Below are 72,089 nucleotides of genomic sequence, written 5' to 3'. Positions count from 1 at the left end.
TGCGTGGACTTTGCTCACATATCCGCCGTTCGCCCGTACACTCCAGCCGTATGCAGACCTATCAGCGTTCTTTGAACCTTCCCCAGCATCGCCTAATCATAGACGTTGCAACAAGGTGGAACTCAACACTGCACATGCTTCAGAGACTGTGTGAACAGAGGCGGGCTGTTATGTTTTTGTGGGAGGATACACATACACGGGCAGGCAGTAGGATGGCAGACATGGAGTTGTCAGGTGTGCAGTGGTCGAAGATTCAAGACATGTGTCAAGTCCTTCAGTGTTTTGAGGAATGCACACGGCTGGTTAGTGCAGACAACGCCATAATAAGCATGAGCATCCCCCTAATGCGTCTGCTGATGCAAAGTTTGACGCACATAAAGGAACAGGCGTCTGCAGCTGAGGAAGAGGAAAGCCTTGATGACAGTCAGCCATTGTCTGGCCAGGGCAGTGTACAGGACGAGGTAGCGGGCGAAGAGGAGGAGGAGGACGAGGAGGATGATGGGGATGATTATATTTTTAATGAGGAAGCTTTTCCGGGGCCACTGGAAATTGGTGGCGCGGCAAGGCCGGGTTCTGGTTTTTTGAGGGACACAAGTGACGTGGATTGGCCTGAAACTGCCCCTCAACCAAGCACAACCGCAGATTTGAGAACTGGAACTTTGGCCCACATGGCGGATTATGCCTTACGTATCCTCAAAAGGGACACACGCATAACTAAAATGATGAATGATGACGATTACTGGTTGGCCTGCCTCCTTGATCCTCGCTATAAAGGCAAATTGCAAAATATAATGCCACATGAGAACTTGGAACTAATATTAGCAACCAAACAATCAACTCTTGTTGACCGTTTGCTTCTGGCATTCCCTGCACACAGCGCCCGTGATCGTTCTCACACGAGCTGCAGGGGCCAGCAGACCAGAGGAGTTAGAGGGGCAGAAATCAGAAGTGGCGTTGGCCAGAGGGGTTTTCTGACCAGGTTGTGGAGTGATTTTGCTATGACCGCAGACAGGACAGGTACTGCAGCATCAATTCAAAGTGACAGGAGACAACATTTGTCCAGTATGGTTACAAACTATTTTTCATCCCTTATCGATGTTCTCCCTCAACCGTCATTCCCATTTGATTACTGGGCATCAAAATTAGACACCTGGCCAGAATTGGCAGAATATGCATTGCAGGAGCTTGCTTGCCCGGCAGCTAGTGTCCTATCAGAAAGAGTATTCAGTGCTGCAGGTTCAATACTAACAGAAAAAAGGACTCGTCTGGCTACCCAAAATGTAGATGATCTAACCTTCATTAAAATGAACCACAACTGGATTTCGAAATCTTTTGCCCCACCTTGCCCGGCTGACACCTAGCTTTCCTATGAAAAGGTCTTGCCTGTGGAATATTCTGAATGCCTTTTCCAATCTCGTAATTTTCAGCACCTGATTGTCCAGCATAAGACATGTTTACACCTCACTAAATGGCCAAACTCCCCACACGGGGCCGTGGTATCGATACTTGGCGACAGCACCCGTGAGAGTGCAGTTTGTCTGAAGAGGTGGGTGAGCCCGCTTTTGGCCGACGGCACTGCCACTGGGCCCCTCCTAGTACAATAAAGTGTCTCTGGCGGTGGTGGTGCGCACCCAACGTCAGACACACCGTTGTAATATGAGGGGCCCTGGGCCTGTACCGCCGGCCACAAGACAGTTTCCCCCCACCCCAGCTCAAACAGTGCTCTACCACTTGCAAAATTATCTCACAGCTCCACCAATGTTTAGTCTATGCGCTGACATCCTTCAATGCCTGCCACTGACAATACCATTGTATTGACATTTTTGTTATGTTAGGCCTTCGATGCCTGTCTGTGGTCACTCCTTCCACTAGGCCTCCACTGACCACACCACTGCTGCCCGTGTACCCCTGGAACCAATTTAAAATTGCCTACAGCCATGTGTTATTATTTTAGGCCTTCGATGCCTGTCTGTGGTCACTCCTTCCACTAGGCCTCCACTGACCACACCACTGCTGCCAGTGTACCCCTGGAACCAATTTAAAATTGCCTACAGCCAGCCCAATTTTTTTATTTTAGGCCTTCGATGCCTGTCTGCGGTCCATTCTTTCAACTACTACTACACTGACCAGGTCACTGCTGCCCGTGTACCCCTGGAACCAATTTAAAATTGCCTACAGCCATGTGTTATTATTTTAGGCCTTCGATGCCTGTCTGCGGTCACTCCTTCCACTAGGCCTCCACTGACCACACCACTGCTGTCCGTGTACCCCTGGAACCAATTTAAAATTGCCTACAGCCATGTTTTATTATTTTAGGCCTTCGATGCCTGTCTGCGGTCCATTCTTTCAACTACTACTACACTGACCAGGGCACTGCTGCCCGTGTACCCCTGGAACCAATTTAAAATTGCCTACAGCCATGTGTTATTATTTTAGGCCTTCGATGCCTGTCTGCGGTCACTCCTTCCACTAGGCCTCCACTGACCACACCACTGCTGCCCGTGTACCCCTGGAACCAATTTAAAATTGCCTACAGCCATGTGTTATTATTTTAGGCCTTCGATGCCTGTCTGCGGTCACTCCTTCCACTAGGCCTCCACTGACCACACCACTGCTGCCCGTGTACCCCTGGAACCAATTTAAAATTGCCTACAGCCATGTGTTATTATTTTAGGCCTTCGATGCCTGTCTGCGGTCACTCCTTCCACTAGGCCTCCACTGACCACACCACTGCTGCCCGTGTACCCCTGGAACCAATTTAAAATTGCCTACAGCCATGTGTTATTATTTTAGGCCTTCGATGCCTGTCTGCGGTCACTCCTTCCACTAGGCCTCCACTGACCACACCACTGCTGTCCGTGTACCCCTGGAACCAATTTAAAATTGCCTACAGCCATGTGTTATTATTTTAGGCCTTCGATGCCTGTCTGCGGTCACTCCTTCCACTAGGCCTCCACTGACCACACCACTGCTGCCCGTGTACCCCTGGAACCAATTTAAAATTGCCTACAGCCATGTGTTATTATTTTAGGCCTTCGATGCCTGTCTGCGGTCACTCCTTCCACTAGGCCTCCACTGACCACACCACTGCTGCCCGTGTACCCCTGGAACCAATTTAAAATTGCCTACAGCCATGTGTTATTATTTTAGGCCTTCGATGCCTGTCTGCGGTCACTCCTTCCACTAGGCCTCCACTGACCACACCACTGCTGCCCGTGTACCCCTGGAACCAATTTAAAATTGCCTACAGCCAGCCCAATTTTTTTATTTTAGGCCTTCGATGCCTGTCTGCGGTCCATTCTTTCAACTACTACTACACTGACCAGGGCACTGCTGCCCGTGTACCCCTGGAACCAACATCAGAAAATATAAAAATAAGTATTTTGCTTACAAAAAAGAAAATACTGGAGAGATATCAAATGCAGACATTTTAACATTAAAAACAAACACACAACTAAAATCTGGTACAGTACTAAAAATGGCCACCAGCTACAATTACTTTCTCCTGCAAGTAGTTAACTGAAAGGTTTTTTAAATTGAAAACACAGATATGGCATCCACCGAGTGTTGTCCTGTCGCGTCTTCTTTATATTATTGCCGAGAAGATGCAAAACAATGAAAATAATAAAATCATTAATTACCAAAATAATAGAGAAAGTCAACACCACATTGCAAATAAACATTCATTCCAAATAAAGAAGCAGGGCGCGTCCGAGGGTGAGTATATACCTAATAAGAATATAATCACCCTCGGACGCGCAATGCTTATTTCCAACAGCCTTCCTTCCTAAGAATCAGCCCTTCCGTGGTGTAGAGAGACGTTGTGTTACACTCCAAGGTGTTCCCCAGGTTGCCTTTCCTGAGCTTCGATCTTCCGGCTCTCGTTTAGTAGTTGTTGGAAACTACGCTGCATTAGGCCTTCAAATTGGGTATGGGGTGTAGAGAGATGGTGTGTTCCACTCCAAGGTGTTCCCCAGGTTGCCTTTCCTGAGCTTCGATCTTCCGGCTCTCGTTTAGTACTTCTTGGAAACTACACTGCATTAGGCCTTCAAATTGGGTATGGGGTGTAGAGAGAGGGTGTGTTACACTCCAAGGTGTTCCCCAGGTTGCCTTTCCTGAGCTTCGATCTTCATGCTCTCGTTTAGTAGTTGTCGGAAACTACGCTGCATTAGGCCTACAAATTGGGTATGGGGTGTAGAGAGAGGGTTTGTTACACTCCAAGGTGTTCCCCAGGTTGCCTTTCCTGAGCTTCGATCTTCCGGCTCTCGTTTAGTAGTTGTTGGAAACTACGCTGCATTAGGCCTTCAAATTGGGTATGGGGTGTAGCGAGAGGGTGTTTTACACTCCAAGGTGTTCCCCAGGTTGCCTTTCCTGAGCTTCGATCTTCCGGCTCTCGTTTAGTAGTTCTTGGAAACTACACTGCATTAGGCCTTCAAATTGGGTATGGGGTGTAGAGAGAGGGTGTGTTACACTCCAAGGTGTTCCCCAGGTTGCCTTTCCTGAGCTTCGATCTTCCGGCTCTCGTTTAGTAGTTCTTGGAAACTACACTGCATTAGGCCTACAAATTGGGTATGGGGTGGAGAGAGATGGTGTGTTACACTCCAAGGTGTTCCCCAGGTTTCCTTGCCATTGCTTCGGTCTTCCGACTCTCGTTTAGTAGTTGTAGAAAAGTACACTGCATTAGGCCTACAAAATGGGTATGGGGTGGAGAGAGATGGTGTGTTACACTCCAAGGTGTTCCCCAGGTTGCCTTTCCTGAGCTTCTATCTTCAGGCTCTCATTAAATTGTGGTTAAATGGAACAACTGCATTTGGCGTACTAGTTGGTTTGGGGCCTACTATCGGTGTCTGCCACTCCTTGCTGTTCTCCTGGTTTCCTGTCCTGAAATTCCATTTTCAGGCTCTCGTTAAGTAGTTGTTAATGTTAGACTGCATTTGGCCTACTAGTTGGGTTGGGGCCTACTATCGGTGTCTGCCACTCCTTGCTGTTCTCCTCCACTGAACAAAGCTGTGCCGCCTGTTTACTACGGTTGCCAATTTTGAACTGCATTTCGACTACTTACTGATTTGGCCCTACTCTCTGTGTCAGCCTCTCATTCCAGTTGTCCTCCACTGCAATGCCCCCTGGTTATTCCTGTGTTACCAATTTTGAACTGCATTTAGCCCACTTTATTCTTTGGGCCTATATCTGTGTTTCCACTTCATCGTGCCCATTGCCCAGCCAGTGATAGATGAGTCTGCTGGTACATTGACCCATAACGCAACATTCCCCGTGCATGCTACACAACAACATTGTGACCCTGCTGAAAGTCAGGTTGCTCTTCCCGCATACCATACCACCTTACACGGGGACAAAGAGGAAGGTGCAGATGAAAGTGCAGGTTCCTTCATCAGGTGGGGGGAGGAATACTAGTTGGCGACGTCACTGGCACAGGGCCTCTCATAGTACGCAAAAGTGTTGCTGCCGGTGGGAGGCGCCCCCGCCGTGCAAACACACCGCTGTACTTTGAGGGGCCCTGTGCCAGTGCCAATGCCAACAAGTGGGCCCCCCCTGCTTGCTCAGGATCACAGCACTTGCAAAGTTGAAATACTTACCTCTCCCTGCTCCACTGCCGTGACGTGGTCCAGATTTCCTGGGCCCACTAATTACTTGAACCAGCCCTACCCCACACAACTTTAGCCAAATGACCCCCAATTTCAAATGCCTTCCAATTATTATAAGGTAAATTACACTTGACAAGCTTCATTAAGAAGAATGGATGGTTTTGACATTAAAATGGGCACTCTAGGTGTTTTCCTGACCCCCACTCACTGCCGACTATGCTGCCCCATTGACTTGCATTGGGTTTCGTGTTTCGGTCGATCCCGACTTTACGTCATAATCGGCTGATTTCACTCGACCCGACTTTTGAGATAGTCGGGTTTCACGAAACCCGGCTCGACTCTAAAAAGGTCAAGGTCGCTCAACTCTAGTCCAGAGTATCCAAGATTATATTGTCCAGACTCCGGCTCTAGAGCCTAGAATTCCTACTCCTGATTTGTTTTTTGGGGACAGATCCAAGTTTTTGAACTTAAAAAATAGCTGCAAATTGTTTTTTGCTTTGAAACCCCGTTCTTCTGGTGATTCCATTCAGCAAGTAAAAATCATCATATCCTTACTGCGTGGTGATCCTCAAGACTGGGCTTTTGCTCTTGAAACAGGGGATCCGGCATTGTTGAGTGTGGATGCATTTTTTCAAGCGCTCGGATTGTTGTATGACGAACCTAACTCAGTAGGGCATGCTGAGAAAACACTGTTGGCCCTATGTCAGGGTCAAGAAGCGGCAGAGTTATACTGATAGAAATTTAGAAAATGGTCTGTGCTCACTAAGTGGAATGAAGAGGCTCTGGCTGCTATTTTCAGAAAAGGTCTTTCTGAAACCCTTAAAGATGTTATGGTGGGCTTTCCTACGCCTACTGGTTTGAGCGAATCTATGTCTCTAGCCATACAGATTGATCGGCGCTTGCGTGAGCGCAAGGTGATGCACCATATGGCAGTGTCCTCTGAGCAAAGTCCTGACTCTATGCAATGTGATAAGATTTTGACTAGAGCAGAAAGACAGAAATTCAGACGTCAGAATGGCCTGTGTTTTTACTGTGGTGATTCTGCTCATGCTATTTCTGATTGCCCTAAGCGTACTAGGAGGGTTCCTGGGTCTGTTACCATTAGTACTGTAAGCCTAAATTTCTCTTGTCTGTTACCCTGATTTGCTCATTGTCGTCCTTTTCTGTTATGGCATTTGTGGATTCTGGCGCTGCCCTGAACTTAATGGACTTAGAATTTGCCAAGCGCTGTGGTTTTTCCTTGGAGCCTTTGCAGAGTCCTATTCCCTTAAGGGGGATTGATGCTACGCCATTGGCCAAGAATAAACCTCAGTATTGGACTCAGTTAACCATGTACATGGCTCCAGCACATCAGGAAAATATTCGCTTTTTGGTGTTGCATAATTTGCATGATGTTGTTGTGCTGGGTTTTCCATGGTTACAGGTACATAACCCAGTGCTGGATTGGAGATCTATGTCTGTAACTGGTTGGGGTTGTCAGGGGATACATAGTGATATTCCTTTGATGTCCATTTCCTCGTCCCCTTCTTCTGAAGTTCCTGAGGTTTTGTCGGATTTCCAGGATGTATTTGATGAGCCCAAGTCCAGTTCCCTGCCTCCTCATAGGGACTGCGATTGTGCCATTAATTTGATTCCTGGCTGTAAGTTCCCTAAGGGCCGACTTTTCAATCTGTCTGTGCCAGAGCATGCCGCTATGCGGAGTTATGTAAAGGAGTCCTTGGAGAAGGGGCATATTCGCCCGTCTTCGTCACCGTTGGGAGCGGGATTTTTTTTTGTTGCCAAGAAGGATGGCTCTTTGAGACCCTGTATAGATTATCGCCTTCTCAATAAGATCACTGTCAAATTCCAGTACCCTTTACCTTTACTTTCTGATTTGTTTGCTTGGATTAAGGGTGCCAGTTGGTTTACTAAAATCGACCTTCGAGGGGCGTATAATCTCGTGCGTATTAAACAAGGTGATGAATGGAAAACAGCATTTAATACACCCGAAGGCCATTTTGAATATCTTGTGATGCCATTTGGGCTCTCTAATGCACCATCGGTATTTCAGTCCTTTATGCATGATATCTTCCGGAATTATCTGGATAAATTCATGATTGTGTATTTGGATGATATTTTGGTTTTCTCCGATGATTGGGAGTCTCATGTAAAGCAGGTTAGGATGGTATTTCAGGTCCTTCGTGCTAATGCGTTGTTTGTGAAGGGGTCTAAGTGCCTCTTTGGAGTTCAGAAGATTTCTTTTTTGGGTTTCATTTTTTTCCCCTCAGCTATTGAAATGGACCCTGTTAAAGTCCAGGCCATTCATGATTGGACTCAACCTACATCTGTAAAGAGCCTTCAGAAATTTTTGGGCTTTGCCAATTTTTATCGCCGCTTTATTGCTAATTTTTCTAGTGTGGTGAAGCCTCTGACCGATATGACGAGGAAGGGCGCTGATGTGGTGAATTGGTCCTCTGCGACTGTTGAGGCCTTTCAGGAGCTTAAACGTCGTTTTACTTCTGCCCCTGTGTTGCGTCAGCCAGATGTTTCTCTCCCTTTTCAGGTTGAGGTTGATGCTTCTGAGATTGGGGCAGGGGCCGTTTTGTCTCAGAGAAATTCTGATGGCTCTTTGATGAAACCGTGTGCTTTCTTCTCCAGAAAGTTTTCGCCTGCTGAGCATAATTATGATGTCGGCAATCGGGAGTTGTTGGCTATGAAGTGGGCATTTGAGGAGTGGCGACATTGGCTTGAGGGAGCCAAGCATCGCGTGGTTGTCTTGACTGATCACAAGAATCTGATTTACCTCGAGTCTGCTAAGCGGTTGAATCCTAGACAGGCTCGGTGGTCTCTGTTTTTCTCACGTTTTGATTTTGTGGTCTCGTATATTCCGGGTTCTAAGAATGTGAAGGCTGATACCCTTTCTAGGAGTTTTTTGCCTGATTCTCCGGGAGTTCTTGAGCCGCCTGGGATCCTCAAGGAGGGGGTGATTCTTTCTGCCATCTCCCCTGATTTGCGGCGGGTACTTCAGGAGTTTCAGGCTGATAAACCTGACCGCTGTCCTGTGGAGAAATTGTTTGTTCCTGATAGATGGACTAGTAGGGTAATTTCTGAGGTTCATTGTTCGGTGTTGGCTGGTCACCCTGGGATTTTTGGTACCAGAGATTTGGTGGCTAGGTCCTTTTGGTGGCCTTCCTTGTCGCGGGATGTGCGTTCGTTTGTGCAGTCCTGTGGGACCTGTGCTCCGGCTAAGCCTTGCTGTTCCCGTGCCAGCGGGTTGCTTTTGCCTTTGCCTATTCCTGAGAGGCCCTGGACGCATATTTCAATGGATTTTATTTCTGATCTTCCTGTCTCTCAGAAGATGTCTGTCATCTGGGTGGTTTGTGACCGGTTTTCTAAGATGGTCCATTTGGTGCCGTTGCCTAAGTTGCCTTCCTCCTCTGATTTGGTTCCATTATTTTTTCAGCATGTGGTTCGTTTGCATGGTATTCCGGAGAATATTGTGTCTGACAGAGGTTCCCAGTTCGTTTCTAGGTTTTGGCGGTCCTTTTGTGCAAGAATGGGCATTGATTTGTCTTTTTCTTCAGCATTCCATCCTCAGACAAATGGCCAAACGGAGTGAACCAATCAGACCTTGGAAACCTATTTGAGATGCTTCGTGTCTGCTGATCAGGATGATTGGGTGACCTTTTTGCCGTTGGCTGAGTTTGCCCTTAATAATCGGGCTAGTTCTGCTACCTTGGTTTCGCCTTTCTTTTGTAACTTTGGTTTTCATCCTCGTTTTTCTTCAGGGCAGCTTGAGCCTTCTGACTGTCCTGGTGTGGATTCAGTGGTGGACAGGTTGCAGCAAATTTGGACTCATGTGGTGGACAATTTGACGTTGTCTCAGGAAAAGGCTCAACGTTTTGCTAACCGTCGTCGGTGTGTTGGTCCCCGGCTTCGTGTTGGTGATTTGGTCTGGTTGGCTTCTCGTCATGTTCCTATGAAGGTTTCTTCCCCTAAGTTCAAGCCTCGCTTTATTGGGCCCTATAAGATTTCTGAAATTATCAATCCAGTGTCTTTTCATTTGGCCCTTCCTGCTTCCTTTTCCATTCATAATGTGTTCCATAGATCCTTGTTGCGGAGATATGTGGTACCTATGGTTCCCTCCGTTGATCCTCCTGCTCCGGTGTTGGTTGAGGGGGAATTGGAATATGTGATGGAGAAGATTTTGGATTCTCGTTTTTCGAGGCGGAAGCTTCAGTATCTGGTCAAGTGGAAGGGTTATGGCCAGGAGGATAATTCTTGGGTTGTTGCCTCCGATGTTCATGCTGCCAATTTGGTTCGTACTTTCCATTTGGCTCATCCTGATCGGCCTGGGAGCTCTGGTGAGGGTTTGGTGACCCCTCCTCAAGGAGGGGGTACTGTTGTGAATTCCATTCTGGAGCTCCCTCCTGTGGTTGCTAATGGTATTTTTGTGAGTTCTGCCCTTGGGCACCCTCTGGTGGTTTCGAGTGGAACTGCTGCTCCTTTAGGTAGCTGTAGCAGCTGCCTTCACTAATCGCCTTGCCTGGGTTTGTTATTTAAACCTGCTCTGGGCTTTAGTCCATGCCTGCTGTCAATGTTCTTGGTTGGATTTGGTTCTTTCCTTGGAATTCTCATATGGCCAGTCCTTGTCTGCAAAAGATAAGTTTTTGCTAGTTTTTGTTTGTCCATTTGTTTGGACTCTATTGCTTTGCAAGTATGTCTCTATTTGTCCAGCTTGTCACTATGTGTTATTCAGGCTAGCTGGAAGCTCTGGGAAAGCAGATTTGCTCCTCCACACCGTGAGTCAGTGTGGAGTTCATTTTTGTAAACTCTGCGTGGATTTTGTAGTTTTTATACTGACCGCACAGTATCCTTTTCTCTCTGTCTATCTAGTTTAGTATTGGCCTCCTTTGCTGAATTCTGATTTCATTTCTTTGTACGTCATTTCCCTCTCCATTCACAGTCAATATTTGTGGGGGGCTATCTTTCCTTTTGGGGGTTTTCTCTGAGGCAAGATAGCTTTCTATTTTGTTCTTTAGGGGTAGTTATTTCTTAGGCTGTGAAGAGGTGTCTAGGGAGAGTCAGGAACATCCCACGGCTATTTCTAGTGTTGTTGTTAGGATTAGGGACTGCGGTCAGTAGAGATACCACCTTCTCAGAGCTCGCTCCATGTTGCGTTTTAGCCACCAGGTCATATCAGTGTGGCCTCTTAACCACCAGGTCACAACATTAATCCTTGACGCTGATCTCTCCTTCAAACCACATATCCAAGCCCTTTCCACTTCCTGCCGACTTCAACTCAAAAATATTTCACGAATCCGTTCATTCCTCAACCAAGAATCTGCAAAAACCCTAGTCCATGCCCTCATCATCTCTCGCCTTGACTACTGCAACCTCTGTTGTGAATTCTGTGGCAGAGCTCCCTCCTGTGGTCACAAGTGGTACTTCGGCTGATTCTTACTGTGAGTTTCCGTTGGTGGAGGAAAGTGGTACTGCGGCTTCTGAGTTTCCTTCCTCAGGTGATGTGGTGAAGTCGTTAGGTGCTGCTCTATTTAGGATGTATTTGATGAGCCCAAGTCCGATACCCTACCTCCGCATAGGGATTGTGATTGTGCTATCGATTTGATTCCTGGTAGTAAATTCCCAAAAGGTCGACTGTTTAATTTATCTGTGCCTGAGCACGCCGCTATGCGGAGTTATGTGAAGGAGTCCTTGGAGAAGGGGCATATTCGCCCGTCATCGTCGCCATTAGGAGCAGGGTTCTTTTTTGTAGCCAAGAAGGATGGTTCACTGAGACTTTGTATAGATTACCGCCTTCTAAATAAGATCACGGTTAAATTTCAGTACCCCTTGCCGTTGTTATCTGATTTGTTTGCTCGGATTAAGGGGGCTAGTTGGTTCACCAAGATAGATCTTCGTGGTGCGTATAATCTTGTGCGTATTAAGCGAGGCGATGAATGGAAAACTGCATTTAATACGCCCGAGGGCCATTTTGAGTATCTAGTAATGCCATTCGGACTTGCCAATGCTCCATCAGTGTTTCAGTCCTTTATGCATGACATCTTCCGAGAGTACCTGGATAAATTCCTGATTGTGTACTTGGATGACATTTTGATCTTTTCGGATGATTGGGAGTCTCATGTGAAGCAGGTCAGAACGGTGTTCCAGGTCCTGCGTGCTAATTCTTTGTTTGTGAAGGGATCAAAGTGTCTCTTTGGTGTTCAGAAGGTTTCATTTTTGGGGTTCATCTTTTCCCCTTCTACTATCGAGATGGACCCTGTTAAGGTCCAAGCCATCCATGATTGGACTCAGCCGACATCTCTGAAAAGTCTGCAAAAGTTTCTGGGCTTTGCTAATTTTTATCGTCGCTTCATCTGCAATTTTTCTAGTATTGCTAAACCATTGACCGATTTAACCACGAAGGGTGCTGATGTGGTCAATTGGTCTTCTGCTGCTGTGGAAGCTTTTCAAGAGTTGAAGCGTCGTTTTTCTTCTGCCCCTGTGTTGTGTCAACCAGATGTTTCCCTTCCGTTCCAGGTCGAGGTTGATGCTTCTGAGATTGGAGCACGGGCTGTTTTGTCGCAGAGAAGTTCTGATTGCTCGGTGATGAAACCATGCGCCTTCTTTTCCAGGAAGTTTTCGCCTGCTGAGCGAAATTATGATGTGGGTAATCGAGAGTTGCTGGCCATGAAGTGGGCATTCGAGGAGTGGCGTCATTGGCTTGAAGGAGCTAAGCATCGTGTGGTGGTCTTGACTGATAATAAGAACTTGACTTATCTCGAGTCTGCCAAGCGGTTGAATCCTAGACAGGCTCGTTGGTCGCTGTTTTTTGCCCATTTTGACTTTGTGATTTCGTACCTTCCGGGCTCTAAAAATGTGAAGGCGGATGCTCTGTATAGGAGTTTTGTGCCCGACTCTCCGGGTTTATCTGAGCCGGCGGGTATCCTCAAAGAGGGAGTAATTGTGTCTGCCATCTCCCCTGATTTGCGGCGGGTGCTGCAAAAATTTCAGGCTAATAAACCTGATCGTTGCCCAGTGGAGAAACTGTTTGTCCCTGATAGGTGGACGAATAAAGTTATCTCTGAGGTTCATTGTTCGGTGTTGGCTGGTCATCCTGGAATCTTTGGTACCAGAGAGTTAGTGGCTAGATCCTTTTGGTGGCCATCTCTGTCGCGGGATGTGCGTACTTTTGTGCAGTCCTGTGGGATTTGTGCTCGGGCTAAGCCCTGCTGTTCTCGTGCCAGTGGGTTGCTTTTGCCCTTGCCGCTCCCGAAGAGGCCTTGGACACATATCTCTATGGATTTTATTTCAGATCTTCCTGTCTCTCAAAAGATGTCAGTCATTTGGGTGGTCTGTGATCGCTTCTCTAAGATGGTCCATTTGGTACCCTTGTCTAAATTACCTTTTTCCTCTGATTTGGTGCCATTGTTCTTCCAGCATGTGGTTCGTTTACATGGCATTCCAGAGAATATCGTTTCTGACAGAGGTTCCCAGTTTGTTTCGAGGTTTTGGCGAGCCTTTTGTGCTAGGATGGGCATTGACTTGTCTTTTTCCTCGGCTTTCCATCCTCAGACTAATGGCCAGACGGAACGAACCAATCAGACCTTGGAAACATATCTGAGATGCTTTGTTTCTGCTGATCAGGATGACTGGGTGTCCTTTTTGCCTTTGGCTGAGTTCGCCCTTAATAATCGGGCCAGCTCGGCTACCTTGGTTTCTCCGTTTTTCTGCAACTCTGGGTTCCATCCTCGTTTCTCTTCAGGGCAGGTTGAGTCTTCGGACTGTCCTGGTGTGGATACTGTGGTGGACAGGTTGCAGCAGATTTGGACTCATGTAGTGGACAATTTGACCTTGTCCCAGGAGAAGGCTCAACGTTTCGCTAATCGCAGACGCTGTGTGGGTCCCCCACTTCGTGTTGGGGATTTTGTTTGGTTATCTTCTCGTCATATTCCTATGAAGGTTTCCTCTCCTAAGTTTAAACCTCGTTTCATTGGTCCGTATAGGATTTCTGAGGTTCTTAATCCTGTGTCTTTTCGTCTGACCCTTCCAGATTCTTTTTCCATACATAACGTATTCCATAGGTCATTGTTGCGGAGATACGTGGCACCTATGGTTCCATCTGTTGATCCTCCTGCCCCGGTTTTGGTGGAGGGGGAGTTGGAGTATATTGTGGAGAAGATTTTGGATTCTCGTGTTTCAAGACGGAAACTCCTGTATCTGGTTAAGTGGAAGGGTTATGCTCAGGAAGATAATTCCTGGGTCTTTGCCTCTGATGTCCATGCTCCCGATCTTGTTCGTGCCTTTCATATGGCTCATCCTGGTCGTCCTGGGGGCTCTGGTGAGGGTTCGGTGACCCCTCCTCAAGGGGGGGTACTGTTGTGAATTCTGTGGCAGAGCTCCCTCCTGTGGTCACAAGTGGTACTTCGGCTGATTCTTTCTGTGGGCTTCCGTTGGTGGAGGAAAGTGGTACTGCGGCTTCTGAGTTTCCTTCCTCAGGTGATGTGAAGTCGTTAGGTGCTGCTCTATTTAACTCCACCTAGTGCTTTGATCCTGGCCTCCAGTCAATGTTCTAGTATTGGACCTGTTTCCTCCTGGATCGTTCCTGTGGCCTGCTGCTCTGCATAGCTAAGTTCCGCTTTTGCTTTTTGTTTGCTGTTTTTTTCTGTCCAGCTTGCTTATTTGTTTTCTCGTGCTTGCTGGAAGCTCTGGGATGCAGAGGGTATACTTCCGTGCCGTTAGTTCGGTACGGATGGTCTTTTTGCCCCCTTTGCGTGGTTGTTTGTAGGGTTTTGTGTTGACCGCAAAGTTACCTTTCCTATCCTCGCTCTGTTCAGAAAGTCGGGCCTCACTTTGCTAAATCTATTTCATCTCTACGTTTGTCTTTTCATCTCAACTCACAGTCATTATATGTGGGGGCTGCCTTTTCCTTTGGGGTATTTCTCTGAGGCAAGGTAGGCTTATTTTCTATCTTCAGGCTAGCTAGTTTCTCAGGCTGTGCCGAGTTGCATAGGGAGCGTTAGGCGCAATCCACGGCTGCCTCTAGTGTGGTTGGAGAGGATTAGGGATTGCGGTCAGCAGAGTTTCCATGTCTCAGAGCTCGTTCTATGTTTTTGGGTTATTGTCAGGTCACTGTATGTGCTCTGACTCCTATGTCCATTGTGGTACTGAATTACCAGATCATGACAAACCTCCTGCTCTGTGGCCTCCCCTCTAACACTCTCGCACCCCTCCAATCTATTCTAAACGCTGCTGCCCGACTAATCCACCTGTCCCCCCGCTATTCCCCGGCCTCTTTCCTCTGTCAATCCCTTCACTGGCTCCCCATTGCCCAGAGACTCCACTACAAAACCCTAACTATGACGTACAAAGCCATCCACAACTTGTCTCCTCCATACATCTGTGACCTCATCGCCCTCATCTCTTACCTACACGCAACCTCCGATCCTCACAAGATCTCCTACTCTACTCCCCTCTTATCTCCTCTTCCCACAATCGCATACAAGATTTCTCTCGCGTATCACGCCTACTCTGGAACCCTCTACCACAACACATCAGACTCTCGCCTACCATCGAAACCTTCAAAAAGAACCTGAAGACCCACCTCTTCCGACAAGCCTACAACCTGCAGTAACCACCGACCGACCAAACCGCTGCATGACCAGCTCTATCCTCGCCTACTGTATCCTCACCCATCCCTTGTAGATTGGGAGCCTTCGTGGGCAGGGTCCTCACTCCTCCTGTACCAGTTATGACTTGTATTGTTTAAGATTATTGTACTTGTTTTTATTATGTATACCCCTCCTCACATGTAAAGCGCCATGGAATAAATGGTGCTATAACAATAATAATAATAATAATAATTAAAAATACTGACTTACATACTAGTAGCCGATGAAGAGAACCAGAAGATCCAACATAAAATAAATTTTGAGTTGTAATATTAAAATGTTATATAAGGAAAACTATATAAAAAAAAGCAGAGTGCCCAGGAAGGGGAAGTGTGTACCATCAATACAGTATGGGAGATGGAAGTATAAATGTGCTCTTGTGAATACCTATAAAGAGTCTGTAGATTCCAATGACACAAATAGGATGCTTGCTTATGAATACATTGCAGTTAAGCAGGGAAGTCTCAAGAAATCAGCCAAGATATCAGGAATTGTATTGTAGACTTGCACAAGTCTGGCTCATCCTTGGGTACGATTTCAAGATACATGAAGATACCTTGTTCATTTGTACAAACAATTACACACAAGTACAAACAAGATGAGAATTTCCAGCCATCATACCGCTCTGGAAGGAGTGGGGTTCTGTGTCCCAGAGCTGAATGTGCTTTGGTCCGACAACCCAAGGACAAAAGCAAAAGACATTGTGAAGATGATGGCGGAAGCTGGTAAGATTGTGTCAACGTCCACAGTGAAACGAATACTGTATCAACATGGGCTGAATTCCCTGACTACGCTACCTGCTGGTGCTGCCCCTAGTGGTTGCAATATCCCTATACAATCTCAGGTTAGTCCATAACAATATCCAATGTTAAGCCGCAGATTAGTTTCTGTAGTATGCAGCATCCACGGGCAACTTCAAGCTTCTGGGCTCCAATGCAACTCTGTATAATGGCATCTATGGTGCCATCTATAATACTTATCTTATGTACCAGTGGAGCCTATGGACCCCTCAGCAATAGGGCCCAGGTGTGACTGTTACTTCTGAAGCCCTTATAGTAACTCCCCTGTTAGTATGACCTGATGCAATAAGCCATATTTAATTTACGTAAGAAACTAATAACTCTCTATAATCCAGTAATGACCTTCTGTTTAACCCAGAAATGATTATGCTTTTATCTAAAGCCCTGAGACCCCTTATTATTGTAAGGTGAGTAACAAATGTCAATTTAATATTATAATGTATGTAGACCAATTTCATTGTGCAGTTCCTGGCATCCCAGAAATTGATTTGTTCCATGAAAAGCTCAGAGAGAAGGATTTTAGAAATCTATCTTCATGTTACACTTACATAATGCTTATGCAATGGCTTTATTAATAGCACTGAATTAGGATGCTGAGGACTCTTAGCAAACATGTCAGCAAATGAGAAAATAGAGTTATTTTACTTCAAGCTGTGTGCCGACATTATATTATAAATCCAGCTGTATACTGGCAATAATTCCGTTGTCATTTGATTACTTTGCATTTTATTTTTGAGAGAAACTAACCGGAAGTAGCATTGTCAAAGTACATGCAAAATCTTACATACTGTAGTTTGCACATAAATTCCCCAGTCCATTAAATGTGCCTCCTCAGCACTACAGTTCAGTTTGATTCATAGTTTGTGCATTGCACAGCATAATGCTCATCATTGTTATTTTGATACACATCAGGATATAAATACTGGCGTTTTGTAAATGCAGCCAACCAATGAGGTATTATTACATGACACAAGCAAAGATTTGTATTTTATTCCAAAACAAATAAATGATATTTTAAAGTGGTCCTAAAACTTTTTTTTCTGGAAGACACAAAGCTGTTTAGTTATTAAATAACACAACTCTGTGCTCTGCAATATAAACCTGTTTGTTGGCAGCAATGTAAATAATGGTCTTTTTTCACGACTTTTGGATAAGTGATTGACTGTGAATCCACCTTAACTACAAACTACAAAAACTACAGTAAATGTAGACAATTGAATAAATGCACCAAAACTTCATTTTGGCTCTCAAAATGGTTGTTTTTTATTTGTTTGCCATGCTTTGTTTTTTTGTATTTTTAATATAAGATGACTAAAGTAACTACGAGAAGGAGTCAGATGAAATCCTATGTTCTAGAACACTGTGTCTAAAATATAGCACCTGGCCAGACAGCAATAACGGTATTACCATTATGGCAAAGTACAATAAGGTAAAAATCAGAAAAAAGTTCAGTAGAAGAGATTTATTTGTACTGTGAACAATATCAAAAGTCAACATAAAATAACTGACAACAAAGATGGCGTTTCAGAAAAGTTCCTAATACTGTAAAACTAAAACTGATTTTTTAAGGCCCCATACATCTAAAAATAAAGTCAAGTTCATGCACTAATTTCAGTATTACTAAACACTAGACATGATCAAATCTTTTGAAATTCAAATTTCCCAGGGTAAGCAAAGTTTTTATTAAAAAATTAAATGTGTAGGAAATTGATTTGCCTTGAAATGCAGTACTGCAAAGCCTCCAATTGCCTTGCAAAGACATGTGTAATACTGGTTACTTAAGACTGTATCCAACCTCTCTCAAGCTCTTTAGCATAAACATATACTTAATAATGTCAGTGTAACCTCATAATAAAAATGGATGGTAGCTCGGTATTATCCACCAACCCATTTATTAACACAGTGCACTGACAGACTTCTAATGTTTTCTAAAATTATATGGTGGCCCAAAAATTATCCCTCTTAATCAATTGTCATCAGGGCCGTATTTAGAGTTTATGCTGCCTTAGGCACTTTTAGTGCTGTCTCCCCCTTTGGTGAGTATGACACTATCGGCAGTGACTTTGGCAAGAATTGCTGATGTGAAAGTAGCCTTTTGAAGCAGATCGGGCAGTTTTTCTGCATCTGCCGCTTAACGGATCACTTAAGGTACCGTCACACTAGACGATATCGCTAGCGATCCGTGACGTTGCAGCGTCCTGGCTAGCGATATCGTCCAGTGTGACAGGCAGCAGCGATCAGGATCCTGCTGTGCTGTCGCTGGTCGGGGAAGAAAGTCCAGAACTTTATTTCGTCCCTGGACTCCCCGCAGACATCGCTGAATCGGTGTGTGTGACACCGATTCAGCGATGTCTTCGCTGGTAACCAGGGTAAACATCGGGTAACTAAGCGCAGGGCTGCGCTTAGTAACCCGATGTTTACCCTGGTTACCATCGTTAAAGTAAAAAAAACAAACGCTACATACTTACCTACCGCTGTCTGTCCTCGGCGCTGTGCTTCTCTGGTCTGGCTGTGAGCACAGCGGCCCTGCGCTTAGTTACCCGATGTTTACCCTGGTTACCGGCATCGTTGGTCGCTGGAGAGCGGTCTGTGTGACAGCTCTCCAGCGACCAAACAGCGACGCTGCAGCGATCCGGATCGTTGTCGGTATCGCTGCAGCGTCGCTTAGTGTGACGGTACCTTTACAGCAACACTGCGTTTGGCCTCATTCATTCCCTATGGGATTTGCGGCACTTGCTGTGATCTGGCAAATGCGGTACCATACCTCCCAACTTTTGAAGAAGGGAAAGAGGCATAAAGTTTGGGGCACGCGTAGTGCACCGCTGCAAATTTTAGGCCACGCCTCTGACCACACCCATTTCACAACTAGTCACACTCATATCCACATCCCAACCACACCCATTTAGCACTGCTGATCACACTGTTTCCTAAACAATAATTATAAACAAATAAAAATATGGCCACACAGTGCTCCATACTGTATATGTCACAAGGGTTTTTGGGTAGACTAAAGCTGATTACCCGGGCTCCTGCGATATCCCTCAGACTAGGGAAAACCCTGTCTGTCCCTCTCCCAGAATTTACACTGATGGTGTGCTTGTCTGGGCTGCCAGGCCTGACCCTGACTCCTGTTTCAGCCCTATGCTGAAACCTCCACCCGCCACCCAGTGATAAGACCACACACCAACCTACACAGAAAGTACAGACAGGGAAAACTAAAAATGCACCACGCCGCAGACACACAGGAAAACACTATAATGTGCACAGGGCAAAAATAAACACAAATATAGGAAGGAGAAATATGACAAAGGATAATACACCACCAGATACGATACTTCAACTCCTAGACCACCACTCCAGACCGAGATTACCAGGCACAAGACACAAGCTATAATCGGCGACGCCCAAAGTCCAGAATGACTATTTAAAGGCCACAGGCGTGACCCAGCCTCCAACCAGATTACCAGCCAGATTAACCCTGGATAACCTGGATAAAATCTAGCCGGCGCCACTGAGCGTATAGTGGACAAATGTGGAATTACCGCTGTCTGTCGGACGCCCTAGTGTGAATAACGTCCGACATGACAGTATAATGGCCACACATGATGCTCAATACTGTATAAAGACCACACATGATGCAACATACTGTATAATTGCCACACATGATGCTCCATACTATATAATGGCCACACAGTGCTCCATACTATATAATGGCCACACAGTGCTCCATACTGTATAATGGCCAGTGCCACACATGATGCTCCATAGTGTATAATGGCCACACATGATGCTCAATACTGTATAATGGCCACACATGATGCTCCATACTGTATAATGGACACACAGTGCTCCATACTGTATAATGGCCACACATGATGCTCCATACTGTATAACGGCCACATATGATGCTCAATGCATACTGTATAATGGCCCACCCCCCTTCCATCCTGTATGCATGGCTCATCTCTCCCCTGTATGCATGGCTTGTTGGCTCTCTGCTCCCATCTTGCATGGCTCATCTCCCCCTTGCCTGTATGCATGGCTCATCTCCCCCTCCCATTCTATATGCATGGCTCATCTCCCCCTCCTCCCTGTATGCATGGCTCATCGGCTCCCACTCCCATCATGCATGGCTCATGTCTCCTCCCTCCCTGTATGCATGGCTCATCTCCCCCCTCCCATCCTGTATGCATGGCTCATCTCCCCCTCCTCCCTGTATGCATGGCTCATCTCCCCCCTCCTGTATGCATGGGTGGCTCATCTCCCCCTCCCTGTATGCATGAGTGGCTCAGTCATCTCCCCCCACCTGTATGCATGGCTCATCTCCCCCTCCCTGTATGCATGGGTGGCTCTGGCTCATCTCTCCCCGTATGCATGGCTCATCAGCTCCCATCTTTATGGGCTCATCTCTCCCCCTGGCCCCCTCCATGCATGGCTCATCTGCTCCCCGCCACTCCCATCTTGCAGGGCTCATCTCTCCCCCTGGCCCCCTCCATGCATGACTCATCTGCTCCCAGCTGCTCCCATCTTGCAGGGCTCATCTCTCCCCCTGGCCCCCTCCATGCATGGCTCATCTGCTCATCTGCTCCTCGCCGTTCCCTTCTTGCAGGGCTCATCTCTCCCCCCTGGCCCCCTCCATGCATGGCTCATCTGCTCCCCGCCGCTTTCATCTTGCAGGGCTCATCTCTCCCCCCTGGCCCCCTCCATGCATGGCTCATCTGCTCCAAGCCACTCCCATCTTGCAGGGCTCATCTCTCCCCCTGGCCCCCTCCATGCATGACTCATCTGCTCCCCGCTGCTCCAATCTTGCAGGGCTCATCTCTCCCCCTGGCCCCCTCCATGCATGGCTCATCGGCTCCCCGCCGCTCCCATCTTGCAGGGCTCATGTCTCCCCCCTCCCTGTATGCATGGCTCATCTCCCCCCCCCCCATCCTGTATGCATGGCTCATCTCCCCCCTCCTCCCTGTATGCATAGCTCATCTCCCCCTCCTCCCTGTATGCATTGCATGGCTCATCTCCCCATCCTTCCTGTATGCATGGCTCATCGGCTCCCCGCTCCCATCATGCATGGCTCATCTCTCCTGATTCCCCCCTCCTGTATGCATGGCTCATCTCCCCCCTCCTGTATGCATGGGTGGCTCAGTCATCTCCCCCCACCTGTATGCATGGCTCATCTCCCCCTCCCTGTATGCATGGGTGGCTCTGGCTCATCTCCCCCCGTATGCATGGCTCATCAGCTCGCATCTTTATGGGCTCATCTCTCCCCCTGGCCCCCTCCATGCATGGCTCATCGGCTCCCCGCCGCTCCCATCTTGCAGGGCTCATCTCTCCCCCCTGGCCCCCTCCATGCATGGCTCATCTGCTCCCCGCCACTCCCATCTTGCAGGGCTCATCTCTCCCCCTGGCCCCCTCCATGCATGACTCATCTGCTCCCAGCTGCTCCCATCTTGCAGGGCTCATCTCTCCCCCTGGCCCCCTCCATGCATTGCTCATCTGCTCCTCGCCGCTTCCTTCTTCCAGGGCTCATCTCTCCCCCTGGCCCCCTCCATGCATGGCTCATCTGCTCCCCGCCGCTCTCATCTTGCAGGGCTCATCTCTCCCTCCTGGCCCCCTCCATGCATAGCTCATCTGCTCCCCGCCACTCCCATCTTGCAGAGCTCATCTCTCCCCCTGGCCCCCTCCATGCATGACTCATCTGCTCCCCGCTGCTCCCATCTTGCAGGGCTCATCTCTCCCCCTGGCCCCCTCCATGCATGGCTCATCGGCTCCCCGCCGCTCCCATCTTGCAGGGCTCATCTCTCCCCCCTGGCCCCCTCCATACATGGCTCATCGGCTCTCCGCCACTCCCATCTTGCAGGGCTCATCTCTCCCCCTGGCCCCTCCATGCATGACTCATCTGCTCCCAGCTGCTCCCATCTTGCAGGGCTCATCTCTCCCCCTGGCCCCCTCCATGCATGGCTCATCTGCTCCTCGCCGCTCCCTTCTTGCAGGGCTCATCTCTCCCCGCTGGCCCCCTCCATGCATGGCTCATCTGCTCCCCGCCGCTCTCATCTTGCAGGGCTCATCTCTCCCCCCTGGCCCCCTCCATGCATGGTTCATCTGCTCCCCGCCACTCCCATCTTGCAGGGCTCATCTCTCCCCCTGGCCCCCTCCATGAATGACTCATCTGCTCCCCGCTGCTCCCATCTTGCAGGGCTCATCTCTCCCCCTGGCCCCCTCCATGCATGGCTCATCTGCTCCCCGCCGCTCCCATCTTGCAGGGCTCATCTCCCCCCCCTGGCCCCCTCCATGCATGGCTCATCTGCTCCCGGCCGCTCCCATCTTGCAGGGCTTATCTCTCCCCCCTGGCCCCCTCCATGCATGGCTCATTGGCTCCCCGCCGCTCCCATCTTGCATGGCTCGGCTCCCCGTCCTCCTTCATCCTCTCCCCATCCTCCCTGGCTGTCATACAGTCGTGCTCACCTTTTCCACACCGCCCGCACAGAACGGAATCCTCCACCTCTGTCCCGGCGGCCGGCGCAGCACCTTCTGCCTGCATGAGCAGTCACGTGGTACCGCTCATTAAGGTCATGAATATGCGTCCATATTCATCACCTTAATGAGTGGTACCACTAGGGTTGAGCGACTTTTCTTTTTATAGGATCGGGTCGGGTTTCACGAAACCCGACTTTTTCAAAAGTTGGGTCGAGTGAAATCGGCCGATCCTATAGAAAAGTCGGGGTCGGGGTCGGCCGAAACACGAAACCCAATGCAGTGCATTGGGTTTCTAATGGTTCCCAGGGTCTGAAGGAGAGGAAACTCTCCTTCATGCCCTGGGATCCATATTTAAGTGTAAAATGAAGAATCAAAATAAAAAATATTGATATACTTACCCTCGGACGCGCCCTCGTTCTCACCGGCAGCCTTCCTTCCTAAAAATGAGCGCCTGAAGGACCTTCGATGATGTCGCGGCTTGTGATTGGTCGCGTGAGCGGTCACATGGGCATCACGCGACCAATCACAAGCCGCGACGTCATCTAAGGTCCTTCAGGCGCTGATTCTTAGGAAAGAAGGCTGCGGGTTAGAACCAGGGCGCGTCCAAGGGTGAGTATATACCTATTAGGAATATACTCACCCTCAGACGCGCCCTCGGACGCTTCCTTCCTAAGAATTTGCGCCCATGTGACCGCTCACGCGACCAATCACAAGCCGCGACGTCATCGAAGGCCCTTCAGGCGCTCATTCTTAGGAAGGAAGGCTGCCGGTTAGTACAAGGGCGCGTCCGAGGGTGAGTGTATCAATATTTTTTTATTTTTATTCTTTATTTTACACTTAAATATGAATTCCGATACCGATTCCCGATATCTTAAACATATCGGAACTCGGTATCGGAATTCCGATTCCAGATCAGAAGATCGCCGACCTCATGGCCGACCCCACACAGGGGTCGGGTCGGGTTTCATGAAACCCGACTTTGCCAAAAGTCGGCGACTTCTGAATCTGGCCGACCCGTTTCGCTCAACCCTAGGTACCACGTGACCGCTCACAAAGCACTAGCTGCCGTCGCGGAGACCAGACCAGGCATCGTTGGAGTAGGTGAGTATGACTCATACAGTATGAATCATACTGTATGATGTCTTCAGAGAGGCGGGGGGGCAGGGTTTAAGGTGACCCCGGCCCATACTTTATAAAAAAAAAAACCTTGCTCAGGTGCAAGTGCCTAGTGGCAAATACGGCCCTGCTTGTGATCAAGCTGACCATTCTGTGCAGAACAATGATCCAACCTGAGTATCTCTGCCAGAAGTAACCTTATCCTGCTCTGGCTGAGACCAGTGATGTGCCATATATTTTATAATTAACTGACCAGAACATGCAAACAGAAAACAAGTGTGAATAACTGCTTATTAAGAGTAGCAATTGCGATATATAACCTATAAATAAAGTTGACCTGTAGCGCTACAGCATGTAAATATTAAATATATGAAATTTGAATTGCATTACTGCTCTAGAAAATTAGAAAAATGGTGAATACTTAGCGCATAAATTGGCCAATTCAAGTGTACCTGGCAGCCATGATAAGGTGATTCTCCTTGCTGGAAACTTGCCTGTGTGAATCCCCTCTTGAGCTAAAGCCTACATTTATATGGGAAGATAGGATTCTGCTGTTATTAAAAACGCCTGAGGATGAGGGGTGGAGTGCTCAGGATTTGGATGTTTCGCCCCCAGCAGTTCACACCTGGGTACATTTCACCCCCACACATTTCGCTCCCAGCTGTTCGCCCCCAGCAGTTCGCCCCTGGGTACATTTCAACCCTGAACATTTTGTCCCTAGCATTTGGCCCCATAATGTTTCGCCCCCGCACATTTTGCACCCAGCAGTTCGCCCTTGGGTACATTTTGGCCCCGCACATTTCGTCCCCAGCATTTGGCCCCCAGGATGTTTCGCAACCGGCAGTTCACCCCAAGCAGTTCACCCCTGATGTTTGTACATTTCGCCCCAGAACATTTCATCCCCAGCATTTGGCCCCCAGGATGTTTCGCCCCCGCACATTTCACGCCCGCACATTTAGCCCCCAGCAGTTCGCCCCCAGCAGTTCGCCCACTTCGCCCCCGACCGAACACTCAGGATATTTCGCCTCCACACATTTCACACCCGCACATTTTGCCCTCAGCAGTTCGCTCCCAGCAGTTAGCCCACTTCGCCCCTGGCAGTTTGCCCCCGGATGTTTTGCCCCCGGCAGTTCACCCCCAGCAGTTTGCCACCGGATGTTTGTACCCTTGCGGTTCATGAATTCCCGTCCATCATCAATGTTTCACCCCCAGCAGTTTGCCCCCAGCAGTTCGCCCCCAGATGTTTTGCCCCCGAATGTTTCTCCTACAGCATTTTGTCCCTGGATGGGTCACCATCTGATGTTTTGCACCTAACATTTTGACCCCAGATGTTTCACCCTCAACTTTTGGGGTCAACATGCAGGGAACAAAACATCTAGGCTGAACATACCTGGGGGTAAAATGTACAGGACACCAATTGCTGGGGATTCCTGTGGCTGCCTTTTCAGCAGCTCACCCAGTGTCTCTTCTGGATGGCCTTAAAGAGTATTATCAACCTAGAACAAAAAAAACCTGACATACTTACCTGTCGCAGCTGCACTTGGGTCACGGAGTGCAGTCTAGAGGTTCCCCGTGATGTCTTCTCCTGCTTCTGGCTGTCTTTTCATCTTGCCTGGATCACTGATCCATGAAGCATGATGAATGCAAATCTCCAGGTCGCTCACTGACATGACGTCACTCCTGCCCCATTCATCAGTCAATCCTGGGGGCAGGATGCCACTCCAGTCACCAAGACACTGCTGCACATGTGCAGTGCCACGATGAGATGAGATGAGGCAGAAGAAGAGGAAGCTGGGAAGAAGGAGAGGACTTGTGGTGGCCTCCGGATCCAGCATGGCGATCACCAGCCCACACAGCCAGGAGAAGATCAGGCAAAGATGAGCAGAAGACCTCTAGGTAAGTACCAGGAGGGGAAGATCAGCAGCATGCTTACCACAACATGATTGTTGAAAGCATGCTGCCTTATTTTGCTGTTTGACACGAGAATACCCCTTTAATGCAGGCTATGTAAGGAAGCAGGGGGATTGTTTCCTGACTACAGGGTTAATCCCACCAACCATCTCTGCAGAACTGAGATATTGGCTTTGCTGAAATAAAGTGGTGGTTAACCAGCTTCTACAGAACCTCTTTGTCAGGTCTTCAGAAGGGGGGTTTTGGGATCAGCCCTCACGGAACACTCTGCCAGTATACCAAAGAATGGAGCAGCAGATAAAAGTGGCATTCTCACTTCAGGATCCCTTTTTCTATTGATGCCCATTCCTCAGATTAGGCCAAGAATAGGATCCAGTTGTATTCTGCATTGAACCAGCTGTTTATCAGCAACTTTCAGCACCAACGACAATGACCCGTGACTGGAAGCTGCAGCCATAGCTCTCCATGATATATACAGGGCATGCACTGCTCTGTGCAGAGAAATGCATGTTTTGGACGGGACTTGGTTGTGTGCATCCGGTCTTTCAGTAACAAATGGGCCTTTGGTGACAAACAACCATTAAATTGGTGTGGCCCTTGGTGAATATGAGTTTGACACTCCTGATCTAAGACAAGTGACCATCATTTTACTGTCATGTACTAATGGTGTTACACTTAATGTTTTCTTTTTGTCATCCATTACATATCATACTGTATCTAGTTATGAGCAAACCCAATCTGGAAAGTTCAGGGTTCGCATCGAACATTGCCTCCTCGGGTTCAACCACACCAATCCCAAACAGGCAATGTTCGGAGTTTGCTCATCAGAAAATAAAAATCACTTCTCTCCCCTTTGCTGAGGTCCCGACCTGTGTGGAGAGTCTTCTTGACCAAGGGAAATCCTAGCTAGGAATCCTGAAAGGGATTCCCTCGGGTACGATGACATATTCGCACAATGTGGAAGTGCATGGAAGAGGACTGAAGGAGACCCTCCGCGTCTGCCGGTACCTCAGCAAAGGTGTAAGTAGCAATATATATATAATTTCTTTTTACTATGTGGTCAGTGATGAGGATGTGGTGGACAGATCCTCCACTCCTCTGAGTATCCATACCCATTGAGTTCAATGGAGGTGACAGTTTGGGGGTGATGAGCCCGAACCCGGATTTTCTTGTGTGTTTGGGATGGAACTGCCCGAACTGAACTTTGGCAGGTTCACTTCTCACTAATCATATTTTGGGTCTAAGATGTATAAATGTGATCAAGTTACAGGTTTTTTTTTTAATTCCAAAACTGAGTTTTCTAGATAAGTAACTTTACAAACAGACAGAAAAATATTAACAATTGGTCAAACCAACCAACATTGAAGAACAATATACCGTATATACTCGAGTATAAGCCGACCCGAGTATAAGCCAACCCCCCTAATTTTGCCACAAAAAACTGGGAAAACTTATTGACTCGAGTATAAGCCTAGGGTGGAAAATGCAGCAGCTACCGGTGAATTTCAGAAATAAAAATAGATGCTCCATACTGTTCATTATGGCCCCATAGCTGTGCCATATAGTGCTCTGCACCGTTCATTATTTCCCCATAGATGTACCATATAGTGCTCTGCACCGTTCATTATTGCCCCATAGCTGTGCCATATAGTGCTCTGCACCGTTCATTATTGCCCCATAGCTGTGCCATATAGTGCTCTGCGCCGTTCATTATTGCCCCATAGCTGCCATAGTGCTCTGCACCGTTCATTATTGCCCCATAGCTGTGCCATATAGTGCTCTGCGCCATTCATCATTGTCCCATAGCTGTGCCATATAGTGCTCTACGCCGTTCATTGTTGCCCTATAGCTGTGCCATATAGTGCTCTGCGCCGTTCATTATTGCCCCATAGCTGTGCCATATAGTGCTCTGCGCCATTCATTGATGCCCCATAGCTGTGCCATATAGTGCTCTGCGCCCTTCATTATTGCCCCATAGCTGTGCCATATAGTGCTCTGCACCGTTCATTATTGCCCCATAAACCGCCAACAAACACCAATACCACATGTTGGGGAGGGTGATAGTTATATTGTATCTACTAATTAATTAATCATACCACCACCCCATGTGGAGACCTTATACCAAGGACACATCCATATACATAGAACCTGATTCCCATAGGGAAAAATGATGTACTCGTCCATAAAATTACCATAAATCTTTATTTAATACATTAAAATACAAAACAAGAGACATAAACCAGGTGCGTGTCAGTTGACAATAAGAAAACAATAATAAACACCAAAGGCCCCACCCCCACCGGTACCCCACCATAAAGGCGCTAAACTATTGCACCATTTACCAAAGTAATATTGAAATAAACAATGTTCCTATATTTATTATGTATCACAACTATGGTCCGCTGCACACAATCCCTCTAGCAGAACCCGTATAGATTACTCATATAACTCCTAGTACCGGCCTAAAGTATATATGTCTATACCGGCGCAAAGCACACGGTCATGCTGGAATCCCCGGAGAGAATCTCCCATAAGAGAATAGGGTCCGGTACCAAACATAAAGGATACCAACCTAACGGGTCACTCAACCGGGAAAAATATATCTACTACTTACATAGTTGTAAGGTGCACAGCAGGTGGGGAACCAGGGGGGGTGAGTGCCCGCCCCAACGTGCGTTTCGGTTCCGTCCTTCGTCAGGGGGCGTTATTGCCCCATAGCTGTGCCATATAGTGCTCTGCGCCGTTCATTATTGCCCCATAGCTGTGCCATATAGTGCTCTGCGCCGTTCATTATTGCCCCACAGCTGCCATAGTGCTCTGCACCGTTCATTATTGCCCCATAGCTGTGCCATATAGTGCTCTGCGCCGTTCATCATTGTCCCATAGCTGTGCCATATAGTGCTCTACGCCGTTCATTGTTGCCCCATAGATGTGCCATATAGTGCTCTGCACCGTTCATTATTGCCCCATAGCTGTGCCATATAGTGCTCTGCGCCACTCATTATTGCCCTATAGATGTGCCATATAGTGCTCTGCGCCATTCATTATTGCCCCATAGCTGTGCCACATAGTGCTCTGCACCGTTCATTGTTGCCCCATAGCTGTGCCATATAGTGCTCTGCGCCGTTCATTATTGCCCCATAGCTGTGCCATATAGTGCTCTGCGCCGTTCATTATTGCCCCATAGCTGTGCCATATAGTGCTCTGCACCATTCATTATTGCCCCATAGCTGCCATATAGTGCTCTGCGCCATTCATTATTGCCCCATAGCTGCCATATAGTACTCTGCGCCGATCATTATTGCCCCATAGCTGTGCCATATAGTGCTCTGCGCCGTTCATTATTGTCCCATAGCTGCCATATAGTGCTCTGCGCCGTTCATTATTGCCCCATAGCTGTGCCACATAGTGCTCTGCACCGTTCATTGTTGCCCCATAGCTGCCATATTGCTCTGCACCGTTCATTATTGCCCCATAGCTGTGCCATATAGTGCTCTGCGCCGTTCATTATTGTCCCATAGCTGCCATATAGTGCTCTGCGCCGTTCATTATTGCCCCATAGCTGTGCCACATAGTGCTCTGCACCGTTCATTGTTGCCCCATAGCTGTGCCATATAGTGCTCTGCGCCGTTCATTATTGCCCCATAGCTGTGCCATATAGTGCTCTGCGCCGTTCATTGTTGCCCCATAGCTGTGCCATATAGTGCTCTGCGCCGTTCATTATTGCCCCATAGCTGTGCCATATAGTGCTCTGCACCATTCATTATTGCCCCATAGCTGCCATATAGTGCTCTACGCCGTTCATTATTGCCCCATAGCTGCCATATAGTACTCTGCGCCGTTCATTATTGCCCCATAGCTGTGCCATATAGTGCTCTGCGCCGTTCATTGTTGCCCCATAGCTGTGCCATATAGTGCCCTGCGCCGTTCATTATTGCCCCATAGCTGTGCCATATAGTGCTCTGCGGCACTCATTATTGCCCCATAGATGTGCCATATAGTGCTCTGCGCCGTTCATTATTGCCCCATAGCTGTGCCATATAGTGCTCTGCGCCACTCATTATTGCCCTATAGATGTGCCATATAGTGCTCTGCGCCATTCATTATTGCCCCATAGCTGTGCCACATAGTGCTCTGCACCGTTCATTGTTGCCCCATAGCTGTGCCATATAGTGCTCTGCGCCGTTCATTATTGCCCCATAGCTGTGCCATATAGTGCTCTGCGCCACTCATTATTGCCCTATAGATGTGCCATATAGTGCTCTGCGCCATTCATTATTGCCCCATAGCTGTGCCACATAGTGCTCTGCACCGTTCATTGTTGCCCCATAGCTGTGCCATATAGTGCTCTGCGCCGTTCATTATTGCCCCATAGCTGTGCCATATAGTGCTCTGCGCCGTTCATTATTGCCCCATAGCTGTGCCATATAGTGCTCTGCACCATTCATTATTGCCCCATAGCTGCCATATAGTGCTCTGCGCCATTCATTATTGCCCCATAGCTGCCATATAGTACTCTGCGCCGATCATTATTGCCCCATAGCTGTGCCATATAGTGCTCTGCGCCGTTCATTATTGTCCCATAGCTGCCATATAGTGCTCTGCGCCGTTCATTATTGCCCCATAGCTGTGCCACATAGTGCTCTGCACCGTTCATTGTTGCCCCATAGCTGCCATATTGCTCTGCACCGTTCATTATTGCCCCATAGCTGTGCCATATAGTGCTCTGCGCCGTTCATTATTGTCCCATAGCTGCCATATAGTGCTCTGCGCCGTTCATTATTGCCCCATAGCTGTGCCACATAGTGCTCTGCACCGTTCATTGTTGCCCCATAGCTGTGCCATATAGTGCTCTGCGCCGTTCATTATTGCCCCATAGCTGTGCCATATAGTGCTCTGCGCCGTTCATTGTTGCCCCATAGCTGTGCCATATAGTGCTCTGCGCCGTTCATTATTGCCCCATAGCTGTGCCATATAGTGCTCTGCACCATTCATTATTGCCCCATAGCTGCCATATAGTGCTCTACGCCGTTCATTATTGCCCCATAGCTGCCATATAGTACTCTGCGCCGTTCATTATTGCCCCATAGCTGTGCCATATAGTGCTCTGCGCCGTTCATTGTTGCCCCATAGCTGTGCCATATAGTGCCCTGCGCCGTTCATTATTGCCCCATAGCTGTGCCATATAGTGCTCTGCGGCACTCATTATTGCCCCATAGATGTGCCATATAGTGCTCTGCGCCGTTCATTATTGCCCCATAGCTGTGCCATACAGTGCTCTGCACCGTTCATTGTTGCCCCATAGCTGTGCCATATAGTGCTCTGCGCCGTTCATTATTGCCCCATAGCTGTGCCATATAGTGCTCTGCGCCGTTCATTGATGCCCCATAGCTGTGCCATATAGTGCTCTGCGCCCTTCATTATTGCCCCATAGCTGTGCCATATAGTGCTCTGCACCATTCATTATTGCCCCATAGATGTCCCATATAGTGCTCTGCGCCGTTCATTATTGCCCTATAGCTGCCATTTAGTACTCTGCGCCGTTCATTATTGCCCCATAGCTGTGCCATATAGTGCTCTGCGCCGTTCATTATTGCCCCATAGCTGCCATAGTGCTCTGCACCGTTCATTATTGCCCCATAGCTGTGCCATATAGTGCTCTGCGCCGTTCATCATTGTCCCATAGCTGTGCCATATAGTGCTCTACGCCGTTCATTGTTGCCCCATAGATGTGCCATATAGTGCTCTGCACCGTTCATTATTGCCCCATAGCTGTGCCATATAGTGCTCTGCGCCACTCATTATTGCCCCATAGCTGTGCCACATAGTGCTCTGCACCGTTCATTGTTGCCCCATAGCTGTGCCATATAGTGCTCTGCGCCGTTCATTATTGCCCCATAGCTGTGCCATATAGTGCTCTGCGCCGTTCATTGTTGCCCCATAGCTGTGCCATATAGTGCTCTGCGCCATTCATTATTGCCCCATAGCTGTGCCATATAGTGCTCTGCACCATTCATTATTGCCCCATAGCTGCCATATAGTGCTCTGTGCCGTTCATTATTGCCCCATAGCTGCCATATAGTACTCTGCGCCGTTCATTATTGCCCCATAGCTGTGCCATATAGTGCTCTGCGCCGTTCATTATTGCCCCATAGCTGCCATAGTGCTCTGCACCGTTCATTATTGCCCCATAGCTGTGCCATATAGTGCTCTGCGCCGTTCATTATTGTCCCATAGCTGCCATATAGTGCTCTGCGCCGTTCATTATTGCCCCATAGCTGTGCCATATAGTGCTCTGCGCCGTTCATTATTGCCCCATAGCTGCCATATAGTGCTCTGCGCCATTCATTATTGCTCCATAGCTGCCATATAGTACTCTGCGCCGTTCATTATTGCCCCATAGCTGTGCCATATAGTGCTCTGCACCGTTCATTATTGTCCCATAGCTGTGCCATATAGTGCTCTGCGCCGTTCATTATTGCCCCATAGCTGTGCCATATAGTGCTCTGCGCCGTTCATTATTGCCCCATAGCTGCCATATAGTGCTCTGCGCCATTCATTATTGCCCCATAGCTGCCATATAGTACTCTGCGCTGTTCATTATTGCCCCATAGCTGTGCCATATAGTGCTCTGCACCGTTCACTATTGCCCCATAGCTGCCATATAGTGCTCTGCGCCGTTCATTATTGCCCCATAGCTGTACAATAGAAAGCTGTGCCATTGCTGCTGCAATAAAAAAAAATGCCATACTCACCTCGCTGCTTGCAGCTCCTGGCGTCCCGTCCCGGCGTCTCTCCGCACTGACTGATCAGGCAGAGGGCGCCGCGCACACTATATGCGTCATCGCGCCCTCTGACCTGAACAGTCAGAGCAAGAGAATGCGAAGACAGAGCGGCGCCCGGCGTGTGGAACGCGGACAGGTGAATATTACATACTTACCTGCTCCCGGCATCCCGCTCCCTCTGCCTGTCACACGGTCTTCGGTGCCGCATCCTCTTCCTCTATCAGCGGTCACCGGCACCGCTGATTAGAGAAATGAATATGCGGCTCCACCCCTATGGGAGGTGGAGCCGCATATTCATTTCTCTAATCAGCAGTCCCACGTGACCGCTGAAGAGGGGAAGAGCCGGTGTTACGTACGCTGCGCACGCTGCGCATACTTACCCGGCTTCTCCCGTCCCTCTGCGCACTCGCGTTCCTGTCCAGTGCCGCTCTGCTTCCTCCTTTGCCGGCTCACGGCGTCCGGTCCCTCTGCGCATGCGCGGTCGCGTCTCCTCCATCGCAGAGCCTTCTGGGAGGTCGCGACCCAGTGGCTCCGCCCCAACATGGCGGCGCCCATCGGGTATTTCTTCCCGGCGTCTCCCTAGGTAAGACGCCTTTGCTTTGTAGGTGCACTGTCTGCCGTCAGTGTCCCTATGCCCTAGGCTCCCCTGCACCAGTGTCTTCTCTCAGCCCAGTCTTTACTTTGTCTTAGTGTCCTGCCAGCCCGTGTTCCTGCTGTGTCTTGCCTGTCCGTGTTCCTGCTGTGTCCTGCCTGTCCGTGTTCCTGCTGTATCCTGCCAGTCCGTGTTCCTGCTGTGTCCTGCCTGTCCGTGTTCCTGCTGTATCCTGCCAGTCCGTGTTCCTGCTGTATCCTGCCAGTCCGTGTTCCTGTTGTATACTGCCAGTCCGTGTTCCTGCTGTATCCTGCCAGTCCGTGTTCCTGCTGTATCCTGCCAGTCCGTGTTCCTGCTGTATCCTGCTAGTCCGTGTTCCTGCTGTGTTCTGCCAGCCCGTGTTCCTGCTGAGTCCTTCCGGTCCGTGTTCCTGCTAAGTCCTGCCAGTCCGTGTTCCTGCTGTGTTCTGCCGTTCCGTGTTCCAGTCATTTTCAGTTAAGTCTTGTTTTCCTATTATTCCCTGCCATCCTTTTAGCCTTTGGTTTCCTTCTTTATCTTGGGTCGCCCCTTTGGCTCTAGCTGTTGTGTCTCCATTCCCCCGAGGTCCTGCTCCTAACACTCCCTGTATAGGGGGTGATTCCATCTGGTCCGCTCGACCCCGGGGGCTCTAGAGTCACGACCCAGAGGGTCCACTCTCGGATTTCTGCCCGAGTACTTACAGCCGGGACTAGGTGAGTATGCCTCAGCACCCTCTCCCCCTCACCCGCCGACCCTGCCGCCCACCGTGACTCGAGTATAAGCCGAGAGGGGCACTTTCAGCCCAAAATTTTGGGCTGAAAATCTCGGCTTATACTCGAGTATATACGGTATTTAAAGCGTAACGCTAAAAACAAAAACTGTTGATCTGTTATAGTACCTGTGGCACTGATTTTTTCCAATGGAGAATCCCTTCCAGCAGGTTGTTTTTTTTTAAATATAATATTTTCTAAATTTTATTTAGTTTTGTGCGAAAAGTCCCATCCAAGTTACAGCAGCAGGCTCTATGTGCTGCAGGATTTCAGTGGTTACTAAGGAAGTCGGGCCCCCTTGGTGGCAGAAATTGTGGATGGATTCAGGCTTCCTGTGATACATTCAGGGCTGTTCGATCACAGCCCTCTGGAAAGTTCCCCTTTCGCCTCCCCTCATGTGCTTCATCCTGGACAAGAGTAGGACACATGGGGAGTTGGGGACTTTGCAGGGGGCTGGGAACCAGCAGCCCTGTATACATCAAAGGGAGCATGTTGATGCCTCTTTCAGACTTGCTGCTTTACTGGTAATTACCGTGGCAGTTTAGAACCGCGGCGGTAATCGCCAGGAAGATAGAACATGTTTTAAAATGGAAAACCGTGCAGCTTTCTGCTGCACAGTTTTCCCGCGATTTCAGCCCATTGACTTGCATTGGGCAAATCGAGTGCTATGTAGTGGTTTTGCTGGCGACTACCGCCGCGGTTTAAACTGCTGCGATAATCGCCGGCAAGACTGCTAGTCTGAAAGAGGCCTGACAGTTGCACGTCCCGTGTAGCCACGCCCCCTAGAGTCCATCCACAGGTTCTGCTAGTAAGGCGAAATTACCTCCTTATTAGCCACTGAAATCCTGCATCACATGGAGCCTGCTGCTGGAACTTGGATGAGACTTTTCACATAGAAGTGAAGTTGCTGGAAGGGGGTCTCCATTGGAAAAGAAGATTAGTGCCACAGGTACTATAACATAGCAAAACTTGTTTGTTTTTTAGATTTACTCTTTAGCTGTATAAATTAAAACTATTAAACAAGAAACATAAAGGGTATAGAGGGGGAAGGGTTAGAAAAAAAGAGGAAAGAAAAGAAAAAAAAGGGTTAATGTTTGAATTATTTTACAGCTAAATATGTGACCATAAACTAAAATTCAAAGCTGTAGGCGATGCCTCTCAGATAATCTGTCAAGCTTCTATTGTGGAAATCTTGCACAATCCGTTTAACCCTTGCTGAAATTGCAGCGTATTTTTTGTTTCTTGCAGGGGTGGGATTTCCTGCTATTACCTGAATAATTTCTAAACTGTGGAGCTCTTGCTGATGCTTCAGACAGGTAATGAACCGGTATATAGTTGGGAAAAGAGTACCACATGTTTCTTGAAACCTACGGTGCCACCCTTCAACATCATTATTTGTTCGCTGTTGATCATTTAATGTTCGTTCATACATATTCCAAAGTTCAACTGGAAACAATGGTGTCTGACGTCCTCTGCGAGTCATTTGACCAATATAGGTATCTTCAAAATAGTTGGCAATGGGTATGGCTTCTTGTGGAAAGTCAGGATTTTCCACTAACTCTTCAAATAAGGGCACAACATTCTGTGTTGGTAGAAAGGCAAGGGCAGGTATCATGCATATCCAACAAGCAAATTCATGGTCACCTTGATATTGCACCTTGAGTCCTTCATTTTGAACTTTACGCCAAACTGACTGTGATAGGTGGAAGAAGCAACCGGTCTTCTTGAGGTTGGGGAATTCATTCTCAAATGCCTTGATTGCAGCTAGTTCAAAATCCAACATTAGGTCGTGTGGCTGCAGTCCAGGTTGCATGTTCTTCAGCTCTTGTAGCAATCTCTAGTATGCTGAACGGCTCTTGAACGGCAGCAAGGCGTACACTACAGGAACAACAAGGCCGCTGTGGACTGCATGGATTGTATAAAGTTGCTTGAACAGGGATGGTGTAGTGGAAAACATGCCATCAGCAAACCACTCTTTACTTTGGGCCAGTAGATGGAGATTATCTCTTGTTCCAAATATCAAGATACGCCTGTGTCCACTTCCTAGTTAAAAGTGAAAGTATTAGTACAGGAAATAATGAGAGACAAAATAAAAAGTAACAAGTAGCAGACAGATAATTTTGGGATGAATTCACAATAAATTTTCCAAATCAGAAGCATCCTTTGTTCATATCTCACATTAAAAACTCACATTTTACTTCAGATTTTTTGATTTTATAACAGAAGCGTAAAACTGAAGCAAAATCTGGTGTGAAGGGGCTGAACAATATTTGTTTCTACGACATGTATTGTCCCAGTGAAAAATGATATATTCCTGTTTAAAAATGCTTCCAAGCTTCAAAAATGTCACATTTTCAAAGTCGTGAAAGGATTAACGGCAGCAGAAACTAGCAAAATGCAGCATTCCATGAAAATAAAAGGTTTACATCAGGAAAAACGAGCAAACATGTAAGAAATATTTGTGAAAAAAGCATAGTAACTGAATGGTTCATCAGGTTGGGGTCATATGCAGCTTAAATGTCTAAATTCCATCCACATGCTGATGGAAAAATGCACAGTTAAAAAAATGACATGCAGTGCAGTAGTGGTGTACCTACCATGTAGACAGGGGGCCCCACTGCCCCCATGCCATCAGGGGGCCTGCCGTCAAGGGGTACAATGCACCCATGAACAGCGGGCCCCCTGGATTTACCAAGGTCTGGTACAGTAGGTGCCTGTCACCTACTGGAATATGGCAAGGATAAATTAATACTCACCGCCTGCTGCTGCACTGCTTTTCTCACTCTGCTTTGATGCAGATCCTGAGACGTGAGAGATCACATGATTGCATACATCATTCCAAGTCCTGTATCAAAGCAGAAGAACACAGCGTGTAGCAGCAGGTGGTGAATATTATTTACCCCCTGCCATGCTCCGGTAGGTGACAGGCACCTACCGGAGCATGGTGTACCCTCTTCCCAGCACTAATTCAGCATTGGAACTTCATTTCAGGCTGTTGGCAGGGTGTGTGGCTAATTGGCAGGGCATTGCAGAGGAAGGGGGGCAAAGGCCCCTTCAAAACTTTGCTATGGGGCCAGGGCCAAACTACTTTTGTCCCTGCATGTGAATGTATGCTGCCATTATACAAAGAAGATTCTAGCCCTTCAGACAAGGGGCTAAAATCCTGCACTAAAACCTGCACCTAAATCCATAGAGCTAAATAGAGATTTTGGTGTAGAATTATCTACACTAGAATAGCTGTAGATCTACAGTTGTGGACAATCCATAGAGGTTAGGAGACATGTTAATGAATCATAGAATCATAGAATGGTAGAGTTGGAAGGGACCTCCTGGGTCATCTGGTCCAACCCCTGCTCAGTGCAGGAGTCACTAAATCATCCCAGACAGATGTCTGTCCAGCCTCTGTTTGAAAAGATGAAAAACTTAGCACACTCCAAGAAATTTGATGCAAAAGGGGTATTTAATGTAATACATATAGTAGTCACAAACGTTTCGGTCTGCAAGTACCTTCATCAGTGTGCTAGTGATAGCAAGGAATAAGTATGGTAAACAAACCCCAATGAAAAATATTTGCATCAGTGTAGGAGAAAAGAGGTAGGAATGCTGATATTATAGAGGAAGGCAGTGGACTGGCCAATCGAATCGCAGTCTTTCTGCGATTCGATTGGCCAGTCCGCGGCCTGTATCTAACATATCAGCATAAGCCTGAACATAAATAAGCCTGAACTTCGGCAATATTGGAGTGTTGATATTTTATATAACACTCCAGTGTTCTGAATGGTCATGACCTGAACACGTTTTGAGGCCATCCATAAGTTCCTGCATTATAACAATAATGCACAGTGTCCCGCACGAGATGACCCCAACTTTGACCGTCTGTTCAAAGTTCGGCCGTTCATCGATTACTTCAACAAAAAGTTTGCTGAAGTGTACGTGCCTCAAAGGGACATCTGACTGGATGAGTCCTTAATTCATTTTAAGGGACGGCTCGGATTCCGTCAGTACCTGCCCAGCAAGACGGCCAGGTATGGAAACAAACTCTACAAGCTGTGCGAGAGTACCTCAGGGTACAGCTACAGCTTTAGAGTGTACGAAGGGAAGTACAGCAGGATTGAACTGCCTGAGTGTCCTTCTATCCTGGGAGTGAGTGGGAAAATTGTGTGGATTTGGTGCACCAACTGCTGGATAAAGGTTATCACCTCTATACCGATAACTTTTACACCAGCTTCCCACTCTACAAATCTCTCTCTGCATGAGGTACCGCAGCCTGCGGTACTGTCCGCAAAAATCAGAGAGGCCTCCCGAAAATGCTACTTGGGCAGATTCTCAGAAAAGGTGAGATCAAAGCCCAATGTAGCGACCACCTGCTGGTGGTCAAGTACAAGGACAAGAGTGATCTCCTATTGACCACCATACACGGTGATGGCAGCGCCCTCAGCACTGTACGGGGTACCTCTACACAGGTCTGCAAACCGGACTGTGTACTGGGGTACAACAAAAACATGGGGGGCGTTGATCTCTCCGATTAACTCCTCCAACTGTACAGTGCTTTGGCCAGGGTGTGGTACAAAAAGCTGTCCATGCACATTGTACAAATGGGAATGATCAATGCTACCTGCTGTCACAATGTGCACGCAATAATGATACGTAGTACCTTCATTTCCAGGAGGCAGTGGTTAAGGCCCTGATGTTTGGCACGAGGGAAGGAGCGGGCCCCAGTACTTCTGGAACTGAAGGTGCTCGTATCGTACTAGGTCAGCATTTTCCTGGGGTGGTCCCGCCAACTGGAAGAAAAGGTAAGCCACAAAAAAGGTGCCGAGTGTGCTACAAAGAAGGAATACACAAGGACACCATCAATCAATGCGACACCTGCCCCGAAAAACCTGGCCCGTGTATGAAGGATTGCTTTAAATTGTACCACACCTCCATGCACTACTAATTTACTTTACAGGAAGCAGATTATTTCCAAAGGAGGCACATCTAGGTAAGTTCTTTGGGGGTCTACTTTCCAAAATGATGTCACTTGTGGGTTTTTTTCGTGTTTAGGCACATCACGGGCTCTGCAAATGGAAAATGATGCCCGCAGACGATTCCATCAAAGTCTGCATCCCAAAACGTCAGTATTTCCCTTTCGAGCACCAACGTGTGCCCAGTTTTTTCCCACATATGGGGTACCAGTGTACTCAGGACAAATTGGACAACAACTTTTGCGGTCCAATTTCTCCTTTTACCCTTCGGAAAATAAAATAATTGTTGCTAAAAAATTGTTTTCGTGACTAAAAAGTTAATTTTTTATTTTTTCCTTCCACATTGCTCCTGTGAAGCATCTGAAGGGTTAATAAACTTCATGAATGTGGTTTTGATCAGCTTGAGGGGTGCAGTTTTTAGAATGGTGTCACTTTTGGGTATTTTCTGCCATATAGACCCCTAAATGTGACTTAAAATGTGAGGTGTTTCCTTAAAAAAATGGTTTCGTAAATTTTGTTGTAAAAATGAGAAATCGCTGGTCAACTTTTAACCTTTATAACTCCCTAACAAAAAAAAACATTGTTTCCAATATTGTTCTGAGGTAAAGTAGACTTGTGGGAAATGTGAAATGTTATTTATTAACGATATTGTGTGACCTATTTCTCTGTTTTAAGGGCACAAAAATTTAAAGTTCCAAAAATTTCCAAATTTTCGCCAAATTTCCGTTTTTACCAGAAATAAACGCAAGTTATATCAAAGAAATTTTACCACTATCATGAAGTACAATATGTCACGAGAAAACAATCTCAGAATCGCCAAGATCCGTTGCAGCGTTCCAGAGTTATAACCTCATAAAGGGACAGTGGTCAGAATTGTAAAAATTGGCCCGGCCATTAACGTGCAAACCACCCTTGGGGCTTAAGGGGTTAAAGTCAGGACTTCTACTTTGAAGCTGAGCAGAGAATTAGACTGCAACTAAACAAGTGATGCATAGTTGGAACCAGTAAGCCTCATCTTACATTATACTATCCTCAAAGTTTCCCTTTAAGGCAAAAAAAAAATCACGTAGTATTCTATATCAGCACTTTGTAATATATAATTTTTCACATTTGTGTAACATAAATTTTGCAATAATTCTGCATTATGGAAATGGTAAATGGTTACCAGAGTCATGCAGAAGGAACTGCTGCTGGATGGCATCAATATTGATCTCCTAGAACTCCTGGGGAACAACAAGTTGATCAAGGGTTTGGGGCAACCTTGGAATATTGCCAAGTTGCCTTGATAATCGTATTGTTCTCTTCAGTGATGCCTTCTTTGGGAGAAGTGCTACAACATTAGAATGGGCTCCTGAAATGACTTCTGTGAGAATCTGTTGTGGTGTCTCCTGTGTTGTCCTTGCCCTGGTGATGGCCTCATTGACAAGTCGGATTGCTTCAGGTCTTGCTGCTTGTGCTGCGTGGTTGTGGGGATTGGTTACTTTCAACACTTTGCCAGAGGCTTCATTGGTCCAAACATGTCCCTTGCAAGTCGACCGTTTTTCACACACCCAGATGGAATGGACATCGTCAGCCGTTCGTTTGGAAAATAAGTACGGTAAATGTGATTCTCATAGACCAACTCCTTCTTCCCACGTTTTATATAGAACTGAATTCATACTTGTAGAAAGTGAATTGCTGTGGAAGCTGACTGATTTTTTTGTGCTAGTACACCTATCTCTTTGGTAACAGAACCAGGCAACATATTTGACACAGGAGGGAAGTTGAAGCACTAAGCAGTGCAAAGAAACCCCCCACCAGAGCAAAAGGCCAACTCCATAGAGACTAAAGAAAAGGAGTACAAACGGAGCATATAGGTCATTAGAAAATTAATATTTTATTAAGTAGATTTAATAAAGCATAAAGTGCATGCAGTATACAGCGTACAACATTAAATAGGGTGCTCAAGGATGATTAAAAAGAAAGCGGGTATCCCCTGGTGTAAGCTGCCCATGCAGCCAGTATACCGAGTTGCAGAGTAAAAGCGCTCCCAAAGGTAGGTATAGCACAATGCCAGTGAGTGTAATCACCCCATACAATCAGCAATAATAAGATACAGCGCTTACCGATACCGGACAGCAGGGCAGGGAACACCAAGAGGATCCACCAGCTCAGACCCCCGACGCGTGTTTCGCCCTCCAATGAACTTGCTTTCTCAAGGGGAAGTTGTGCTGGGTAACATTAGGACCTTAAAATAGGGCGGGCTATGCAGCATGTGACCCAGTCACATGCTGTGTCTATACCAATAGCAGCGGTATTAGCGGCGCATGCGCGTGTCGAACACCGAGCGCCGCATCACAGAGGGCGTCACGCATCCCACGGGCACCACAGGGAGAGACCCTCCGGCGTATGTAAGAGGCATAGAAGACGCCGCTGCGACGGGGGGCGAGGGGGACAGACACCCCGCATGCGCACAACCGCAGCAATGGTATGAAGGTCAAAAACATCATGAATAGGAGCCTCCAATTAAAATAAACCATATAGGCACTAAATAATGCCGAAACTGAAGGAGGACTAACAGAACATGACGGCCCTAGGATCTAAGCGGATATTATTAGAGAGTAATCTAATATGCACACCAAAAAGTAACATGGCACATACAATCGCAGTATGATCCAGGGAACGACGGATGTAATATATTGACATCCACATGCCTTAATTAGCACAGAATACAAAACAAGCAGCGGTCCTAGTCTCTGAACAGGCACAATATAACAAACAATATTCCATAGAAATTTACATAAACATGGCATATTCAGATAGAAAATAGTGCAGGACTCAGCATTCATAACAGCGATATCAAAATGTGTTATGGTCTTCAGCATAGAAAAAGGGGGGGGGGGGCAAGAATCCGCTCCAGGCCCAAGTGGTATGACAATTGACAGGTCCCAGCAGCTTGACAATAGGTACGGTGAAACTAATACAAAGGAAACAATAACATATGTTAAAAAAATATTAAAAACAAGGATCCCTAAGGGGAGACCCGCAAAAACAGGGGTAATATGAGGATGGGAACGAAAAGGATATGTGACTGGAGAAATATGACACAGATCAAATCCCATTACGTAGAGGTTGATGTTACAACAGAAGATGAGGCCCATATTGAAGTAAGGTAAATTCAAAGGAAAGAGGAGAAGCTTAGGGATTCATTCAATCCCTTAGGTACCACGGTGTACAAACGCACAATCCAACCTGCTTCACGTTGTGCCAAGATTTTTCTATAGTGCCGCCCCTCACTCCCAGATGTATACTTTCGATGCCCCTTAACCGAAGAGTCCCTGCGTCACAATTATGATGTTGTTTGAAATGACGAGGGATCATCTTCAGGTCCGAGGCATCATTAGCCATCCTTGCAGCATGGATGTCCCTGATGTGTGCACGGACACGTACCCGTAGTTCCCTAGATGTCAATCCTATGTAAATCAGGGAGCATCCACATGTGGCATAGTATATGACATTGGAGGTGCCACATGTGATATGCTGCCTATTAAATTCTTTAATCCCATCAGAAGATGTGAAGGTTGAGGTCCGCATAACATTTTCGCATGCCAAACAATGTCCACACTGAAAGGACCCCAAAAGTGGACCTCTAGTACTGAAGGGATTTGTGACAGATGGAACATAGTGACTGCAAACTAACAGGTTGCCCAAATTTGGAGATCTCTTAGCCGTCATCAATGGGAAGTTACCTAAAGCGGAAACCAAGGAGGGTTCTGTCATCAGGACCGACCAGTGTCTGTTTAATATGTCTCTAATATTAGACCATTCATGGTTGTAGGTAGTAATAAATCTAATCCTATCCCCATTTGTCCTCTTCTTTCGCCTATTGTCGCTAGTGTAGAGTAGGTCCTTGCGGAGCGTCCTTCTAGTTCTCGCAAAACCCCGTTTAATGCTCCTACGGCTGTATCCGCAGGCTTTGAAACGTCCCTCAAGGGCTGACTGCCTAAAAAAATCTATCGTCAGTAGAGCAGATCCGCCTCACTCTCAGGAACTGTCTGACCGGGACGGCCCCAATGGTGCTTGGATTATGTGCAGAGTCAGCGTGGAGTAAGGCATTAACTGCCGTCGACTTTCTCAAGACGTCAGTCTGGATATGACGTGTGTCGTCAATCTGCAGCCTAATGTCCAGAAAGTCGATACACTGAGGATCAAATTGGTGTGTTAACTTGATGTTGAAAGGATTCTGATTAAGCTGACTCATAAAATCCCCAAGCTGCTGCGCCATCCCTCCCCACAAAAACAGAACATCATCTATATATCTCATCCAGCACAGCACATGATCCACTTCCCGTGCGCCTCCGTCGCCAAAAATGAATCTCTCCTAAGACCCAAGGAAGAGATTAGCGTACGAAGGCACACAGGCCACGCCCATGGCTGTGCCACACTTCTGTAGGTAAAACACATCCTTAAATACAAAGAAGTTATGAGTCAGAACGAAACGCAGCAGCTCGAGCATTAGATCACACATGGGGCCGCCCAGGTCGGAGGTCCCCAAGAAGAGACGGACCGCAGCTAAACCGTGTTCGTGATCAATGCACGTATATAGTGTTTGAACGTCGGCAGTGACCAGAAGGACACCAGGGTCGACAAGGACGCCGTCAACACGTGACAGGATGTCCGTCGTGTCCTTAACATAGGATGGTAATACCTCAACCAGAGGTTTTAAGTAGAAGTCGATGAATTTGCATATGGGGTCACAAAGCCCCTCTATGCCTGACACGATCGGACGTCCCAGTGGGTTGACGGCGTCCTTGTGTACCTTTGGCAGAAGATAAAAAGTAGGTGTTTTTGAAAATTTGGTAAAAAAGGCACTGTTTGCGCTGGAAAAATCCACTTAGAGAGCCATTAAAAACTAACAGTAATACTAAAATAAATACAGGATAACAAGTTATACCTTATCGGTACAAAAAACCGATTTACCTGTTACCGAAAAACAAGTAAAGAGAGTAGGAAGATGAGATATAACTACCTTAGAGGGCAGTCCAAAGGGAATATAGCTATCTTCAGTGTATGGAGCTCCAGTCACCCAGAGGAAATAAGGTACAGCCGATGTCCGATGATAGCTGCGCATACACTGCTTCCCAGAGTCATGCGACGTCTTCCAATATAGTCCTTCCACTTGCGGCGTCAGGAAAAAGGATGAAGTGAGGTCTAATCCACGAGTTATCCTAGTAGTCCGGACTGCAGGCACTGCCCCGGCCGGTGGCAGAATCTGCCTGCATATACTGGACTTTGTCCACGCTGCTTGACTAAGCCATTAGGTCAACTGAGTAGCAGGACCTAGTGTGACGTCACAGTCACGTGAGGGATCACGTGACCGGCTACAGGAAGAGCTTAGGGCCAAATCTAGTCCTACGCGTTTCGGAGATACGATCTCCTTCTTCAGGGGTTTTTGAAAATTTGACTGTCAGACCCTGCAAAATTTTCTTATCTATAATCCCTTCATCCACAGCCCTAATAAGGATAGCCTGCAACTGAGACGAAAAGGAGGACATAGGGTTATACGTTAGTTTAGTATAAGTACTGGCATCGCTCAACTGACGGAATGCCTCTTTTTTGTACTTGACGCATGGCCAGACCACTATGTTCCCCCCTTGTCCGCTGGTTTGAATACCACGTCTTTAAAGGATTGTAACTCCTAAATAGCCTGTCTCTGTTTAAATGTAAGATTATCAAATTTACGTCTTGAGGAAAGTTGCTTAAAATCCTCTGCAGCCAGCCTTGTAAATATATCAATCGCAGGACACAAAGACAAGGGGGGAACCTAGTTGATCTGGGTATTCAAGCACGTATGCAAGCAGGTGGAAACCTAGCCGATTGCTCATCTAAGAGGTCTTCCAAAACCTGCTAAGCCTCCCTCTCCATCTCAGTCAAAGGCTCCTGGGCTGGGTAGTTCCTGTAGTGTAATTTTTTAGGGTTAATTTTCGGGAGAATAGATAGAGGTCCTTCATAGCTAAAAAATAGTCAAAAGAGTTAGTCGGAGAGAAACTCAGACCCCTACTCAAAACATCAATCTGGATGTCTGTAAAAGACCGTGTGGCTAAAAAATGTTTTTTACACCTATCTCTTTGTAGAGATTTTAGACACTGCTATATTCTGATGTAAAGATGGAATAAGGGCTAGTCTAATGGAACTTGCAGGACACCTGACATGAAAATTGTTAGGGTATGTGCACACGATGCGGATTTTGCTGTGGATCCGTAGCGTTTCCGCAGCTGCGGGTCCGCAGCAGTTTCCCTTGAGTTTACAGTACAATGTAAACCTATGGGAAACCAAAAGCGCGGTGCACATGCTGTGGAAAAAAACATGCGGAAACGCAGCGGTTTACATTCCGCAGCATGTCACCTCTTTCTGCGGATTCCGCGGCGGTTTTACAACTGCTCCAATAGAAATCCGCAGTTGTAAAACCGCAGTAAAAACCGCTGTAAATCCGCGGTTAATCTGCGATAAATCCGCAGTGGTTTTCCACTGCGGATTTATCAAATCCGCTGCAGAAAAATCCGCAGTGGACCCTAGTACGTGTGCACATACCCTTACATCTGCAACAAGCAGGTCAGTGCCGGGGCAGGTAAAAGTTAAAAAAATGTTTTGATTTTAGAGTGGTTTACATTCCCCACCTAAATCAGGCCTCATTCACACTACATTTTTTCAATCCTTTTATTTTTTTTATGCTATGTTTTTGTAACACAAAAATGTTTTAGGCTATGTGCACATGTCACGATTCCTTGCAGAAATTTCCTGAATAAAACCGGACATTTTCTGCAGGAAATCCGCATGCGCTTTTTTTCACGTTTTTCTCGTGTTTTTTTTTTTGTGGATTTTTCGCGTTTTTTTTCTGGAGGTTACCTATGCAATAATATAGTGGGAAATCCGCAAAAAGTCCGCAAAATTAATGAACATGCTGCGTTTTTTACCGCGATGCTTTATTTCGCTGAAAAAATTTCAACATATGCACAAAAATTGCAAAATGCATTATAAGGCTATGTGCACACGTCAGGATTTCTTGCAGAAATTTCCTAAAGAAAACCGGACATTTTCTGCAAGAAATCCACATGCGTTTTTTTGCGTTTTTCTCATGTTTTTACCACTTTTTTTCAGGAGCTTTCCCAATGCATTATTAAGCAGTAAAAACATGAAAAAAACGCAAAATTAATGAACATGCAGCGTTTTTTTTACCACGATACAATTTTTCGCGGAAAAAACGCAACATATGCACAAAAATTGCAAAATGCATTATAAATGATGGGATACTTATGTATGCATTTTTAAACCGTTTTTATCATGTTTTTATAGCAAAAAAACATGAAAAAACGCGAAAAATCCTGAATGTGTGCACATAGCCTAAATGATGGGATGCACATGTACAGTATGTCTTCCATTTTCTAATTATTGCTCCCACTGTTGATTTCTTCACTCCAAGCTGGTTGGCTATTGCAGATTCAGTCTTCCCAGCCTGGTGCAGGGCTACAATTTTGTTTCTGGTGTCCTTTGACAGCTCTTTGGTCTTCACCATAGTGGAGTTTGGAGTCAGACTGTTTGAGGGTGTGCACAGGTGTCTTTTTATACTGATAACAAGTTTAAACAGGTGCCATTACTACAGGTAATGAGTGGAGGAAAGAGGAGACTCTTAAAGAAGAAGTTACAGGTCTGTGAGAGCCAGAAATCTTGATTGTTTGTTTCTGACCAAATACTTATTTTCCACCATAATATGCAAATAAAATGTTAAAAAAACAGACAATGTGATTTTCTGGATTTTTTTTTCTCAGTTTGTCTCCCATAGTTGAGGTCTACCTATGATGTCAATTACAGACGCCTCTCATCTTTTTAAATGGTGGAACTTGCACTATTGCTGACTGACTAAATACTTTTTTGCCCCACTGTATGTGTTTCTTTAAGCGTTTTTCTCACGCGTTTTTTGCGTGGATTTTTGGCGTTTTTTCCGGAGGTTCCCAATGCAATAATGTAATGGGAAATCCACAAAAAAAGCTGCAAAATTAATGAACATGCTGCGTTTTTTACCACGATGCATTTTTTTCACTGGAAAAACGCGACATATGTACAAAAGTTGCAGAATGCATTATAAATTATGGGATGCATATGTATGCATTTTTAAGCATTTTTATAGTGAAAAAACACGACAAATCTCGAATGTGTGCACACAGGCTTAGAAAAGTTTTGGAAAATGTCTTGTTAAAATTGCGGGCAAAATGCTATGACACTATAATGCAATCAGTTGTGAGATTTACAGATGGAAACAGTTGATTAAACATGTCACAAAAGTGCAGCACTCTGTACAGTACTTTTGTGGCATGTGGATTGATGACGGATGGGAATTCATTAACCACAAGGACAAACTGGCGAAACATCCAAACACAAAATTCTGGGGGCAAAACAGGGTACAAACATCCGGGGGCGAACTGCTGGGGCAAAACATTGATGACAGACGGGAATTCATGAACCACAAGGGTACAAACATCCTGGTGTGAACTGCTGGAGGCGAAACATTGATGACGGAGGGGAATTCATGAACCACAAGGGTACAAATATCCCGGGGCGAACTGCCGGGGGTGAAACATTGATGACGGACAGGAATTCATGAACCACAAGGGTACAAATATTCGACGGCGAACTGCCGGAGGCGAAACATTGATGACTGATGGGAATTCATGAACCACAAGGGTACAAATATCCGGGGCGAACTGCTGAAGGCGAAACATTGATGATGGAGGGGAATTCATGAACCACAAGGGTACAAACATCCGGGGGTGAACTGCCGGGGGCGAAACATCTGGGGGCGAACTGCTGGGGATGAAATGGGTGAACAGCTGGGGGCGAAATGTGTGGGAGTAAAATGTGCGGGGGCAAAACATCCTGGGGGGCCAAATGCTGGGGACAAAATGTGTGGGGGCGAAATGTACCCAGGAGCAAACTGCTGGAGGTGAACTTCTGGGGGCAAAATGTGCGGGGGTGAAATGTGCGGGGGCAAAACATCCTGGGGGACAAAATGTGTTGGGGCGAAATGTATCCAGGGGCGAACTGCTGGGGGCGAACTTCTGGGGGTGAAATGTGCGGGGGTGAAATGTGCGAGGGCCAAATGCTGGGGACGAAATGTGCAGGGGCGAAATGTACCCAGGGGCAAACTGTTGGGGGTGAACTTCTGGGGTCGAACTGCTGGGGGCGAAACATCCTATAACCGGAGTGCTCAGAGAGTATACAAATCAAAAGACTGACCGGCACATCCAAACAGAAAACTGGTGTGAACCGCTTGATTACTAAGAGAAGCCATCTTCATATATAACAACAAATAAAGTAGCACTCTGTAGTAGCACTTATTTGTTGGATATATTTTTTAATGACCCCCTTTTCCTTCCCACAAATATGCATGTAGGAATCAAAGGAGGCCACTTATAAATGGTGTTTAGTACTATTACTGACCAGATGGCTAGTTCCAATGTTGATGCTTCTCATGCTGCTAATAGCTCATACATTCTTAGCCATGGTATGGATTTTTATTTTTTTACACATTGCCATACATTGTGATTGCCACTTTTTCTTTCAGGCTATGTGCACACGTTGCGGATTCCATTGCGGATTTTTCTGGAGCGGATTTGATAAATCCGCAGTGCAAAACCGCTGCGGTTTTTACTGCGGATTTATCGTGGTTTTTAATGCGGATTCTGCTGCTGTTTTCCATCTGCAGTTTTCTGTTGGAGCAGATGGAAAACCACTGCGGATTCCGCACAAGAATTGACATGCTGCGGAAAATAAACCGCTGCGTTTCTTCACGGTTTTTTCCGCAGCATGGGCACAGCATTTTTGGTTTCCCATAAGTTTACATTGTACTGTAAACTCATGAGAAACTGCTGCGGATCCGCAGCTGCGGAAACGCTGCGGATCCGCGGCAAAATCCGCAACGTGTGCACATAGCCTTACTATACATTTTGTACAACATTACTATTTACTTTTTCTTCCACTCTAATTATTTAATCCTTGGAAAAAAAAATACATGACAAAGTGCTGGGTAGGTAGGTTAATGTACATAAATCAAAATGTTGCAGCACGCCACCATGTAGGTATGGCATGTGCGGTAATCAAATTGGACTACTAAAACAGATGAGAAAAACAGACCTGTACTGTTGAATGCCTACATTTTTTAAACATACAAAAAAGCCAGCTCTTGCAACAAGGTACTGGATGTAAATTATAACTAGTAAAAGAAATGTTAAATTTTTTTTAATTTGTGACAGGCATACTTTGTAAGGTAGACAGTCACAGCCTGAGGCAAATTTAATGGGTGGGGTATACATGCGGGACATTTGGCTTGGATGCAGCCAACAGTGGGGTGATCTTGGGACACCTTATGCGGAGGTCCGAGGTGTTTTCCAGTGGTCGTCTTTTTGCTGACCATATCATAAACCATATCAAGCTGCAATAAACTGTGGGACCTGGTTGTAAGCATTTCATTTCTCTGCAGCACCCTCGCATGGAAAATTTAACATAACACATTTCTCTTTGAAATCAATATACTGCATTGATCTTGCAATGTATAAACATATTATGTCCTCCCAAAAAAATACTCTTTGGAATTGTTTTCTGGTCTGGTTAATATGAGGATCATGAATGATGGAATCCCTTGTATTTTCTCATAATACCATAATATGATATTTAACAAAGACAACCCTTTTTAGAATTGTTTAAAATCAAATTGATTATATACATTTTTTTTTTTTAAAAAAGGTGTCTTAACCTTTTGATGATATTTTATACTTTGCACAGTGAGCTTCCATAAATGTTTTCTTAGTACTGACATTTTCCATGCAAATATGTACAGTTCATAGTAAAAATGAATCAAGTATAGCACAGTGAAAGCATAATGTAATTTTGAAATAATTTCTAAAATGTGTTTTATTAGCCTCTATTACTATCAATTCATTAAAAGAACTGTCACGAAGTAAGAATTTTAAAATTAAATTATATCTAATTATTATTTACATTTGTTAAAACTTTCACTTATTGGTATTGCTCAGCCTTATTATGTTGATTTCAGATAAAACAAAAATCTTTTACAAGTTCAACATAAAGAAAACCTTTTACAAATCTTTTGCAACTCATTCTCCTTTTCCTGCCTAAATTTATTATTAAAATTATCACACTAATATTAAAGCTAAATGTAGAATGAAAGGATATGTATGCACAGGGGCTGCTTTACAAGTTTTATGTTTGACTTGAGCGAATACTCAAAAAAATAAATATCTTTTTGTGCCCCACTTGGAATTTTCTTCACATTAAAACTGCACCATTTTCATTATGCTGCTCGCCTGTGACTTGATATTCAGAAAATCGTGGCTGTCAAATAGGAGTGTTGCAGAGGCCTAATTATGGTGTCTTCCATACTTGTAGTACTAGAGGGGCAGAAAATTTCCCTTTGGTTCAAGTAGGATTACCAATAATTTTAAAGACCATTAGTACTTTAGGCCCTTTGGAAGATTTTTCAGTGGGATCCACAAGCTTCAAGTTACACCACTTGGGTAGTGTATGATTTGCATTTTCTATTTGGTGCATCTCATACAGTATTTTGCTTTTCGATATCTGTCATGCCCCTCTGTCTCTGGGCCTGCATTAAGCTATGCCATAATTGTCTGAGAGATCCATGAAATGCTTTGATGTTCTATATACTAGAATTGGAGAGATATCTTTATACATGTGTGGTCTGCTCTTGCTGTTGTTGCTCTTATACTGTTCTGTTGCGGAATAAGGGAAACTTGTCCCAGTTAGTTTGAGTTCCCAAAGTAGAACAAAAAAATATTTAGAATTGAGAGTCCTCAGTGGTTGATACCTTTCAATGGCTAACTGAAAAGATGGTAACAAATTGCAAGCTTTCGAGACTCAAAGTATCAAAGTAGAACAAGAACCTTTTAAGATAGAGATGAGCAGAAGGATCTTCAGGACCATGGCACACAGCCCTGTGAACTTCCTACTGTCTGTGTCATTCTTGAATGTCATTCCTAACACCTCTTTTGATTAGTAAACACCCACAACGTTATTATATTTTTAATACCCCAGAGTTGGATTGCTAAAAACTGTGTGTAAATGACGTGCCTGCGCAGAAGAACGGTGGAGACACAGCCCATAGAAGGGTGGAAAAGGTAGGCATGGGATTCTGAGGCAATGTGACATGGCACTGCGACGTGTATGGGAGTGGGGTGGTACGCAAATTAACACCGGAGGCAGAGGTTTCTTCCAGGCACCGCGCACCCCAGAGCATGGAAGAACTAATTAACATAAAAGACTAAAAGTCTATTTCTCAGCAACAAGACAACAGCTATAAGGCATACAGATAGGACTATCTAGACAATTCTGTCACCTGTATGCCCATGGTAATAGCTTAAAAGCATACCAGAGGATTACAAATTCCTTTTAATGCAGGCAAAAATATATAATTTTCAATTTTTTGATGGGGCACCCCCTGAAATTATTCATTTGGGTTAAAAAAACGAAATAAAATCCTTTCAGTTTTACAGATCCCTACCAATCAAGATATGTAGCTGTTTGAACATATCTTGGTAAAAATTAACCGTTGTAATCGGCAATTACAAATTGTTTATTTCTCAACAAAAACAGTTACTTTTGCTGCTTGACAGTTAAATACTTGTTTGATAGTGTCACTTATTATTTTCACTCCATGAATGTATTTTTGATCTATCTTCATATAGTTCTCAATACAACTTGACTACCAGCAGCAACTTGTTATATTCTCCCATCAGTGCTGCTCCTTGTTCTGCAGTATGATTGGGAATTCTCATGCCACTGACTATTTTCTTGGCAGCCTGGTAACCTTCATCTGCAGACCAAAGATCTACATCTTTGGACAGGAATGTCGGTGATGCTTAGAAACCTGTATGTTTTCCGAGTGACAAAGTATTTCAGGTTCTTCATCACAACTGAAGCTGAATTGACAGTTATCTTCTTGGGAGGATGTTCTTCAGCTGGTGTTTGTAGCGCCGTCACCATCAGACGTTTTGTGTCATTTGACACAGCATCAGCCAAGAAGGAAAGAGTGATCAATTTCTCGGACAAGTATCATAAGTGTCTTTTCATCTTCTTTATCACAACTTCTGACACTGAGTTGTTCTGTTTGTTGCACAGATAGATGTCCTTGAGCAACTGGATATCAAAGCATTGAGCTTATGGTGCTGATGGCGCCAGGGACCATGCCTTCACATAGATCAAAACAGTGAACTGACAGATGTCAGCGATAGCCTTGTCTTCCTCATTTGTCAGCACAAACTGACTCCTGAACATCCACATTTTTAGCACATTGTTTTTGCCATCCATCTGGCTCAGTGCAGTTCAGCTGGAGCTCTGAATGAAATTCCTCTAGATGAAACGCCACCAAGGAAAATGATTGTTAATTCCAATCATTCTCGGTTGTCTTCGCAGGGTTGTACTGAAGCAGTTGCATTTCCGCAAATGCTATGATTTCAGCTGCAATCTGGGAAACTACTATTGACATGAACTGGTCTGATAGTGCTGTCTAAAGGGTAGTCAAGTCAATGATATGTCTGTTGTTCTTGAACCTGCTGAAAATATTTTTTTCTGGACCTTTCAATGGATCAAGGCAATGAAAAACCACTGCTTTTAGCACTATTTCTAGAATATGATGGCAGCATGTAATCCACAGCATGTGGTTGCCAAGTTTCTGCTCTAGAAGTTTCCAGGCGCCTTTCCTGACAACTACATTGACAGATGTGATATCAAAACACATGCTCTTCACATTGTCAGTAACATTCCAGGTCTGAAGGGGATGAGCAGATTGTATTTCCTAAGGAAATTGAGGTCTTTTAATGTGTGTAGCAAAATGTTAGAAATGTTCTACCAATCTATCTACATTCGCCAGAAGACTCGCTACACTCATCAGGAGGGCGTTAAACTAGAAGAAGAGGGGACGGGAAGAAAAACATTAGACTCGAACAAAGACGACCCAGGAAAACATACTCAGAAGGGAGGTAAGAACATTTCTAAAACAATCCACAGTGAGGAGATTGGAACAAAACAAAATCCTCTAAACTGCATGCTCGCAAACGCCAGAAGCCTGACAAACAAGATGGAAGAACTAGAAGCAGAAATATCTACAGGTAACTTTGACATAGTGGGAATAACCGAGACATGGTTAGATGAAAGCTATGACTGGGCAGTTAACTTACAGGGTTACAGTCTGTTTAGAAAGGATCGTAAAAATCGGAGAGGAGGAGGGGTTTGTCTCTATGTAAAGTCTTGTCTAAAGTCCACTTTAAGGGAGGATATTAGCGAAGGGAATGAGGATGTCGAGTCCATATGGGTTGAAATTCATGGAGGGAAAAATGGTAACAAAATTCTCATTGGGGTCTGTTACAAACCCCCAAATATAACAGAAACCATGGAAAGTCTACTTCTAAAGCAGATAGATGAAGCTGCAACCCATAATGAGGTCCTGGTTATGGGGGACTTTAACTACCCGGATATTAACTGGGAAACAGAAACCTGTGAAACCCATAAAGGCAACAGGTTTCTGCTAATAACCAAGAAAAATTATCTTTCACAATTGGTGCAGAATCCAACCAGAGGAGCAGCACTTTTAGACCTAATACTATCTAATAGACCTGACAGAATAACAAATCTGCAGGTGGTTGGGCATTTAGGAAATAGCGACCACAATATTGTGCAGTTTCACCTGTCTTTCACTAGGGGGACTTGTCAGGGAGTCACAAAAACATTGAACTTTAGGAAGGCAAAGTTTGAACAGCTTAGAGATGCCCTTAATCTGGTAGACTGGGACAATATCCTCAGAAATGAGAATACAGATAATAAATGGGAAATGTTTAAGAACATCCTAAATAGGCAGTGTAAGCGGTTTATACCTTGTGGGAATAAAAGGACTAGAAATAGGAAAAACCCAATGTGGCTAAACAAAGAAGTAAGACAGGCAATTAACAGTAAAAAGAAAGCATTTGCACTACTAAAGCAGGATGGCACCATTGAAGCTCTAAAAAACTATAGGGAGAAAAATACTTTATCTAAAAAACTAATTAAAGCTGCCAAAAAGGAAACAGAGAAGCACATTGCTAAGGAGAGTAAAACTAATCCCAAACTGTTCTTCAACTATATCAATAGTAAAAGAATAAAAACTGAAAATGTAGGCCCCTTAAAAAATAGTGAGGAAAGAATGGTTGTAGATGACGAGGAAAAAGCTAACATATTAAACACCTTCTTCTCCACGGTATTCACGGTGGAAAATGAAATGCTAGGTGAAATCCCAAGAAACAATGAAAACCCTATATTAAGGGTCACCAATCTAACCCAAGAAGAGGTGCGAAACCGGCTAAATAAGATTAAAATATATAAATCTCCGGGTCCGGATGGCATACACCCACGAGTACTAAGAGAACTAAGTAATGTAATAGATAAACCATTATTTCTTATTTTTAGTGACTCTATAGCGACAGGGTCTGTTCCGCAGGACTGGCGCATAGCAAATGTGGTGCCAATATTCAAAAAGGGCTCTAAAAGTGAACCTGGAAATTATAGGCCAGTAAGTCTAACCTCTATTGTTGGTAAAATATTTGAAGGGTTTCTGAGGGATGTTATTCTGGATTATCTCAATGAGAATAACTGTTTAACTCCATATCAGCATGGGTTTATGAGAAAGCGCTCCTGTCAAACCAATCTAATCAGTTTTTATGAAGAGGTAAGCTATAGACTGGACCACGGTGAGTCATTGGACGTGGTATATCTCGATTTTTCCAAAGCGTTTGATACCGTGCCGCACAAGAGGTTGGTACACAAAATGAGAATGCTTGGTCTGGGGGAAAATGTGTGTAAATGGGTTAGTAACTGGCTTAGTGATAGAAAGCAGAGGGTGGTTATAAATGGTATAGTCTCTAACTGGGTCGCTGTGACCAGTGGGGTACCGCAGGGGTCAGTATTGGGACCTGTTCTCTTCAACATATTCATTAATGATCTGGTAGAAGGTTTACACAGTAAAATATCGATATTTGCAGATGATACAAAACTATGTAAAGCAGTTAATACAAGAGAAGATAGTATTCTGCTACAGATGGATCTGGATAAGTTGGAAACTTGGGCTGAAAGGTGGCAGATGAGGTTTAACAATGATAAATGTAAGGTTATACACATGGGAAGAGGGAATCAATATCACCATTACACACTGAACGGGAAACCACTGGGTAAATCTGACAGGGAGAAGGACTTGGGGATCCTAGTTAATGATAAACTTACCTGGAGCAGCCAGTGCCAGGCAGCAGCTGCCAAGGCAAACAGGATCATGGGGTGCATTAAAAGAGGTCTGGATACACATGATGAGAGCATTATACTGCCTCTGTACAAATCCCTAGTTAGACCGCACATGGAGTACTGTGTCCAGTTTTGGGCACCGGTGCTCAGGAAGGATATAATGGAACTAGAGAGAGTACAAAGGAGGGCAACAAAATTAATAAAGGGGATGGGAGAACTACAATACCCAGATAGATTAGCGAAATTAGGATTATTTAGTTTAGAAAAAAGACGACTGAGGGGCGATCTAATAACCATGTATAAGTATATAAGGGGACAATACAAATATCTCGCTGAGGATCTGTTTATACCAAGGAAGGTGACGGGCACAAGGGGGCATTCTTTGCGTCTGGAGGAGAGAAGGTTTTTCCACCAACATAGAAGAGGATTCTTTACTGTTAGGGCAGTGAGAATCTGGAATTGCTTGCCTGAGGAGGTGGTGATGGCGAACTCAGTCGAGGGGTTCAAGAGAGGCCTGGATGTCTTCCTGGAGCAGAACAATATTGTATCATACAATTATTAGGTTCTGTAGAAGGACGTAGATCTGGGTATTTATTATGATGGAATATAGGCTGAACTGGATGGACAAATGTCTTTTTTCGGCCTTACTAACTATGTTACTATGTTACTATGTAATCTGTAGTGGCAAGTGCCATCTTTTTTGCAATCACGTGCTGGGGTAGTAGTGTGCGGGCCTCTGATGCTAATAAGCTGAATAAGATTATTAAGAAGGCAAGTTCTGCTGTGGGCTGCAATCTGGACTCTTTTGGGGAGGTAGTGGAGAGAAGAACTCTGAAAAAGTGTATGGCAATTATGAACAATAATGCACATCCATTATATGAGCTATTCATGAGACAGAAGAGCACCTTCAGTAACCGGCTAATACTTCTGAGGTGTAAGAAGGAAAAATATAGGAAATCGTTTGTGCCAACTGCCATGGGAATGTACAACAATAACATTAGGGTTAAACCACCAAGGTGAATGTTTACTTATTTCTCTACATTTCAGTTCACTCGTTGTGTATGTCCTATTCTAATGTATAATGTATAATGTTCTTCTGTCAACTCCACTGTCATGTCAACTATGTAATTCCTTTATGATTTTTATGATTTAAGTTGTGCTGCTGTGATACCATAATTTCCCACGGGATCAATAAAGTGTATCATATCGTATCGAATCGTATCTGCTGCAGCATAAACAGCATTAGCACAAGCTTCACATGTTCGTTTGGCAAGCTTTGAATCTCCAAGCAAATGATCAATGCCAATTCCTGATTCCTGAATGGGAGGATGGTCTACAGTTTTCCTTCCACTAATGTCTTATAAGAGCTGTCCACGTCCGTGAATTGTTAAAGATTCAGTTGGCTGAAACTCCTGTTTCAGAATTAGAGCCATAGTCTGACGGCAGTTTTTTTTATCTCTACGAACTGATGAATGATTTACATTAAAATCTACAGGATCATGGCCAAGATGCTGAAGGGCTTGAGTGAGAATTAATTCTTCATTTCTGTCACTAACATTTGCCACATCGCTTGCTGACAGTTTGTCATCTGCTATACTGACTTTTCCACTTTTGCTGATGGCAGTACCTCTGATGCTTCATATGTTTCATTGCCTTCCTTACCTGTATTTACTTCTTCACTTAATGGCTGCAACACCACCTTTTCCTCTCTAGCACCTTTTCCTCTATTCTTTTCTTGTTCATTGCCTGTTTTTCTTCAAAATGTCTTTTTTTCTTCTCAAGCTCTTAGTTAACACTTCCCATTTTTCCATGGCGTCCAGTTTGTCTTTGAGCTAACAGCATTCTTATCATATCCATATCCCTAGCATGCGTGATATCAAACAAATTGTCTAAACCTGCTTTCCATTCTTCTTCAGACTATCAGAACATTTAGTTTTGAAGAGACGTTCTGCTTTTACAACCACATGTTTCTTCAGTTCCATTAGGGGATGCCTGCCTTTGCCCAGACATCTAGAACATCATTAGCTGTTAAACAAGTTGCATCTCAACTATCGGTTTAGTCATTTTCTTGTAGTAGTAGTAGAACCGTGACATAACCTCTCTCTCGGATGGCAGTTTATTTGAAGCATTATAGCGAAATGGGAATATTAAAACATAACCTTTTAACTAGGTATGTAAAACCAACACAAAACGAAAATATTAATATCAATGTCACACAGTGTGTTACATTACAACACAAGTGCCCTCAACTGGTTAGCAGTGAAGTATGTGGTACCTAAAAATGTCTTGGTTGCTATGTTCAGCACACCAAAAGTTAATAAGACTTAGTCCAAATTGCTCAAGGACTTGTAAATTGAATACCTTGTTCTCTTACTTCTCAATAAATAGGGATTAACCTATGCCCCTTTGTTTAGAGTGAATTGTTTATCATACACTTTATTGCAGAGCCTAGTGATAATTCCAACCATTTATTCTTCAGATCTTATGGCATAAAATTCTCTTAGTGCTCTGACGTTGGATCAGTGGATCAGGGGCTGTAGAGTGAATAGGGGGTCACCCAAATGACTCGCCTGTCCACTTACCCACTGTACACACTTGATATATCAAAGTCAGAGCACTAACAGAACTTTATGCCATGAGATCTGAAGAATAAGTGGTTGGAATTATCACTAGGATCTGGAATAAAGTGTATGATAAATAATTTTGCTCTAAACAAAGGGGCATAGGTTAATCTCTATCTATTGAGAAGTAAAAGAGCAAGGTATTAAAGTTACAAGTCCTTGAGCAATTTGGAAGAATATGTAGAATTGAGAGTCCTCAGTGGTTGATACCTTTTAATGGCTAACTGAAAAGATGGTAACAAATTGCAAGCTTTCAAGACTACTCATGTCTCTTCATCAGGCATATACTAAAAGAAATTTTGAAGAATCACATATTTATGCACAGCACAGAAAAATGCCATAGACAAGGCAGGTGACGTGAAGCTGGATTGCCATTATGTGAGTGATAAACAGTTATGTCCATAAATATTGGAGGAGTTCATAGATAAGGAATGTTTTATTGTCCTCTGATTGGGATCTGGTTCTGTTATGATGACCCCACATGGTTTGTGGAGCAAATTCATTAGTTAATGTAAAAAGACACCGTGTCTGCGAATTGAGATACTAATTTGGCTTTTATCCTAAGTCATATTGCATGACTCGTTAAAGAGTTGATTGTGACTTGTAGGATCGCTAATTCCAACAGGTGGCGCTATAGAGTTTAAGTCCTCTTTTTCTCAGAAGAGGCAATTTGCATATTATATTTCCCAGAGGAGCATTGTACGGCAAATAAGCCTCCTTACCTTGACAAGCCAGAGATGGTATGTCACTCTCCATAAGGAGAAACGATACCCCTTAGACCCCAGTCCAAAGCCTCTCACATAGCCAAGTAATTTCATGTCCATAATATTATGATTGGGGAGACAAAAATGTATTGCCACAGGTAGATGCTTTCTTTTTTCTCTTATTGTATGGCAATGAGAGTTCATCCTTGTTCTCAGTTTCTGCCCGGTCTCCCCTACATACAGACCCCCAGTTGGACATTTAGTACAAATAATTAAGTACACCACATTAGAAGTGACGCAGCTGAAACTACCTGGTATCTTGTAGTCCTGATGTGAATTGGGGATCTTTTTCTTGTCCATGGTCATTATAAATGGACAGGTTTTACATTTTTTCTGGTTGCAAGGAAAGGTTCCTGCAGCTGTTGGAGGACAGCGAGCTTCTGACAATGATGCTTCTTAGATTTGCGGGCAGCCCAAATCACAGTAGTGGGCGTCTGGAAAAATGGATTGTAGTCGGGCATCTTTTTGTAGTAAAGGTTGCAATTTCCGTGCAGCTTTCCTTAGCACCTTCAAATTTGGATTGTAGGTGACCACTAGAGGCACCCGGTTTTTTTCTTCTTTAGCTTTGTAATGTAGCAGGTGATTCCTTGATATTCTGGTGGCTCTTGTAATCTGGTTTTTCATTGTTCTCGGATGGTAGCCCTGATTCAAGAAGGTCTTTCTGAAGTGACCAAGGTGTTCATCTCTATCCATGGGGTTGGAACATATATGATTGTATCTGATGGCTTGGCTTTAGACAATAGAATTTTTTATGTGTTTTGGATGGAAACTGTTGTGAGTTCCGCTCTTGGGCTCCCTCCGGTGGTTGTAAGTGGCACTTTTGTGAGTTCTGCTCTTGGGCTCCCTCCGGTGGTTTTAAGTGATATGGCTGCTCCTTGGATTTAACAGTCTGCAGCTGCTTCCACTGATTGTCTTTCTGCTCGGCTATTTTTGCCTGGCTCTTCCCTTCAGCCAGTGCCACTTGTCAATGGTTCCTGGTTGGATTCACATCTCTTTTGGATTTCCTTGTTATCCTGACCAGTTCAGCAAAGTTAAGTCCTTGCTTGCTCTTTTCTGTCCACAGGTTGTGGACTTATCCGTTCTGTGCTTTCTATGTTTTGTCCAGCTTGTCAGTATGAATTAATTCAGTTAAGCTGGAAGCTCTGGGAAGCAGATTTACCCTCCACACCTTTAGTCAGGTGTGGAGATTTTTGTAAACTCTGTGTGGATTTTTTGTAGTGTTTTATACTGAACGCACAGTATTCCATCCTGTCCTATCTATCTAGCTAGACTGGCCTCCTGTGCTACATCCTGGTTTCATTCTGTGTATGTCTTTTCCCTCTCCACTCACAGTCATTACTTGTGGGGGGCTATCTATCCTTTGGGGATTTTCTCTGAGGCAAGATAGTTTTCCTGTTTCTACCTTTAGGGGTAGTTAGTTCTCAGGCTGTGACGAGGTGCCTAGGGAGTGTCAGGAGCATCCCACGGCTACTTCTAGTGTTGTGTTGAGCTTAGGGACTGCGGTCAGTACAGGTACCACTTCCTTCAGAGCTCATCCCATGTTGCTCCTAAACCACCAGTTCATAACAGTACAAGTGGCCAAAAATGAGTTAAATGCATCTCAAAAGAAGGAAAAAAAAATTCTGAGCCATTTTTTTTCTGTGCTCTGTTTTGTCTTTGTTTTCCTCTTGATCTCTGGGTGGTTCAGGATTTATGCTCTGGCATGGATGTTCAGGGTTTGTTTTCTCGTGTACATCAACTTGCTGCAAGAGTACAGAGTATCCAAGATTATGTTGTCCAGACTCCGGCTTTGGAGCCTAGAATTCCTACTCCTGATTTGTTTTTTGGGGACAGATCCAAGTTTTTGAACTTTAAAAATAACTGCAAATTGTTTTTAGCTTTGAAACCCTGTTCTTCTGGTGATCCCATTCAGCAAGTTAAAATCATCATATCCATGCTGCGTGGTGACCCTCAGAACTGGGCATTCGCCCTTGAATCAGGGGATCCGGCATTGCTGAATGTAGATGCATATTTTCAAGCGCTCGGATTATTGTATGACGAACCTAATTCTGTGGATCATGCAGAAAAAACCCTGTTGGCCCTGTGTCAAGGTCAGGAAGCGGCAGAATTATACTGCCAGAAATTTAGGAAATGGTCTGTGCTCACTAAATGGAATGAGGATGCTCTGGCTGCTATTTTCAGAAAAGGTCTTTCTGAAGCCCTTAAAGATGTTATGGTGGGATTCCCTACGCCTACTGGTTTGGGCGAATCTATGTCTCTAGCCATTCAGATTGATCGGCGTCTGCGCGAGCGCAAAGCTATGCACCATATGGCAGTGTCCTCTGAGCAGAGTCCTGAGCCTATGCAATGTGATAGGATTTTGACTAGAACAGAACGGCAGGAATTCAGACGTCAGAATAGGCTGTGTTTTTACTGTGGTGATTCTGCTCATGTTATTTCTGATTGCCCTAAACATACTAGGAGGGTCGCTAGGTCTGTTACCATCAGTACTGTACAGCCTAAATTTCTTTTATCTGTGACCCTGATTTGCTCATTGTCATCCTTTTCTGTCATGGCATTTGTGGATTCAGGCGCTGCCCTGAACTTAATGGACTTAGAATTCGCCAGGCGCTGTGGTTTTTCCTTGCAGCCTTTGCAGAGCCCTATTCCTTTGAGGGGCATTGATGCTACACCATTGGCCAAGGATAAACCTCAGTACTGGACACAGATGACCATGAACATGGCTCCAGCACATCAGGAATTTTCTGGTGTTGCATAACCTGCATGATGTTGTTGTACTGGGTTTTCCATGGTTACAGGAACATAATCCGGTGCTGGATTGGAAAACTATGTCTGTGACTAGTTGAGGTTGTCAAGGGGTACATAGTGACGTTCCTTTGATGTCAATTTCCTCTTCCCCCTCTTCTGAGGTCCCTGGGTTTTTGTCGGATTTCCAGGATGTATTTGATGAGCCCAAGTCCAATTCCCTTCCTCCGCACAGGGACTGTGATTGTGCTATTAACTTGATTCCAGGTTGTAAGTTCCCTAAGGGCCGACTTTTCAATCTGTCTGTGCCAGAGCATGCCGCCATGCGGAGCTATGTTAAGGAATCTTTGGAGAAGGGGCTTATTCGGCCGTCTTCGTCACCATTGGGAGCGGGTCTCTTTTTTGTTGCTAAGAAGGATGGCTCCTTGAGACCCTGTATAGATTATCGTCTTCTTAATAAGATCACGGTCAAATTCCAATACCCCTTGCCTTTGCTTTCTGATTTGTTTGCTCAGATTAAGGGAGCTAGTTGGTTTACTAAGATTGACCTCCGAGGGGCATATAATCTTGTTCGTATTAAACAGGGTGACGAATGGAAAACTGCATTTAATACGCCCGAAGGCCATTTTGAATACCTTGTGATGCCATTCGGGCTCTCTAATGCTCCATCTGTGTTCCAATCCTTCATGCATGATATTTTCCGCAATTATCTTGATAAATTCATGGTTGTATATTTGGATGATATTTTGATTTTTTCCGATGATTGGGAGTCTCATGTGAAGCAGGTCAGGATGGTATTCCAGATCCTTCGTGATAATGCTTTATTTGTGAAGGGGTCTAAGTGCCTATTCGGAGTTCAGAAGGTCTCTTTTTTTGGGTTTTATTTTTTCTCCCTCGTCTATGGAAATGGATCCTTTTAAGGTCCAAGCTATTCATGACTGGATTCAACCCACAGCTGTGAAGAGCCTTCAAAAATTTTTGGGCTTTGCTAATTTCTATCGCCGTTTCATTGCCAACTTTTCCAGTGTGGTTAAGCCCCTTACTGATTTGACGAAGAAAGGCGCTGATGTGACGAATTGGTCCTCTGCGGCTGCTGAGGCCTTTCGGGAGCTTAAACGCCGATTTACTTCTGCCCCTGTGTTGCGTCAGCCGGATGTTTCTCTTCCTTTTCAGGTTGAGGTTGACGCTTCTGAGATTGGGGCAGGGGCCATTTTGTCTCAGAGGGATTCTGATGGTTCTTTGATGAAACCGTGTGCTTTTTTTTCCAGAAAGTTTTCGCCTGCGGAACGCAATTATGATGTCGGCAATCGGGAGTTGTTGGCTATGAAGTTGGCGTTTGAGGAGTGGCGACATTGGCTTGAGGGAGCTAAGCACCGCGTTGTGGTCTTGACTGATCATAAGAATCTGATTTACCTCGAGTCGGCCAAGCGGCTGAATCCTAGACAGGCTCGATGGTCCCTGTTCTTCTCCCGTTTTGATTTTGTGGTCTCGTATCTTCTGGGATCTAAGAATGTTAAGGGTGATGCCCTCTCTAGGAGTTTTTCGCCTGATTCTCCTGGAGTCCTTGAGCCGGTTGGCATTCTTAAGGAAGGGGTGATTCTTTCTGCCATCTCCCCTGATTTGCGGCTGGTGCTTCGGGAATTTCAGGCTGATAGGCCTGATCGCTGTCCAGTGGGGAAGCTGTTTGTTCCTGATGGATGGACAAGTAAGGTGATTTCTGAGGTTCATTGTTCAGTGTTGGCTGGTCATCCTGGGATCTTTGGTGTTGTGAATTCTGTTGTCGAACTCCCTCCTGTGGTCGTGAATGGTACTTCGGCGAGTTCTGTCTATGGGCTCCCTCTGGTGGCTATGAGTGAAGCTGCTGCTTCTGAGGTTCCCTACACAGGTGACGTGGTTTATCCTTTGGTTGGCTGCTCTATTTAACTCCTCTTAGATTGTTACTCCATGCCAGCTGTCAATGTTTTTGCATTGGTTCAGTTCGCTCCTGGATCTCTCTGGTGACCTGCCTTCTCCTGCAGAAGCTAAGTTCCTGATAGTCATTATTTGTTCTCTGTTTTCTTGTCCAGCTGGTTATCATGATTTTGTCTTGCTAGCTGGAAGCTCTGGGATGCAGAGTGGCCCCTCCGCACCGTGAGTCGGTGCGGAGGTCTTTTTTGCACACTCTGCGTGGTCTTTTGTAGGTATTTGTGCTGATCGCAAAGTAACCTTTTCTATCCTCTGTCTATTTAGTAAGTCTGGCCTCCTTTTGCTGAAACCTGTTTCATTTCTGCGTTTGTGACTTTCATCTTTACTCACATTCATTATATGTGGGGGGCTGCCTATTCCTTTGGGGAATTTCTCTGTGGCAAGGTAGGCTTTATTTTCTATCTCTAGGGCTAGCTAGTCCTTAGGCTGTGACGAGGCGCAAAGGGAGCGTCAGGAGCGCACCACGGCTATTTCTAGTGTGTGCGATAGGATTAGGTCTTGCGGTCAGCAGAGCTCCCACATCCCAGAGCTTGTCCTGTATGAGTTTAACTATCAGGTCGGGTGCTCCTAACCACCAGGTCATAACAGTACAGCTGGCCCAAAGTATTAATGCATCTCAATAGAGGGATAAGAGAACTTCTGAGACCATTTTTTTTTCTTTGCACTGTGTTTTGTCTTTCTTTTCCCCTAGACCTTTGGGTGGTTCAGGACACAGGTGTAGATATGGACTTTCAGGGTCTGTCCTCTTGTCTGGATCATCTCACTGCAAGGGTACAAAACATTCAAGATTTTGGGGTTCAGAATCCTATGTTAGAGCCTAGAATTCCTATTCCTGATTTGTTTTCTGGGGATAGATCTAGGTTCTTGAATTTCAAAAATAATTGTAAACTGTTTCTAGCTTTGAAACCCCGCTCCTCTGGTGACCCCGTTCAACAAGTAAAAATCATAATTTCTTTGTTGCGTGGTGACCCTCAAGACTGGGCATTTTCCCTTGCGCCAGGAGATCCTGCATTGCGTGATGTTGATGCGTTTTTTCTGGCGCTTGGATTGCTTTATGATGAACCAAATTCAGTGGATCAGGCAGAGAAAATCTTGCTGGCTTTGTGTCAGGGTCAGGATGAAGCGGAGGTGTACTGTCAGAAGTTTAGAAAGTGGTCTGTGCTTACTCAGTGGAATGAATGTGCCCTGGCGGCAATTTTCAGAAATGGTCTTTCTGAAGCCCTTAAGGATGTCATGGTGGGATTTCCCACGCCTGCTTGTCTGAATGAGTCTATGTCCTTGGCCATTCAGATCGATCGGCGCATGCGTGAGCGCAAAGCTGTGCACCATCTGGCGGTATTCTCTGAGCATAGGCCAGAGCCTATGCAGTGTGATAGGACTTTGACCAGAGCTGAACGGCAAGAACACAGACGTCGGAATGGGCTGTGTTTTTACTGTGGTGAATCCACTCATGCTATCTCCGATTGTCCTAAGTGCACTAAGCGGTTCGCTAGGTCTGCCACCATTGGTGCGGTACAGTCTAAATTTCTTTTGTCCGTTACTCTGATTTGCTCTCTGTCGTCCTATTCTGTAATGGCATTTGTGGATTCAGGTGCTGCCCTGAATTTGATGGACTTGGAGTTTGCCAGGCGCTGTGGTTTTTTCTTGGAGCCCTTGCAGTATCCTATTCCATTGAGAGGAATTGATGCTACGCCTTTGGCCAAGAATAAGCCTCAGTACTGGACTCAATTGACCATGTGCATGGCTCCTGCACATCAGCAGGTTATTCGCTTTTTGGTGTTGCATAATCTGCATGATGTGGTCGTTTTGGGGTTGCCATGGCTACAGGTCCATAATCCAGTGTTGGATTGGAAATCTATGTCTGTGTCCAGCTGGGGTTGTCAGGGGGTACATGGTGATGTTCCATTGCTGTCAATTTCGCCTTCCACTCCTTCTGAAGTCCCTGAGTTTTTATCAGATTAACGGGATGTATTTGAAGAGCCCAAATCTGGTGCCCTACCTCCTCATAGGGATTGCGACTGTGCTATTAATTTGATTCCTGGTAGTAAGTTTCCTAAGGGCCGTCTGTTTAATTTATCTGTGCCAGAGCACGCCGCTATGCGTAGTTATATAAAGGAATCCTTGGAGAAGGGTCATATTCGTCCGTCGTCGTCACCATTGGGAGCAGGGTTCTTTTTGTGGCCAAGAAGGATGGCTCTTTGAGACCTTGTATTGATTACCGCCTTCTTAATAAGATCACAGTCAAATTTCAGTATCCTTTGCCGCTGCTGTCTGATTTATTTGCTCGGATTAAGGGGGCTAGTTGGTTCACCAAGATAGATCTTCGTGGTGCGTATAATCTTGTGCGAATTAAACAGGGTGATGAATGGAAAACGGCATTTAATACGCCCGAGGGCCATTTTGAGTACCTGGTTATGCCATTCGGGCTTTCTAATGCTCCATCTGTGTTTCAGTCCTTTATGCATGACATCTTCCGAGAGTACCTGGATAGATTCATGATTGTATATTTGGATGACATTTTGGTCTTTTCGGATGATTGGGAGTCTCATGTGAAGCAGGTCAGAATGGTGTTTCAGGTCCTTCGTGCGAATTCCTTGTTTGTGAAGGGGTCAAAGTGTCTCTTTGGAGTTCAGAAGGTTTCTTTTTGGGTTTCATTTTTTCCCCTTCTACTATCGAGATGGACCCTGTTAAAGTTCAGGCCATTTACGATTGGACTCAACCGACATCTGTGAAGAGCTTGCAGAAGTTCCTGGGCTTTGCTAATTTTTATCGTCGCTTCATCGCTAATTTTTCCAGTATTGCTAAACCGTTGACTGATTTGACCAAGAAAGGTGCTGATGTGGTCAATTGGTCCTCTGCGGCTGTAGAGGCTTTTAAGGAGTTGAAGTGTCGTTTTGCTTCTGCCCCTGTGTTGTGCCAGCCAGATGTTTCGCTCCCTTTTCAGGTTGAGGTTGATGCTTCTGAAATTGGAGCAGGGGCTGTTTTGTCACCAATAAGTTCTGATGGCTCGGTGATGAAACCCTGTGCCTTCTTTTCTAGAAAATTCTCACCTGCTGAGCGCAATTATGATGTGGGCAATCGGGAGTTGTTGGCCATGAAGTGGGCATTCGAGGAGTGGCGACATTGGCTTGAAGGAGCTAAACATCGCGTGATGGTCTTGACGGATCACAAGAATTTGACTTATCTCGAGTCTGCCAAACGGTTGAATCCTAGACAGGCTCGATGGTCGCTCTTTTTCTCCCGTTTTGATTTTGTGGTTTCATACCTTCCGGGATCTAAGAATGTGAAGGCTGACGCCCTGTCAAGGAGTTTTGTGCCTGACTCTCCAGGTGTTCCGGAGCCGGCGGGTATTCTTAAAGAAGGGGTAATTTTGTCTGTCATTTCCCCTGATTTGCGGCGTGTGCTGCAAAAGTTTCAGGCTGATAGACCTGACCGTTGTCCTACGGAGAAACTGTTTGTCCCTGATAGATGGACTAGTAGAGTTATCTCTGAGATTCATTGTTCAGTGTTGGCTGGTCATCCTGGAATCTTTGGTACCAGAGATTTGGTGGCTAGATCCTTTTGGTGGCCCTCTTTGTCACGGGATGTGCGTTCTTTTGTGCAGTCCTGTGGGACTTGTGCTCGGGCTAAGCCCTGCTGTTCTCGTGCCAGTGGGTTGCTATTGCCCTTGCCGATCCCAAAGAGGCCCTGGACGCATATTTCCATGGATTTTATTTCTGATCTCCCTGTTTCTCAAAAGATGTCGATCATTTGGGTGGTTTGTGATCGCTTCTCTAAGATGGTCCATTTGGTACCCTTATCTAAATAGCCTTCCTCCTCTGATTTGGTGCCATTGTTTTTCCAGCATGTGGTTCGTTTGCATGCCATTCCAGAGAACATTGTCTCGGACAGAGGTTCCCAGTTTGTTTCGAGGTTTTGGCTGTCTTTTTGCGCTAAGATGGGCATTGATTTGTCTTTTTCTTCGGCTTTCCATCCTCAGACTAATGGCCAAACCGAACGAACTAATCAGACTTTGGAGACATATCTGAGATGCTTTGTTTCTGCTGATCAGGATGATTGGGTGTCCTTCTTGCCTTTGGCTGAGTTCGCCCTTAATAATCGGGCCAGCTCGGCTACTTTAGTTTCTCCTTTTTTCTGTAATTCTGGTTTCCATCCTCGTTTCTCTTCAGGGCAGGTTGAGCCTTCGGACTGTCCTGGTGTGGATGCGGTGGTGGACAGGTTGAAGCAGATTTGGACTCATGTGGTGGACAATTTGACATTGTCCCAGGAGAAGGCTCAACGTTTCGCTAACCGCCGGCGTTGTGTTGGTCCCCGACTTCGTGTTGGGGATTTGGTTTGGTTGTCATCTCTTCACGTTCCTATGAAGGTTTCCTCTCCTAAGTTTAAGCCTCGTTTCATTGGGCCATATAAGATTTCTGAAGTTCTTAATCCTGTGTCATTTCGTTTGGACCTTCCAGCTTCTTTTGCCTTCCATAATGTGTTTTATAGGTCGTTGTTGCGGAGATACGTGGCGCCTATGGTTCCCTCCGTTGATCCTCCTGCCCCGGTGTTGGTCGAGGGGGAGCTGGAGTATGTGGTGGAGAAGATTTTGGATTCTCGTGTTTCGAGACGGAAACTCCAGTACCTGGTCAAGTGGAAGGGTTATGGTAAGGAAGATAATCTCTGGGTTTTTGCCTCTGATGTTCATGCTGCCAATCTTGTTCGTGCCTTTCATTTGGCTCATCCTGATTGGCCTGGGGGCTCTGGTGAGGGTTCGGTGACCCCTCCTCAAGGGGGGGGTACTGTTGTGAATTCTGTTGTCGAACTCCCTCCTGTGGTCGTGAATGGTACTTCGGCGAGTTCTGTCAAAGGCTCCCTCTGGTGGCTATGAGTGAAGCTGCTGCTTCTGAGGTTCCTTCCACAGGTGACGTGGTTTATCCTTTGGTTGGCTGCTCTATTTAACTTCTCTCAGATCGTTACTCCATGCCAGCTGTCAATGTTTTTGCATTGGTTCAGTTCGCTCCTGGATCTCTCTGTTGACCTGCCTTCTCCTGCAGAAGCTAAGTTCCTGATAGTCATTATTTGTTCTCTGTTTTCTTGTCCAGCTGGTTATCATGATTTTGTCTTGCTAGCTGGAAACTCTGGGATGCAGAGTGGCCCCTCCGCACCGTGAGTCGGTGCGTAGGTCTTTTTTGCACACTCTGCGTGGTCTTTTGTAGGTTTTTGTGCTGATCGCAAAGTTACCTTTCCTATCCTCTGTCTATTTAGTAAGTCTGGCCTCCCTTTGCTGAAACCTGTTTCATTTCTGCGTTTGTGACTTTCATCTTTACTCACAGTCATTATATGTGGGGGGCTGCCTATTCCTTTGGGGAATTTCTCTGAGGCAAGGTAGGCTTTATTTTCTATCTCTAGGGCTAGCTAGTCCTTAGGCTGTGACGAGGCACATAGGGAGCGTCAGGAGCGCTCCACGGCTATTTCTAGTGTGTGCGATAGGATTAGGGCTTGCGGTCAGCAGAGCTCCCACATCCCAGAGCTTGTTCTGTATGAGTTTAACTATCAGGTCGGGTGCTCCTAACCACCAGGTCATAACACTTTGGTACCAGAGATTTGGTTGCTAGGTCCTTTTGGTGGCCTTCCTTGTCGCGCGATGTGCGTGCTTTTGTGCAGTCCTGTGGGACTTGCGCCCGGGCCAAGCCTTGCTGTTCCCATGCTAGTGGGTTGCTTTTGCCTTTGCCGGTCCCTGAGAGGCCCTGGACGCATATTTCCATGGATTTTATTTCGGATCTTCCTGTTTCCCAGAAGATGTCTGTTATCTGGGTTGTTTGTGACCGGTTCTCTAAAATGGTCCATCTGGTACCTTTGCCTAAGTTGCCTTCCTCCTCAGATTTGTTTCCATTGTTTTTTCAGCATGTGGTTCGTTTGCATGGCATTCCGGAGAATATTGTGTCTGACAGAGGTTCTCAGTTTGTCTCTAGGTTTTGGCGGGCCTTTTGTGCTAGGATGTGCATTGATTTGTCTTTTTCTTTGGCGTTTCATCCTCAGACTAATGGCGAAACTGAGTGAACTAATCTGACCTTGGAGACCTATTTGAGATGCTTTGTGTCTGCTGATCAGGATGATTGGGTGGCTTTCTTGCCGTTGGCCGAGTTTGCACTTAATAATCGGGCTAGTTCGGCTACTTTGGTTTCACCTTTCTTTTGTAATTTTGGTTTTCATCCTCGTTTTTCTTCTGGGCAGGTTGAGCCTTCTGATTGTCCTGGTGTGGATTCTGTGGTGGACAGGCTGCAGCAGATTTGAACTCATGTGGTGGACAATTTGACTTTGTCTCAGGAAAGGGCTCAACGTTTTGCTAACTGCCGTCGGTGTGTTGGTCCCTGGCTTCGTGTGGGGGATTTGGTTTGGTTGTCTTCTCATCATGTTCCTATGAAGGTTTCTTCCCCTAAGTTTAAGCCTCGGTTTATTGGTCCTTATAAGATTTCTGAAATTATCAATCCGGTGTCTTTTCGTTTGGCTCTTCCAGCCTCTTTTGCCATTCATAATGTTTTCCATAGATCTTTGTTGCGGAGATATGTGGTGCCCGTTGTTCCCTCGGTTGATCCTCCTGCCCCGGTGTTGGTTGAGGGAGAGTTGGAATATGAGGTTGAGAAAATTTTGGATTCTCGTTTTTCGAGGCGGAGGCTTCAGTATCTTGTCAAGTGGAAGGGTTATAGCCAGGAGGATTATTCTTGGGTTGTTGCCTCCGATGTCCATGCCGCCGATTTGGTTCGTGCTTTTCACTTGGCTCATCCCGATCGGCCTGGGGGCTCTGGTGAGGGTTCAGTGACCCCTCCTCAAGGGGGGGGGTACTGTTGTGAATTCTGTTCTTGGGCTCCCTCCAGTGGTTGTAAGTGGCACTTTTGTGAGTTCTGCTCTTGGGCTCCCTCCGGTGGTTTTAAGTGGTATGGCTGCTCCTTGGATTTAGCAGTCTGCAGCTGCTTCCACTGATTGTCTTTCTGCTCGGCTATTTTTGCCTGGCTCTTCCCTTCAGCCTATGCCACTTGTCAATGGTTCCTAGTTGGATTCACATCTCTTTTGGATTTCCCTGTTATCCTGACCAGTTCAGCAAAGTTAAGTCCTTGCTTGCTCTTTTCTGTCCACAGGTTGTGGACTTATCCATTCTGTGCTTTCTATGTTTTGTCCAGCTTGTCAGTATGAATTAATTCAGTTAAGCTGGAAGCTCTGGGAAGCAGATTTACCCTCCACACCTTTAGTCAGGTGTGGAGATTTTTGTAAACTCTGTGTGGAGTTTTTGTAGTGTTTTATACTGACCGCACAGTATTCCATCCTGTCCTATCTATCTATCTAGCTAGACTGGCCTCCTGTGCTACATCCTGGTTTCATTCTGTGTATGTCTTTTCCCTCTCCACTCACAGTCATTACTTGAGGGGGCTATCTATCCTTTGGGGATTTTCTCTGAGGCAAGATAGTTTTCCTGTTTCTACCTTTAGGGGTAGTTAGTTCTCAGGCTGTGACGAGGTGCCTAGGGAGTGTCAGGAGCATCCCACGGCTACTTCTAGTGTTGTGTTGAGCTTAGGGACTGCGGTCAGTACAGGTACCACTTCCTTCAGAGCTCGTCCCATGTTGCTCCTAAACCACCAGTTCATAACAGGAAACTGTCCCATTTAAGGTATGTTGGACGGTCGATTGGCTTCTGATACAGGGATGTTTCTATTTTATTGTTCTGCAGCTTAATGTTAATTTCAGTGCAGGTAGGATGAAATTGATTAAACTGTTCATGGAACGTCTTTAGCTGTGGCTCAGACTCCATCCAGATGATTAAAATATCATCAATGTGTCAGTATTCCGGGTTTTCCAAGTCACCTTGTGAATGATCTTGCCCTTTGTTAAGATGGAGTTTGCTGTTTTTGTCTGCCCTACTTCCTGTTCGTTTGTTTAAAACCCGACTCAGGTGTCAGCTTCCTTGCTGGAGTATTCTGCTTCCATTCCCCTTCAGCTCAGCTGCTTGTTCTACTGTGCTTCTACCCATGGCTCTGGACATTCTCTGCGTATGTAAGCTACACTCTCTAAGTTATCTTTAGTCTGTTGACTTTGGAACTTAACCCTTGGTTCACTCCTCCTGGTAAGAACTCTGTTTCTGAACTGTGTTTTTGAACTATGTTGCTGGACTGTGTTTTGCTACTTAATCCTTCATTTACTCCCCCCATTGGGAGCTGCTGGAATCTACACCAGTGTAATACTTTAATGAGAACTAGTTTCTGGACTTACCTGTGTTCATGCCACACCTGGGATTAACCTGTGGACTTGTTCTGGATTTCCCTGTGTTTACTACATACCTGGATTTGACTCTTTCTGCACCAACAGTGTTTTGGATCTGAACCACAGAAATAGGAAAATACACCGCACTCACGGATGGAATATTTTGCTAGTGAATCATAAACAATTTATTGGTGTATATACATATTGAATAGACAATAATGCCAATATACATTTAGTAGAAAAGCGTGCATACAGATGACGTTTCGAACCCAACCGGGTTCTTAATCATAAAACGCTTGTAACACAGAGCAATGAGAGTATCCCAACTGGGATGGACTGATGCACTGCACAATAATGCTAGAGCAGATGTAGCAAGCCTTAGGATGTAAGCTAGCTGTCGCTAGATAGGGATACCTGTAGGTAGGACAATGTAAAGCGGCACTCCCGCGCCCTGCTATACGTGGATCTGAACCACGTCTCCTGTCACACTCACCTTTTGATCACCTTGCCAGGGACTCTGCCATAAGAACTCTGCCGATTTGTTGTGTATGTTTCAAGGACTTGTTTAATTGCAGGTCACTGCGGGTAATCAGTATATTGTTTTGGGTGTTATTGCTGTGGTACAAATACACTAGTTTAAATAAAAGAAACCCGTCTCTGTCTCTGTCTGTTCATTGCCCGACGCTACCAGAATCCTCGAGTTCCTACAATAGTATTACACAATGTAGCGGTAGTAGGCCAGAG

This window comes from Ranitomeya imitator, chromosome 2 (genome assembly GCF_032444005.1).
Source record: "Ranitomeya imitator isolate aRanImi1 chromosome 2, aRanImi1.pri, whole genome shotgun sequence".
NCBI lineage: Eukaryota > Metazoa > Chordata > Amphibia > Anura > Dendrobatidae > Ranitomeya > Ranitomeya imitator.
This window is presented reverse-complemented; position numbering follows the sequence as displayed.